We start from the raw sequence: 72089 nt of genomic DNA, 5'->3' as shown, positions 1-72089 counted from the left end.
CTCTACCACTGACATGACAGGGGCATGCTCTCCATCACTGCACTGGAGTCTAGTCCCCACTGTGTACCAGGGTCTTCCCTACCAGAGGTAGTGGGTGAACACTCTACACTTCATTAGCACATGCACACCCATGACCCAAAGATGCAGCAGTCTGTACCCAGGGCACCCTGCTGGAACCCCATAGGCAGAACGAGTCCATCCAGTATCAGCCTTACCTTTTGTGGGGAGGGGAGATAGGAAGGCCGTAGTGATGAACAGGGGTAATAGCTACACAACAATGTCAAGGTGCTCAATGCCACAGGGCCATCTATTTAAAAGTGGTTATAAATGGAACCAAGTACAGACGTGCACCCCTATAATCCCAGCAATAGAGAAGCAGAAATAAGAGGAGCATCTCAAATTTAATGGCAGCCTAGCCAGTGAAGGTCAATCAGGATATACAAAATCCTATCTCAAAAACAATGTTTTTGTTATTATTATTTTGTTATTTTTGTTTTCCTGAGACAGTGTTGCTCTGGGTAGCCCCTGCTGTCCCGGAACTCGATCTTTAGACCAGGTTGGCCTTGAACTCAGAGATGTACCTGCCTCTACCTCCAGAGTGCTGGGATTAAAGGCATGTATAAGGGCTGAACATGATGATTCACACCTAGCATTTAGGAAGTAGAGGCAGGAAGACTGCTCTGAGTTCAAGGCCAGCTTAGTTTACACAGTTAAGACTCTGTTAAGACTCTTTAAAAAAAAACACATCAGATTACATTGGCAGATTTTGTGCACACACCCACAATTTTAAAATAGAAAATAAGGTGACCATTCCTCTCACATCTGACATATCTTATTTCCTTATTATCCTAGATTCTACAATGAAGACCAGCTCTCCCAAATTCTAAATAAAACAGAAACACACAGTAAAAACTGTCTTTTTTATTGTAAAATCCAGGGGCATTAAGGCATATTGATACTCTAAAGAAAAAAGATTCTTTACCCAGATGTTGTGACTCATACCTGCATAGGGAAGCTGAGGCAGGAGGATCACCAGAGACTAGCCTGGGCAAGACAGCAAAAGCCTATTTCAAAACCAAGAAGAAGAGAATTAGATTATAAAATATGTGACCCTGCTGTGCTCTTTTACCAACTGGAAGACTATTCCTCTCCTGGGCTACTTAGGGGAGAAGGTAAAAAAGGCTCAAGGAAGTTAGGTGGTGACAGCAAAGCTGATATCCTAAATACTGCTGTGTGAACATCATTTTACCTTCTTTGCCACAAAGGGCATCTATAGCCTGTCCTCCTTGGGAAGGTCTAAGTCTGCCATGCCTCCTCTTGGGAGATGAAAGGACTCCCTGGGAACCCCACAAAAGGCAGCTATGCACTAAGTGAGAACGCACTGAGGCAGGAGCATGTCTTTCAATGGCGGACTTCATTTGAATAAAACAGGAACAGAACACCAACTTCTATACTTGGACACTCAAGGGCGGCTGTTACAGGGTTGGTTGCATTCTGATATGCCACCTCCACCCCTGTCAAGGACTCTGGGATTATGTGTGCCAGAGTCTCAACAGCCTGCAAACAGCAGGCCTAACCCACAGAACCTCCCATTTCCTCTTTCTAGTCAGTCTCAAACAAAGCCTTGAAGCAATGTCAATGTTCTATTTTAATTAAAATACTATGTAGGGTACAAACTTAATGAAGCAAATCCTACATCCTTATTTATCGTAAACAGGAAGGCTTTCCTGGCCACTAAGAACATTGAGTACCATGATCAATAATTCAAAATACCCAGCTAACCGCATTCCATTCCACACACTTCACCATAACCAGTTACAATGTCTTATAATGCAGTCTTTGGGAGTAAATGCAAACCAGAGGCGTGGCAGGCTCTGGGTAGCTGTGGCAGGCAAGACAAGCATGCAGGGTTGAGTGCTCAGGGTAAGACATTCTCAACCTTTCTGTTGTTGTTGTTGTTATTTATTTTTTTTTCAAGACAAAGTCTCACTTTGTAGTCCTGGCTGTCCTTGAGCTCACAGACCACCTGCCTTTACCTCCCTAGTGTTGGGAGTAAAGGTATGTACCACTATGCTAGCTACATTCACAAACTTGCAGGCAGCAAGTCCATACCTGTGCCTTACATTGTTCTGCCATGGTAATGATGGTTCTCCTTTGGCAGAATATAAAATACAACATATCTCTTGTTTTCAGTTGTTTCAGAAATGGTGATGCCTTCTACAAGCTACATGCTAACAATGCCACTGACAGCTCCAGATGCAGACCTGCTTCCTACTCTGAAATGAAACTGTTCTGTAACTGGAAAACCTTCAAACTATACCATCTGGTTGCATTTATCACCCACACTCAGGTGCCTGGTAGGAGGGGCCCTCCTCACCCTGACAGCAGGGAATAAAGAGGCCAGCACAGGCTGGCAGAAGTGGGTCCCATGGATTAGGACAACAAGGAACATTTAGACCAGTACCCGGGACTGAGTAGTTAAACAGATGCAGGGGTTCAGAAGAAGGCAGATGTGCTTCTGGTCATCCCCTCTATATTGGGCAGAGAATTTACTGTCTTAGAGCAAGGCTTGTCTGTAACTAACTGTCATGTATCTGCTCTCAGGGACTCTCAGGAGCTTCCCCTGCTGGGTTCCTTCTCCTAAATCCACTTCACCACCCCGGTGAATTCCCCTCCAAGATGCCTCTGGGCACTTCAACACATAAAACTTTTAAATCCATCCTCAGCCTAAGTATGTTCTCCCATCATTATTTCTAAGACACTGCTCCCCTTTGCTAATTTACCAGTGTCTAAGCACCCACCAAAGTAATGCATTAAAAAGTCACATCAATCTTAGCGATGTGATCTTAAAGGTAGTAAGAAGTGGGTGTGTATGATGTCAGAGAAATCAAATGACATAATCTACAAAGCAAGAACAAATTCTTTCCATAATATTTACTTATATGCATGTCTATCCTGAAATAAGCATATTTTCTACAATGTATTAGAACTGCTAAGACTGAAAAAAAACAAACATATGGCTAAAGAATTTAAGAAAATATGAAGATTTTATTAAGATTCCACATCTGTTGTGCTCTAGCACAAAGCAAAATGCCTGAGTTGAGCACCCCCTTCCCCCCTCTTAGGAACCCGAGAAAAAGGCAGCTGTGACCCTCTATGAGAACTGTGACATGGCTTGTGGGGACTGCCCCTAGAGGTTGCTGGATCAGCGAGCTTCTGATCATGAGTGTCATCTACACTTAGTACCAGAACACCCAACTTCTAAGTATGGCCAATCTGTCTCCCAGGGCTGACACCCAGGATGGATGTACTTGGCAAATCTGTGCTTTTAGATAATCCCCTTGGATCACCTAGATGATAAAAGCTTTACCTTCTAAAAACAACCTCAGTTCTCTTCAGAACTCAGAAGGCCTTGGAACTTGCTTACCAGGCTTCGGTGACTTGAATGTACCAAGTGAGGTTGAGATGCCCATACTCACAAGTCTCTGCTCCTAAGTAATGCTCTACACAGACCTTATGTAGAAGGTCAACACTAAGGTGAGTTAGGCTGTTCTGTTCAATGATGGGAATGGATAGGCCTAGACCTTGCCCATTCCTCCTCCTCCTCTGCTAGAATAGCTCATCACTGCCCCTCTATAGATTCAACCTTACCAGGTCAAAGCAAGTGTAACAGCCCAACACCCAGGTGCTAATTACTACCTGTGGCTCAGGCCTGATGTGACCAAGTCTGGATCTGCAAGAATCTCTGCACACCATAGGCAACTTAAGGCCGTGTGCTCACAGCAGGCAAATTCTGTTAGAGCAGTGGCTTGGTCTTGTCATTAGCAAATGCCCAGCACACAGTAGAACCTATTCTATACATCTTGTCTCTGATCCTAGCAACAATCTGGTATGGCCAGCTCCATTACAGAGACCAGGACACTCAGTTCCCTGCAGTCAGGTGAACTGAGACCAAGTCTAGTGTCTGCCTCCATGTCACCACAGAAGACCAATAAAGGCTGTAGTGTGGGCCAATGAGAGCAGCCTTGCAGTGCAAAGTAGTATCAAGCCAGAAATACAATTCTCTCCAAGTACATAAGGAAGTCCCCTGGGCCTTTCCCATAAGCCCACACTCACAAGTCTAAGGATGAGGTACAAATCTTAGGAGGGGCCCCAGACACAGCAACTTAGTCAAAGCATGGCCTGTGAGAGCAGTACGGCCACTGGCTCCATGGACCACAGGCCCACTCAGTGATAGCCTTGGGCAGCCACTCTCCCTTCCTCTCACCCAGGGGTTCCAGTTACTGCAAAGAAACTCTTTATTTTCAGATTCTGGCCATGTTCTAATTTTAAAAGAATGCAACGCTATGACAGTGATGTTTAGCTGAAGGATCAAGACAGGCTCCAAAAATGTGGACTATTCACAGCCCCAGCCAGAAGGCTGGCAGGGCACAAGGAATGCGCTTTATTATGTGTGCAGTGGAGCTCTTAAGTGCCACCTGCCAAGCAGCCACATAGTTCGAATTTCTCACCCTCAATTTCTCAAGTAGCCAGATAACTTCACATACCCTCCCTGAGCTGGTGGCCCCAGTCTCTGTATAAATGCCCTGCACACCAGGCCGTACTCAGTGATTCAGAGTTCTGTCATGGAAGGATGAGGGGTCAAAGCTCTTAAGAACTTATCATGCCCACTGCAGCATTTACAAGCCAGCTAATGGATTTTTCTCTCTACACTTTGAGCTTAACATTTCTCTCTTCCTCTGCAAGACTGGAACAGAACTACCTGTGACCTCAGACTGAACTTTCTTCAACTGTTAGCACCAGACAACAGTGAGGACACTGGAGCAGACTATCAGAAGGAAACCACTTAGACGTGTTGTGTGCAAGGGTCTATAAAGTGCTGAAGGGACTGAAGCTCAAGAATCACAGTAAATGACACGGCACCGTTTCTTACTGCAATGTGAATGACCAGCACAAGAATAAATAAGTGCTTAACCAAGATAAAGGGAAATCCTTGGCATTTTAGAAAAATGTAGGATTTAAAAAAACTTTTCTGAACGATACTGAATCAAAGAGAAATCACAATAATAACCAACACGTAAAACATTGAGAGCACCAGCTACCAAGGCAATGAAACTTACTAACCATCATCCTGACCATCCACACAACTAAAATCATAGCAACACTGAACTACAAAATGAAACTCAGTGTACAAAAGACTTGGGATGGTGCCAAGTGCCAAGTGCATGGAGCAGGGTTCCTGACCACACCCACCTGTAGTAGCCCAGCATCCTCAGGACATCAGAGAACAAGTTAGGTCATCTCAACTACAAAGATATGCAATAGCTTAGAAATTGAAGAGAAAGCATTCTGAATTGTGAATTATTTGGGACAAGTCTTGATGAGGTCAGTGACATTTATTTTTATATGGCTGCCAGCCTGGAGCCTAATCCCCATCATTCTAGTTTTCTCCTACCACTGTGATAAAACACTATGAGCAACAACAGCTTGGGGAGGAAAGTGTTTGGCTTATATTTCCAGGTCACAGTCCATCACCCAGGGAAGCCAGGGCAGTAACTCAAGGCAGAAGCCATGGAGGAAAGTAATACATACAGTCCATACAGTAACATAACATTTACAGCCCAGTACTACCCACCCAACGTGGACTGGGCCTTCCTACATCATACACTACCAAGAAAGTCCCCAAAGACGGACTCAAAGGCCAACCTGACAATGGGGACTTTTGTTCCCCTCTGGTGATTCTAGGCTGTGTCAAATTGTCAGTTAAATCAACCTAGGACACTCACAGACACTAGCATCCCTGAATGAAACATCCCCCCATACTACCATGCTGTTCCCTGTGATTCTTGGACAAGGTGACTGGTTGTTCTGCAAGGTTCCAGAGCAGAACAACATAAAAGTGGGGGTTACATAACTAATATGGAGAGGAAATGCCACAGGGGACAGGCTGCTGATGGTAGTCATAGTAATCAAAACTGGCAAACTAAAGGGATGGTATACTCTGTTCTAATCCAGTGGTACTCACCATAGAAAAGGACCCCAAGAAAAAACTGGGAGAACACTTTACCTTTAAGAGAAGTAGGCATAAGGAGGCTGAGGAGAAAGGGGAAAAGATGGGGAAGACAAGAAAGCACCCCAAGGCACTTTCGTGTAGAAATACCATCACCCCAACAAACATGACAGCTCTATCCAACAAACTTCAGATTGTCACAGAAGCACTTCTGAACCTCTTTCATGGCTCCATTTTGTTTCCAGCCACCCTTGCCCCCCTCTTACTGTCATTTAGCCCCATTTATAACAGACCTCACTCTACACAAGATATTAAGTCTGCTTAATCAATCAAAAACTACACAGTAGAATACTGTTTCCTAATGATGATCCAGAGTCATTAATAAATGATTACACCATTCATATTCTGCTTAGAATGGAAAGAAAGCACATAAAGACATTTTAAACCTCTTTTATCACAAATTGCTGTTAAGTTTTGAAGTTTAAAAGGACACACACCAGCTCTGAAGATCTGAAAGCTACGCTAGACTGCAGCTCCTCAGAGAAGATGTGGCCACCTCTTCCCCCTAAATGTCTGCTTCCAGCACAGTGTTCTGGATCCCTCAAATAAACAAACCCTTGAGAGTCCTAGACTTTGGAACTCTACCCTCAGATAGGGAGAAAGTCCAATTTACTCAAATGTTTATTTGGCTGGGCAAACGGCTTTCTCACAGCTGGCCACAGCTGACTTGGGGCCTCTGACCGCAGGGAAGGCTTCACCCCACGCCCCCACCCCTACCTTTGAACATGCATCTGAATTAATGTCAGTCCTGTAGGCTGTTTTCCTCCCTGCTCAGCCAGGATGCTTTGTTTTCAGAATCCTGTTGGGGAGCAGATGGAACATACAGGATACTTGGATGGTGCTGGCTCCTAACACTCACACAAAAACCCACATCTGATGCTTATATTCTCCAAGAGTACTAACAAGATCAATGACAAGGGGACATGGAGGAAGCATGCTGCTCAAAATTACAAGAACATATTTACCTATCTTAGGTTTTGTTTTTGTTTTTTTTTTTTCTCTTTGAAGACAAGAGTCTCATTGTACCCCTGGCTGGTCTGGAACTCCCTATGTAGAACATGCTGGCCTTGAAGTCACTGTTCCTCCTGTTCCTGCCTCCCCTGTGCTGGGATTAAAGACATGTGCCACCATATCTCAATGAAATCTCCCCGGACATTGTTTGCAGTTTTGCTTGACCCACTATTTGCAGAGATGCATACTGGGCTTGGAGGCAGGAGAGAAGAGCAGGATAGAAACCATACAGGAGGTAGATGACCACTCTCTAGCTTTCATCCAGGGTAAACCTCGTACATTTTAAAGCAAACATAAACTGACAGATGGGGCCATAAAAAGTATCAACGACCTGATAATTAGTTCAACCAAATCTTGTGTCAGGAGTATGGCTCAGTCTTGGCGCACTTGCAGACACAAGTAAGGCCACAGGTTAAATCTCCAGCACCATGAAATAAGTAACAAAACTACAGACTTGGCATTAGGACTTTTTGAGAGGAATTAAGTCCTGAGTCAAGATGAGTACATCCTAGTTGTCTAGATTTTGTACTTGCCAAACTGCCCCTTTCCTCCCTCCAATAAAATTGTAAGTTTGTAAAAATTTAAACAGCAATCAATTACTGCAATTAAAAGTGGAAAGGCAGGCTGGGCGGTGGTGGCGCACGCCTTTAATCCACCTGCCTCTGCCTCTTTCAGGAGGCAGAGGCAGGTGGATCTCTGTGAGTTCGAGACCAGCCTGGTCTACAAGAGCTAGTTCCAGGACAGCCTCCAAAGCCACAGGGAAACCCTGTCTCGAAAAACAAAAAAGTGGAAAGGCATATTTTCTGCATTTAGCTTTCCAGGAACTGGAAATGGTACTGCCTTGCTTATTGCTTTCCTACTTTGCTGCAAAGTCAAAAAGTCTTCTTGTACCATTGGCATGAATCTATGGGATCATTCCCATTATCACAATTCAACCATGGATCATGTGACTGTCATGACAGTTTTCTTAATAATGGAGGAGCCAAATCTTAAAACCCATTGACAAGAACCGAGAACTTTGCAGGGCACAGCCTGTTTCACCACAAGTGGCCATGCCTCTGAATCTCTCTGGCTAATTTAAGACTAAACTTGATCGGGATCAGTGGGGGCTTGATTCAGCCCAGCTGCCTGCAGACTGTCTAGATGGGTCTCCAGAGTCCCTTTGTTTTAGGAATAAGAGATATCACCACTTTCTAAACTTTGAGAGCAATGTACCAACAGCTAATGAATCATATCTCCAATTGGGTCACAGAACTTGTCTTACTTGTCCCTGTGGTCGTGAAATAAGCCTGTCAGGAGCCAAGGCCTTAGGTCAGTAAATCATCACAACTGCCCAGCGCTAGGCAGCTGCTGCTGAAGACAAGCGCTTTATGCCCTGGGTCTACAGGAAGGAAGGTCCCTGCAATGCTAATTTAAGCTCCAGGTTCAAAGCCTGAGCTGCATCAGAGCATTTCAAAATAAAATAAATAAACAATAAAAAATTATGAGTTAATCACTAATCATCAATTACAGGAATATCAGTGAGTGAGGTAGGACACTCAGCTGCCCTAAGGGTGGAGGTGGGGGTGTTAAACACAGAAGACACTACTTGGAAGCAACTGCCAACAGATTCCCTGAGGCAGGTGGCCACTGGAAATGGCAGCCCCTGGCTCAGCTAAGCTGCTGCTTGCTGGCTTCCTCCTCAACTCCCCAAGTGGAGACAGCACCTCTCCTGCTGTTCCCACAGATCAAAGGTTCCTGGAGCACTTTGAAGACTGTAACCCCCTTAGGAACCAGGCTGATCTCTTTCATTTATCTCTGAGGACGGTCTATACTCTGAACTGACTCATTTCTCTTCCTTTCAATTTTCTTTAAAATAATAAAAAAAAAATCTTATCAAACTTTGGAAACACTGGGACCAACAATTCATTCTTTTCTTATTTATGAGACACGGTTTCTCTGTGTAGCCCTGGCTGTACTGGAACTCACTCTATAGACCAGGCTGGCCTCAAACTCAGGGTCCACCCGCCTCTGCCTCCATGCACCACCAGTGCCTGCAAAACAATGACCCTTAAAAACAAACAAAAAAACAAACAAACAACAAAATCCATTTTACAGATGACCTGAAGGACAAGGTTCAAAAACCACTCAGGAACACAAGTAACTGCTCACTGGAGACTATATTCCTTCTTCCGTGTGATTTCCAGAGCCAGACAGCTTTTACACAACAGCTCTGAGTTGCTGAAGGGTGGCAGGAGTCTTTATAAAGATGTTCAAAGTCATCTTTTCATATGCAAACTAAATATTGTGTGTGTGCAAAATAAGCCCTACCTGATATTTGGCCCTGCACCCAAAACAGACACATCAGAGGTTCAATTTGCTCAAAGGCTGGAATTTCTACACATCTTACTGTCCTGCTCAGATCTTACAATTCAGGAAAAGAATCCAAGAAGTAGAAACATAAACCAATTGCACTGGTATTTGAATTTTAAATGGGAGCAGGAGATGTGAGCCTGTGCATGACTTCAAATAGGCTACACAACTGATGCACACCAATGGCAAAACAAAAAGAAACATACACTGAGACAAGTGCTGGTGCACACCTTTAATCCCAGCGCTCGTAAGGCAGAGGCAGATGGAGCTCTGTGAGTTCAAGGCCAGTCTGATCTACAGATGGAGTTCCAAGACAGGCCCCAAAGCTACACAAAGAAACCTGTCTTGAAAAACAAAAACAAACAAACAAAAGAAACAGACAGTGAAAATTATAATTGGCACACAGAACTCTAAATTCTGATCTTACTTTTCTACACTCAGGCTTGAGTGTCCCCCACAAGACAGACAGACAGACCGACAGACACACACACACACACACACACACACACACACACACACACACACACACACCCCATGTAGAGCACCACCTGATCTGAGAACAGAACACAAGCCCCAAGGTTAGTTCACCTGGAGTCAAGCCCTGGGGTTTAATGTGTGACCCAAGACAAATTACTCTTTTCCCTAGTCTTCAGTTTCTATACCTGTGAAATGGGTCAACCAAACACAGTCCCTGCTTCATAGATGTGATGTGCTAAATAATAAGTAAAATAAATGTTTCCAGCACAAAACAGTCACTTAACCAATGCTGCCTCAGCAGAATGGGTACAAAACTCTCATTACAACAAATAAAGGCACTGAGGCCCCAAGACAGGACCCAGAAGCCACTGCTCCCCTAGGGTTCTAACCAAGTCTCTGTCACTGACTCCTCCATCGTGTTTGCATGACTGATATCAGAACAGTCTTTCTAACTAACTGGTATTGCATCTATTTGCAAGCCCCTTCAGTCCATCACACATCAAGCCCACCCTCCTCCAGCTGTCATCCAGCACTGTGTCTACTGTAAGTGAGGAAGGTGGGGTGCACCTGCTCACCACCAGACCAGATAATGAGATCCTGCCAGGACCCAGACAACCAGCATGGCTGCATTTCAATGCTTTTACATTCTTCCTTTGAAAAAGAACAGCCTACACAAAGTACTAATAACAGCCTGGTGGAGTGTGAGTGGACATGGATGCTGTATGGCAGGATGTTAATAACTGCTCAAAGATGAATTCTAATATCATGAAGTTTATTCCCATATTTCCTTACTTTGCTTATAATTGAGATTTTCTAAATAAAGTGCTTTCTATGAATACCAAGATTTCATAGACCAGAGGGAATGAAGCAATTGTCAAACAGTTAGTGAAACCACATTCTTGTCATTGTCAGCTGACAGTGTTTGTACTAACCACAACCATTCTCACAAGCATTATAAAAACAGAATGAGAAGGCTGTACACATACATATTGAGGATGGTAGTTAGTTCCCTGGCAGTGGCTAGACCTGCACTCAGACAACACAGACACAGACACTCACATACACACCCTGTCCCCTCTAAGCATTTTGGTTTCCTTTTTGGAATGCAGATATGGGGTGTTGATTTTCTAAGCAAGCAAGCTTCATCTTTCATTAGGACTGGTTTGAGGAAGTGGATGGCAGGTTAGAAAAAAGATAACCTCAATTTTCCCTGGTCCTTACACCCAGATCCCTATACCTTCCTTGGGCTGAGGTACACTTCCACACTCAACACTAAAGAAGGATTTCATGGAAAAACAAAAAAACAAAGAAAAAGCAAAGACTGCATCAGCTACCTGACTGATGCTTTTGTGGCCAGAATTAAGGAGATCAAGACCTGTGATCTTGAATCTGAAAAAGGAAAAGAGCCCTAAGCATAAACCCAGTCCTTCAGATTATCTAGTCCATCCACTAATGCTATCAGAGCAGGCAGGACCAGCTCTGCAGGAAGAATGCACTGGGCACTTACTAAGTCTAATAACAATTAGTTATGATTGTATCTTTCCTTAAAAAAGGTTACAATCCCAGGAGGAGGCAGACACAGACAAGCTACTCAGAGAACTAGGGAGGGGCAAAACCCAGCAGAGGCAAAATCAGAATCAAGACAGGGAAGTCTTCTATGCTGGCAAAGTGCAGGTAAGGGTGGCATGGGACCAGGAGCCAGAGGATTCTAGAAAGCACATGACAGTCATAGATGGGCAGAGAGGAATCAAGCCTTTGGGATGGGGGAAGTCCCCTTTCAGAAATACACAGGTAGCAGTCTTTCATTCTACAAGAAAAGCTAAGATGGGAAAGACAACTCCCAACTCCTACGAGATTCAGACTCCAATCGTTTGGGGTGTTAATTAACTTTGCAGTTATTGTAACTCAATAGGATAACTCAAAAATAACAATGGACTTGGGAAGAAGCCTGTGAAAGTCCCAAGAAACACTCCCCCCACTTTCAGTTGAGAGGGGAAATAGGAAGAGGCAGACAGGCAGCCAGCACTGTGGAAATTAAAACGTTTCTCCTTCACCATCCTTAATCCTGTGGAAGTAATTATGGGTCTCTGACACTTCACACATCAAAAGGATCAAGAGCAAACCAGGTCGGTAGGAGGGCTTTTCAAAATTGATCCAGTGGAAGCCAGGAAGCATGCAGTCATGGAGACTGCTGTCAAAATTGCAGTGCACAGCACAGGTGAGCACACAGAACCTTCTATGGGCTTTGGGGGAGCTCAATGGAACAAGGGAAACTAGTGATGGCTCCCCAGACAGACAAGCTAGGTAAACAGAACACACACAATCTGACCCCAAGAAGTTCCCTCCAAAGAAAAAGAGGCCAGCCAAGAGTGATCTGTCCTTCAGCACCTGCCTCTTCTAGACCTGCAGAAACACCAACCAGAGACCCTGGAAGGAGAAAATAGACTGAACAGGGTTCTTGCAGGGTAAAGCAGGCCCAGCCCAGCCCAGGCAAAAATGGCTACACTCTCTCGTTTTAACTTTTTAAATTTACATTCATCCATTCATGTGCTGTGTGTGTTGGGGGAGGGAGGGGATGGGTCTTGTAGGAATTCTCTCCTTACACTGTGTAGGTTCCAGTGCTCAAACTTAAGTTGTCAGGCTTCATAGCATGTGCACCTACTGAGCCATCTTGCTGGCCCAAAAGTGACAACTCTTTCAAGTGTTGTCTTAGGTATTCTATTGCTGCAAAGAAACACCAAACTAAGTGGGGAGGAAAGGGTTTATTTGACTACACTTTGTTTATCATCAAAAGAATTCAAGACAAGGCTGGAACCTGGAGAAAGGAGCTGATACAGAGGTCATGGAAAGACACTGCTTACTGGCTTCTTCCTCACAGCTTGCTCAGCCTGCTTTCTTATAGAACCCACGACCACCAGCCAAGGGGATGGCACCACCCACAATAGGCTGGGCCCTCCCTCATTAATCACTAATTAAAAAAAAAATGCCTTGCAGCTGGATCTTGAGACAGTTTCTCAACTCTGCTTCCCTCTTCTCAGATGATTCTAGTTTGTGTCAAATTGACAAGAACAGTCAACATAGGTGGTTTTGTTTTGTTTTGTTTTCTTTTCCTGTTTGTCTTCAATAGATCCTTTCCTCAATTCTCAAACTTACCTCAAACCCAGACTTCTCACTCCCGAACAGCACACTTGTGGTCTACTTCTTTTTCTCCATCTGCACTGAGGTGTCAAAATAGGTGCTAGGGCACCTCTCTCAGACACCTGACAGCACACTCCTTACATGCCTTACCACCCTACCCCTAGCCATCCAGCTCCGCAAGGGCAGCTTTCCTACCACTCAGGCACCTACTTGTATATTCATTCATTATTTATTTGAGACAGGATGTAGCCTAGGCTGGCCTTGTGATTCTCATGCCTCTGTTTCCATGTGCTGGGATGCCAGCAAGAGCTAGGACTACAGGAGTGTATCCCACCTGGCTCCTGCTGTCATTTCTGGCATTCCCATTCTGCATCAGCAAATACTATTGGCCTTACTTTTGAAGTACACCCCAACTTTGAGCACACTACCTCATCACCTCTCACATGGATGGAACACTCCAGTCAAATTCTGACTGGTCTATTTTATTCTAGTGGTGCAGCAGCTCCCCTTCCTGCCCCCATCCCGGAACCCTATCAAGAGCCCACCACTGAGGGGCTAACACCTAAGTCAAGTCACATCACATCTCTACCCAGGACTGGAGAGCAGACAGGGACCAGGGCTATGATGGGAAAGAGGTAGTATCAGGAAAATGACTGACTGCTCAGATAAAGGAGGAAAGGCACCAAAGGGCTCTCCAGCTTGAAACCATGGTCACATGACCAGAGGGCTCTCCAGGCTCAGAACCAGGGTGGGCCATGCTTACAGAACACTGAGCCTAGGTACAATTCGAAAAGGCCAGTGGGTGCCACCGAGAGGGTGAACCCTCAGACTTCAGGAACCCATGATGATCTGTTCTACACACTGATGACAGCCCGAACTCTTACCCCTCTGCAAGCTTATTTTTAGCTCAGTATGTTCCTAATCTAGTAGAAAAACTAATTTCTTCCATTAACTCCGAGATGGCATGTTCATTCCTTAACTTACTTCATCTAGCCTAATTGTAATATAAAATGTGCAGAGAAGCAAATTAGCATGTGAATAGTCTTTTCCTAACAGGTATATAAAATTAAAATAATACAGTCTGAGAGAGATCCCACAGCACATAGAGGGCTTGCTGCCCAAGCTCTACCACCTGAGTTCAGTCCCCCAGAACACACATGAAGGCAGAAGCAAAGCTGTTCTTTGGCATTCACCCACACGCCATGGCACACATACTAATACTAATACTAATACTAATACTAATAAACAGCTGATCTGTTCTAGCACCACTGCACAGTTTGGCTACATCAAGACAATCACTGAAGTCAATTGGGGCTAAGCTGGAACTCTCTTCTGAGTTCCAACCCTAACACTGCAGTGGCAGCCAGCAGTCACACTTCCCATTTGTAGGCACGTTCTCTGATGGATATGTTCTGAATATAGGTCTGCTTTTCACTCTTCCCCCAAAGCAACTGCCCACACTTCACTCTAAGCATTTCAAATGTCAGGTGAAGCAGCACGCAGGGGTTCTTTGTGTTCCTTTTCTTTTGAAGATGTGAGCAGTCCTGTGTTGAGAGGCAGTGGCTCTCCCAGCCACTCAGTATGTAACTGATACTCAGCTAACTGTCGCCTCAGCCCTGGACTTGAGCAAACCAGACTTCCTGGAAACAGGTTTCCAATTTCACCATGGTGCCACAGCCCTTTAGCTCTACAGTGAATCAATATCGTGGAACTTATCAATGAGCTCCGTTACACAGCCTTGAAAACACTCCCTGAATAGGAGATGCAAAGCATTATGGGAACATTCATATTTTAAAAGGAAACATGATTCAAGTCCCTTGGTCAACTTCAGGAAATGGGCAAGTGCCTGTTTAGGGCTGTCCCCTTAGCAAAGAGCAGACAGAAGGTTCCAAATGGCCAGAGGAGCCAAGGTTTCACCCCTGTCCTGACTTCCCCCAAAGCCTCTGGCCCCTGCTGCATCAGAGAGGGCTCCCTTGTGGCTGCAGCAGTGTGCAAAGGACAGCCTGCTGCAAAGTGACTGAAGGTATTGGGTTACAGGTAAGGTTTCTGCTCCTGGAAAGCGCTCTTTTGGGAATATAAAAACCATGGTAGGAGCACAGCTGCACTGCACACGGCTCTCCAAAGCAACATATCCTAAGAATGTCTCTTCTCTGGGCTCTAAGCTCACACCAAAGTGAGGCTCCGTGTGGACATTTCCTTGCAGACAGGGTGGGGAAACAACAACCGATGGGGACTGGTCTCCAATGTCATCTGACACAGCAGCTCCAACAGCTCTATCAACCATCCCCAGCAGTGGCATCTCATGTTTGTGCCTCTCTGTGTGGAGGTGCTGTATCAGGACCTGGTGTAGTTCTTACCAGCTATACCACCTTATTGGTTATGATATTCAATGGAGGCTGCACAAAGCCACAGCATCTGAATGGGCATCAAGCAACTTAAGTGGCACAGATGGGACCTAAATCCAAGTCTGTTAGACTAAAGTCTGTTCCCTTAATCATAAAACTCCTGAAAGCTCAGGCTGGCAGGGATGTGCCTCTCAAGGCTATTATTGAAAACAACCTTGCCTGTGTGATTCTGATATAAACTGGAATCCAGTTCCAGCTGCAAATCTCCTAATGAAGATATAAACTACTGGACCATCTCACGCTGGGGACCTCTAACCCACACCACACAAGTCCACCTGCACTGTGCAGCTTCTGTCCTCATCCCTCTCCTGCCTTCTCTGCCCTAGACTGTTCAGGATGGCATCCACACAGCAGGCCCAGTATCAGCTAGTGTCTGTGGGGAAGTGCAGGAATACAAGGAGCACCCAAAGTAAGAGCCCTATTTTCCTTGGCTGTTCACTACCATCACTCCCAGGCTTTCATCAGGTGCCCACACATGAGGTTACTAAAGAACAGTGACATTACTGCCCCATTGACCCGGTTTAAGGAATTAACTGTGTTCCACTCTTCAAGAGCAAGATTCTGTGTGACACATCCAGAATGAATGGAAAGCAGAGCCTACTACTAGCGGCGGGACAGTAAATGTGGAGCACTGGATATGACAGGGCAGACACAGTGGAGCTATGCATCTGCCACAGCTCCTCCCAAGACCAATGCTTAAGCTTAATTCCCGCCTTCAAGAGGTGATGAACCAAGATGGCCCCACCCCCTGAAAGGAAGAATGCCTTCTGTGGGAGTGGGCATATCATAAAAGGACCCTTTCTTTGCCCAATAAGATAGAGAAACCACAAGACTAGAAGATAAGGGTAGGCGGGGTTCAGAAACTTTCTATATAGAAAGGCCACACTGTAAGCAAGCACAAGATAGTGCAATGTAAATAAAGCCCCACCCACCCACCCAACTCTATCCCATAAGGAGAAGCCTCCCACCCCTCTAAGGAGGCCAGCATTCAAAGAACCTTCTTGGAAGCTAAGGCAGGGCCCTCAATACACCACAGAACCTATTGGTGTCTTCATCTTAGACTTCCCAGGCTGCAGAATGAAAAGGAAGAAATTTCTCTTTATAAATTACCTATTGCTGCTACAACAGCACATAGGGACAAAGTAAGAGAGCGCGTTGGTTAGTGGTAGTTCTGAATTAGAACTGACTGCCAAATCTAAAAGGTTTGACCTTTATCTACTGTCTATAAATCCTATCTTTTCATCAAAATCCAGAAATCTGTTACTTAGAACACTGTACAAAAAAAAAAAAATCATTGTTTTTTACCTCCTATATGTGTTTGTGTGTTTGGGTGGGGAAGAGAACAGGCCTACAGCTTCAGTATGAGGCTAGCAGAAGCCAGTGTAGATGAGAAAGCTGTGACCGAGTGAACACCACAATCTCAAAAGCCCTTAGTCTCCCCTGGGATTATCAAGACTGCTAAACAGAGAGAAGTTAAAGGTGGAGGGAGAAGGGAGGAGGCAGAGGGTAGGTAGCAAAGAGATCCTAAGGGTAAGGTCTGGACAGACTCAGGACAGCCAGCCATAAAGGGCTTTGGCAACCCTTCTTCCAGACTCAATTTAAGAGAATGTTGGAGGATGAGTCTTCAAGAGTATTCTAAAGCAAATGCTAAGAGGAGAGCAGGCCCATGAAGGAGTTACACATTACCAGAGACAACAGCACTTATCCTGCAACTGGGTCACAGCAGAAGTACATGGTCCATCAGACAGAACCACAGTCAGCAGGTTCCCCTGGGATAAGGCAAGAACTCAGACTCTAATCCCTGCAGGGGCAAAGTAGTAAGCCTAAGAGCCAAGCATGGGGAAAAAGAGGGAGCAGCCAGAGGGAGGGCTCTGCTTTGCCTGAACACATCTACTCTGAGGAGGAGCCACTTTCTTAATGGGAGTCTCCCACTGCTCCTGGAACTGTGAGCTAGCACTGACAGCTGGCCCGCTATGTCCACAAGTTGCACACCTGCAGATTCACCACTAAAGTACCAAAAAATATGAACTGCATGTCTACTGAACAAGACATTTGCCTGGTCACTATTCCCTAAACAGTACAATCCAACAACTATTTTCATAGCATTTACATTGCATTAGATATTACCAGCAATCTAGAGATGATTTAGAGGATGCACGTGGGTTATATGCAAATTCTGTGCCATTTTCTACTGAGAACTTGGGCTGTGGATTTTTGTATCCACGGGGTCCTGGAAACAACCTCCCATGGATACCAGGAGACAAGCACATTTCCTTTCCATAAATACTACTGTGCCTCTTCCTCATATCAAACAGTGCTCAAAGCAGGTTCTGTCTTTGTACTACACTGATCAGAGTCAGGCGGAAATCCTAGGCTTTTTCTCTTACTCACACACAGTATTCCTTCTGAGAACAAAGAAGTTACACTACCAACTTCACCATGCTCAGAATTGTCCTAAGGACAATTACACCTTGTGAGTGCCAATTTTAAATACTATTCAAAAGCAATGGAAGGTGCATTTTAAGCCCCCACCACCTATGCTACCACAGCTTGACTGTCACAGGATTTCCCAAATCACAGTTCCTGTGAATAACAGACATTAAAGTGACCAAAAAGCATGTGGATACATGTTTGGCTGCTTCTAAATTCAGTTGTCAGAGCGAGAAAAAGACAGACAATGGCTAATAAATGGTTTGCTGACTGAATGAAATATTGGGTCTTTTTTTTGTTAATTTGCCTTTTGAACCAAGGCATAAAAGCTCCTTCTCATCTCCCCTCTCTGCATCTGCTTTCTCTGTTACCAAATGCCTTTCTCCTTCACTGTCCTTGCCACCCACATCAAATAGAAGGCTCAGAGGTGACTTCTGTGGATGACATCAGTAAATGCCACTAACAAACCAAATCATGAATGCCCCAGTATCTGTGTCTCTAGATTCTCAGAACATTCAGCTAAAATACTCTGCCTACTTTACACCTCATCCTTGGGTGTTGCTTATTTAGGCTCATTCACACAACATCTACAGTGTGCACACAATTGCCCTTGCCAAAGATGTTTCCTTATAGCATGCATAGGGCCTAGACCCACCTACCCTCACCTTGTCCTGCACACATCAGCCACTTTCTCCCCCAACTCAAGCAACACACAGGCTCCAACAAGCTCCCATGCTTTCCAGTGTCCTCTCTACAAATGCTTCAAAGCCTGCAGCTGCTTTCCATTCATAGCACACTTGTAATGTCCACCACAGGATGCATTCCTGGTGCTCTCCATCAGGCTCAAGTCAGTGGCTACTCCCTATGGCCACATGCCAACTTTCTTCTTCCACACTAGGTCACACTTTCTAGCTCCTTCAAACTCTACCTTCTCTCCAACACTTTTTTTCAAAAAATGTTAAAATCCTTAAACAACAACCTATAACCCAAATAGTAAACCAACCTTTCTGCCTCTGTACCCATTTTTTTTTTTTAAAGGGGATTTCCTGCCTTTATCCATGCACGTGGATCTGCATGCTGGGAAGAGCTCCAGTTCTCTGTTAATATCCCAATAACACATAGGAGCTGCACACAGGTAATGCATGAAAACGGAGTATAAGTGAGGAATGAGAATTCTTTTGTTCAACACAGACACCACAATGCCACAAGAACAGCTTGAAAGTGGCTGAGACCACAAGCCAATACATTTGGACACCTACCCTTCCTTTTCTGGTGGACAGTTAGACCCACAGATACTAAGCTCTGAAGGTAAAATAAGATCCAGCTCTGCAACTCAGAGGCACCAACTGCCCATCATCAAGAGGGCACTCAACTCATTGTACAAATGAAACACCCTGAACAAATATTTAACCAGGATCTACATTTTAAGGCCCAGTGCTAATTTCTGGGAATAGAGAAGTCAGGTCCTTCCCTCAAGGAACTTTCAATTAAACAGCAGCTGTGACAATACCACACAAACTCAAGGACTGAGTGCTAGTTGCAAAGTGTGTTAGTCACTTTCGTTTCTGTGACAAGATACTGGAGTACACTACTTTCAGGGTGGATTTACTTTAGCTCACAGTTTCAAAGCCTTCAGTCCATCCAAGTTCAGCTGGCTATGCTGCTTTTAAAAGCCTGTGACAAGGCAGAATATTAGGAAGGCATGAGAGAGGAGAACTGTCCCCACCCACCCACTACAACTCCCATGGCAGCCAGGAAACAGGTAGAAGAAAGGAAGAGGCCAGGGCAAGCCATAACCTTCAAAAGCACAATGGTGAATCAATTCCTCTGATCAGGCTCTGCTTCTGGATTCCCCACCTCCCAATAGTTCATTTGACTAAGAGCTATCAACAGATTAACTTGTTGGATAAGTCGGGCCTTTAAGATCCCATTACTTCTCCCAAAGCTCTACTTCTGAACAATGTACTGGGGACCAGGCCTTCAACACATGAGCCACAAGATGGGACACAAAGGATCTCTCTTAACATGAAGGGTACATTCAAAATGTACCCAAATGGTACAGCCATGAGCTCAGGAAGGGTACAGTCCTGGGCGTGGGACTCTGGGGCTGCCTAGCTCTGACTCAGACAACTTATCTCTCAGAGAATAATCCACGGGCCAGGACAGACGACTTGGGAGGCAGCGAGTGCTCCAGTCAGTGTCTGAGCAATATGATTAACCAGGAAGTCACAGTAGGAGAACCACTCACAGAAGACCTTGGGTTTGGAAGAGGGGTTCTGAACCAGCCCAGAAAAACTGGCACTGGGAGTGGAAGATATCCTTCCATGGCAATGACCTCAACAGAGCTGGGGAGGGAAGAAATGGGCTTACCCCAGGCTATATTACTAAAGGGCCACAGAGAGTAAGACAGGAAAGGCAGCAATCTAGGCTAAAGGAAGGTGACAGAGGAGCCCTGATCAGCCCCAGAATTGGGTGACATCTAGATTACAATAAGCCAGATTCACACTTTTTGAGAAATCCAATGACTACAAAAAAACTGGATGGAAGAGCTCTAAAGTATCAGTCAGGAAACCTGCTGGTTGGATGTGAGATTATCCTTCTGTCAAAATGGGGTGGGCGGATGAAAGCAGTACCCACACAGGCGCTGGGAAATACTCTTAACATTTCACACCCAGCACTCTTTTTTTAAAGTCAAATAAAACAGAACACACTCTGCTATGCAAAGCACCCACTTGGGGGAGGGGGGAATGTTTTGTGAAACATTTGGTTCAGAGAGGCAGTCACAGATCAATGTGTTTGTGAAAGCATGATCTAGATGGAAAAACCAGTGTCCTACTGTAGGCAGCCAGTCTAAAGGTTGGGAGAGCACAGGACAAGAGGACTCGTGAGTTGTCTTCAAAGTCTAAGATTCAGGGAGCCAGGGGCTGCTGTTACACCAGTAACTCCAACAATTGTGAAGCAGAAGCAGAAGGTGATGGTGATTCCCAGCTGCACTGTGAGTTTGAGGCCAGTCTACATATGATTCTTAAGGCCCTGTCTCCAAAAACAGCTTTTTAAGAAACTAAAAACAAACAAAAAACCACACTTATTTTAGGTCTGAGTTCTGATATAGCATTAAATAAAACCAAGCAAAATTCAGAGATACCACCAGGTAATTCTGGGGTAATTAATGTACCCCCAGACAATGCTTCTCATATGCAATGGACTGCAGAAGGCAACTACACCTCACCTATGTGATAAGACAGACACATACACATACTCAGAGTGAAGGGTCAACCCTATAAAAGGCTTTTATTTCAATAAAGACGGGCCCACATAAGAGGAATGCTCTGTAAAAATTTTTATAACTTTCCAAACATGTGGTACCAAAATTTATTTTTAATACCTTCACTATGACAGATTCTAGTGGTTCAAGATTGTTCAACATGTGCTTTTTAAAAATAACTGTGTGAAGAAAAAAAAAACTGTGTGTTTGTATATATGAAAGGTGTGTGTGGGGGGGGCACAATTACTACAGTAACAGGCCAGCCTTGAAGAGCCAGTTCTCTCCTTCCACCTTTGGATTCCACGGATGAAAGGCTGGTTACCAGGTTTGCCCTGCAAAGCAGCCTCTACTCACTGAGCCATCTGACTAGCCCACATACTTCTTCCAGGCAAGGTCTAACTATGTCCCTGGCCAACCTAGAACTCACCACGTAGTTCGAGCTAGCCTCAAACTTTCAGCAATCTTTCAGCCTCTGCCTCCGGAGTGCTATGGCGTATCACACACCATCACTCCACTCCCTGCTTGTGACACATACTTTTGAAACCCTTTCTTGAACAGGTGGCATGTAACTACTTGTGGCTTCTCAGCCAGTCCATCAGGACATCTGTAGCCTCATCTACCTATATCAATTCCCAAAAGCTATAATCCAATTGAGGCTATCTCCTCCAAGACCTCAGAAGAATCTAAACAAGCAACACAGAGTAAATACTAAGTACTTCTCTGTTATACAAGCCATTTCCCCAGAAACCCAAGGGATAATTTATGAACATATGTGCAACACATATGGAAATAAAATCACTACACTGGCCATGTACTTGAGCCCAGCAAATAAGACTTTTCATAAGAACTATACAAAAGTCTCTAACAACAACAGTGCCTATTGTCCTTATTCTGGGGACTCGTTCCTCTAAAGAAATCCAAGCTTGTAAGAGACAGGACCTCAGGTATAGTTGCTACCTGTGCTATAGGGATTAAGTGGGAAAGGTCACAAGCACAGGGCAGGTCACTTGACTTTCCCACAAACCACACATTTGTCTAAGTTCAGAGTAAAACTCGAGCGTCTTTTTTTTTCAGCCTGGTCTGTCCTCAAACTATGACAATTTGTGCCCGGCATGTAAAAGACCCTCAACAAACAATCCCCAGTTCTATGAACGCTAACTCAAGGTCAACAGATTCCCTCAGGCCTATAAGACATCCTGTGCTACTGGTGGGGCTTTGGGAAGGTGCCAACATCAGCTAACTTCCTGATCTCTCAGTGCCAGCTACTCTGACCCACCAGGAGGCAAAGTCCTCACCACACCCGACCCTCCCCTGCCTTAATAGCTGTTCAGACATCGCCCCGGGAATACTTTCTACTAGGAAAGTCTTTCAGAGGTCATCGTCTTGCCCCAGCTTTCACAGGGAACTGAGAACCCTAAGGTCACTACCAGACCTTCGGGGTCTGAGAGCAGCTCATCACACAACTCAATCCAAACCAAGTTGGTTTTGCCCGGACGTTAGCACCCCCCACGGCGGCCACGTGCGTTTAACCCGAGCCACAAAGACGCCAGGCCGCGCCGACCAGTGAAAAGCAGACAGGACCCTCTAAGTCTGAGCTCTATAATCCCGCGGGCTGGCGATCCCGAACGAATGCCACGATTCAGAAGCACAAGCCCGCACCCCACCCGCAACTTGGGGCTCACCGGGTGCGCAGCGCTTGCCATGCGGCGTCGATGTCGGCATAGAGGTTCTTCTCAGAGGGCTTGCCGGAGCTCACGCCGTAGCCCGAGTAATCATAGGAGAAGATGTTGCAGTTGATGCGCGAGCCCAGGCCGATGTAGAAGCTACACATCTGGCCCAAGTCCACGGCATTGCCGTGCGAGAAGAGCAGCGTGTAGCGGCTGGAGGGCGCGCAGCGCACGAACATGCACCCCAGCCGGTTGTCGCGAGCCGTGCGTGAGAAGAAGACCTCGACGGCGTCCAGTTCGCGCTGCGAGTACTGCCAGTCGGCGCGCTCGCTCAGGTGCAGGCTGCACGCGCCGGGGCCCGCGCCCTCCTCGGCCGGGGCGGGCTGAGCCGCCGGGGCGGGCGCGGGGGTCGTAGCTGGCGCGGGCGCGCGCTGCTCGGGCGCCAGCACCGTGTAGGTGGGTTCCGGAGGCAGGAAGGCCAGCTTGGCGGCGATGCGGCTCGGACAAGGCGGGCAGCAGAAGAGCCAGCACAGCTCGCCCAGCGAGAAGCCGTTCATCCTGGGGCCGGGCTCGGGCATCGGGGCGGCCTGGAGCCCGCCGCGGGCGGGAGGGAAGTGCAGAAAGCGCAGAGGGTGCGCGCCGGGAGCAGGAGGCCGGCCGAAGAGGCGGAGAGGCCAGGGGCGGGGCCAGGCAAGCGCTACGCGGCGAGTGGGGCGGGTCAGTGGCGGCCCCGCAGCCCCGGCGAGGCGCGGACGGCCGGGGCTTGCGCGAGGCACACAAAGCCGGCGGCGGCGGCGGCGGTGGCCATGGCCCGCTCCAGCGCGCCGCCCCGCCCCCGCACGCTGCCGCCAGCCACTTCCGGGTTACCGCGCGGCGCGCCCCCACAGGTGGGCGGGGCTACCCATGCGAACGGACGGCCTAGTTTGAAGCAAGACTCCCACATGTGGGCGGGACCCCCGCCTCTAGGCGGGGATTAGTGCGTCTGGGCGGGGCTACTCGTTGGAATGAACTCCCAGTCTGAAGCGAGGCTCCTTCATCTGGGCGGGGCTCCCTTCATGGGGCGGGGCTTATCTTGTCTGGGGCGGGGCTGTGCAAAAAGAAAAAAGAAAAAGGTAAGTGGGCGGGGACGGTTGGGATTATCCTGGAATGAAAGGAGATAGGTGTGCAGGTATCTAAGGATTCGGTTCTCCAAAACCACCTTCTGTCCTGGTGGGGGTTATTGGGAATTTATGGAAAAGAAAATTATTGGGAAGGAGAATTGAATGAATTAAAAATACCTTGCTCTCGTCTATTCAACACTGCTTGTTTTTTTCTCTTGGTTGTTTGAGACAGTTTAGCCTAGGCTGGCTTATAACTCATGATGCTCCTTGCCTCCACTACCAAGTGCTGAGAGTCCAGACTTTTTGAACAGCCTCTCTACCATAATCGTACTGGACCATCTCGTACGTGTCCCCGTGTTGCAGGTAGCTATAGTGTATGTGTGTATACTAGTCTTTCAGTGACCACTATTACAGCAGAGCCAAGTGACTCTTATAACAAATGGTGTTAATGTGGTCCTTCCTCCCCACCCCACATACCTTATATCTCATCCTGAGATGCCAGCTGGATACTTTGTATCTATCCTTTATGATGTCAGTTTCTCTCGAATTATGTTGGCTATGTTGGCGCCAGTTTTAATCATGAAAGACAACAACAATTTTAATCCATTGTGGCCTTGGCAATCAGCTTCAAGTAGCTTTCCAAATATAATTCTCAAGGACTTGGAAACATTGTGAACCATGGTGTCCAGTTGGCAGAGCCTCTGCCCTTTCCCATGGGCTTTGGCAATAGGCTTCCCTTTCTGGGGCAGAGCGAAGGGCATCCCAGGCTACCTGTAATGCAACCAGAGCCCCAGTGAGCAGTCACCACTGCCGGACCTGTTTCCCTCACAGATGGCCCAAGAAAAATTACAACTTTTTTTTTTTACCCTAATCTAAACTAATTTATCAAGACCAACTTCAGGAGTAACTTTGACTGAGTTTTAAAAGGCCATGTCTTCACTAAATCAAGTGTTAGGTGTACTTGACTTATCAAGCTGTTCCCAAAGCCTGCCCAGAAAGCCTCTTCAAGTTAGCTGGGCAAAACTGCTCTCCCCTAGACAGGCTTTAGTTTCTGGCCTTGAGTTTCCTTTTCCCCAAAAACTTTCGAGTTGTTACATGTTTTTGCTTGCCTACTTTCTTTCTTTCTTTCTTTCTTTCTTTCTTTCTTTCTTTCTTTCTTTCTTTCTTTCTTTGGGATGGGTTATTTTTGTTTGTTTTGTTTTTTGAGACAAGGTTTTTCCATAGCTTTGGAGCCTGACCTGGAACTCGCTCTGTAGATTAGGATGGCCTTGAACTCATGGAGATTCTCCTGTCTCTGCCTCTCAAGTGCTGGGATTAAAGGCGTGTGCTATCACTCCTTGTTTCTTGTATTCAGTAGATAGGTGTGGTGTGGTGTGTGTGTGTGTGTGTGTGTGTGTGTGTGTGTGTGTGTTGTTTTTCATGTTGGTCAGGTGCCAGAGCTACAAAAGATAAGACAATCTCTGCCATAGTCAGGACACAAAGAGAAGATTAAAACAGCATTAAATATTGTATATGCATTAAAAAACTATTAACTCAGAAATGGTGATGGAGGATCAGAAGTTGAAGGTCATCCTCAGCTGCATAGTGAGCAGAGATGAGACTGGGCAATGAGACCCTGTCTCATATAAATAAACAGATAAATAAATAAATAAATAAATAAATAGTGGGTTTGGGGTACTGAACTCAGGTTACCACATTTGAAATCATGCAGCGTTACTGAGCTATCTTGTAGCCTTAGGCAATGGTCTCAGGTTCCAACTTGGTGGTATTTCTGTGAGGAATAGATGTGCAGTACATTGTACAGTAATCTAATGCAGAACAAGAATAGAGGACTCAGAAATGAAGAGCATCCACTCTCCTCTTGGTCAATCTTTCTCTAGCACCATTCCTCCCACCTAATAGAATGACCTAGAACAGAGCTCGTGAAAGGACAGCTAATGATTCTTTTATCCACATCTTTGTGCTACCAACGGAAAAGATAGCAGTCATATTCCAGATGCTCTGAGGGGAAACTTCAAGTTGTTTATTTAGTTCAGTCTCTGGCTCCTTCCAAAAAGGTTTTGTGTGATTTACCAATAACTAAATAGAAAGCCTAAATTTTTGGAACATTTTAAGAGACATACAGACATACAGAGAGAAGTTTCCTGGAAAAGTAAACTCATTAATATTTATGTAAATATTAAACTTAAACCCTTACGTTGTATGCCATAGAGAACAAGTCTTGCTCACCCATAGCACATAGAGCAAAGATTAAAGTTTGTGTGGCTCTCCAAGATGAGATGTGCTGCCCAAGGGCTGACAAGTTCAGTATCTCAGCACATTTGGTATGTAAAACATCTTCAGCAAACACTTTCTAGTTCTTTGGATGCTAATCTCTCTGTACCACCATCTTCAGGTGTGAACATCGGTAGATAAGACAGTGTGCATATAGAACGGGGGGAGTTTAACGTCTACTATGGAGAAGAGCTGTGCCCTATAAGATGCAAGGGCCAGGGTTAACTGCTGTCCAATTTGACCTTAAGGAACTCTCGTGTGATTTAATGTTCTAGCAGAATGAGATCTAACTTTGAAATTCAGATTGGCAAATGTATTTGTTTGGTCCTTAGCATGAATCAGTCAATGAATTGACCTGGGACATGTGAAGGAAAAAGTTCATGCCACAGCCAAGTGTGAGGATTGTCACTGCTGCTAAAACAACTCTATCCTCACCTACCAGCTGGGGCTAAGGAGCTACACCATGTAGCTGAAAGCATTGGTTTCTACTGTTTGATAGTAGAAACATTTACGTGTTTGACATTGTCTTTCATATTAGTCCTCTATGTGCTGAATTGCTGAAGACTGACTGACTTGATTAACAAAAGCAAAACCATACTAACACGTAAAAATGATCCATGTATTATGATCAGAAGAGAAGGATGCATACATATGCTTAAAAACTGCCCTCTGAACTAGAGAGATGGATTAGACTTTAAGGGCATGTGCTGTTCTTACAGAGGTCTTGAGTCCAGTTCCCAGTACACCTGCACTCATGTGCACACATGCATGCAATTAAAAATAATAGAAAGGTAAATCTTGTCTGTCAGGGTGGAATCAGATGCATTGTCCTGTTTTCTTACTTATATTCATTCTGATACCCGAGTCTGTGTTAACTCAGGGACCAGGAGCCATGTGTATGCATTCTGTCCATCATTGTTCTCCCTATGGCAAACCTAGACAGTGTGTTTGAAAATGCTAATTAAGTTGCTAACAAATGAATGGTTTGGTGAATAACTCTACAGACCAAGTCTGGTGTATTGGGTTTTTAGTTTTGTTTTGGTTTGTTTTGGTTTGTTTTGGTTTTTTGGTTTTTTTGTTTTTTGTTTTTTTTTTTTTTTTTTGGTATAAACAGTATTAATGCAATGAAGAGCAAAGTGACCCACACGCCTGCTAACATCATACCTGATGGACAGTGTCCTTGTGCTCTGTGGCTTAGCTATGCAGCCACCCCACCTTGAAGGCAAAAACCCAGATTTTGTCCTCAGTAACAAGGCTTACAGTGAAGACAGTTACCTAGCCTCCCTTGATATAAGGAGAGCCACATGACATGAATCTTGCCCAATAGTAGAAAACATCCTGAGGGGCTTTTCAGGACTGGTGAGCGACTAGGAGTGAGACAGATGACCTGGTGGGATGGATAAGAGAGAGGGGCCATGACTAGGAAATAAAGAGGGGGAGCTTCCAAGGTGGTCTCTTCCTCCTCATCCTCTCCTGAGACAAAAGTCTGGCATATTAAAGACTTAAAGGCCTTTCTCCTGCCAGCAGTCTCTCTGCTGAGGGACTGGCCCAACAAGTTCCAGGCTGGATCAGGACATGTTACACAACAATTGTGAGCCAATCATCCTATCTTTCTCCAAACAGACCAACCCTAAATTGGGGGAGGAAAACTCTTAAAGGAAAAAAAAACAAAACAAGCAAACCCAGCCCTCTAGAAGAGACTAGACTTTTTAGCTTACTGAGACCCACTCTGCTTTGCCAAGGGTCTTTTTCGTTTTTTTTTTTCTGCTGCATGGATGTTTCCTCACCCCCCAATAAACACGTTTCTTCCACCACTGATTTTGTAAGCTCCTGATTGCTGTGTTCGAGATTTCTACACTGCTACCTGTCTCAATTGAGATGTTTTCCTACCTTTTCATTCTTCAACTGGCAGACAAAATGAAACAGATCAAGACCCCTAAACTGCATCACTGGACAGAACCACTAAGCTGCATTACCAGCCCAGAACCAGACTCAGCATCTCTTTCTTGTTTCACTTGGGTGGCAGGCTTTGTTGCTAGAACTATAGCAACCAAGAGATGGAATTTCACACTAAAGGATGGTAGTGTTACAGAGAACCCACCAGAATTGACCACTCAAACACAGTTTATAGCCAATTGAAAGTCTTTACTCTAGCTGGCTGGGATTACACTCAGGCATTCAGGGTCCCAAGTGTAGCTCCAAACCTTTAGAGCAAAAGACTTTTAAAGGCAAAACTTACATCCCTGTATCTCACTTTGTAGCTGCAGAAGGGAGCTTTTTTGCGTGAGCAAGCAGTTTAACAGAACCTAACTTGACCAGACATCTTAACCTTGGGTTCCTAGAACAGAGTTGAGTAATTTCCCATGGGTTTCTCCATCAAGGAGACCAAATTCTGGTTAACCCTGGAATGGCCTCAGCAAGAATACAAGATGGAGGAACCTCTGCACTGTCTCACCCTGTCATATTCCCACTGGTTCTATGGGCATGAGTCAAATCATTGACTTCTCCATCTCTGGAGGGGCATAGTTGGTCCTAAGGACCAGTAGCTTAACTGAGTTTATCCTCTGTTTGATGTAGTTGGTCATGCAGTTGAGGTTGCAGGGTTCCACTATTAGCCTGACCAGAAAAAGAACCAACAGTCTGGCTAACACTGACAGCAAGGTAGTCAGCCATGGGGATCAAGAATACAGGGAATGATACCAAGTATCTGAGGTTTTCTCAGACCCCAGCAAAGTTTTCTCCAATTATCTCTGATTGGTTAGCATAGAAACAGCAGGCTTTTCCTAAGGCCATGCAAAGTCCTCCCTGTTTCATAAAAAGGTCTAACCTGCCCCAGTTCTGTAAGACTACCTGTGAGTCGACTAGACTCTCCAAATTCTGTCTATCTCCAGCCTGGAAATAGAATACTCTAAATTGCCTAGGTCTAAGTATGTCTGGGAACTGAGTTCCCTAAAGTTTTGGTTCCCAACAATCAAGGCTGAGGTGCCTGTGGCAGTTGCACCATCTATTCCGGTCCTTACTAGGATCAAGACAAGAACTAGAGCCCTTTGACCTTCATTAACACTGTATCAAGGTCGACACAAGCTCTTCCCTCTTCTCCATTATGAGCATGTATGTGGGGGATAATATAATCCAGTATATATAGAATGGGGGTGTGACTTTCCTGTGAGTCAGAGGAAGTACTTAGTCAAATCATTAGCACAAGCAAGCCAGGTAATTTGAGGACATGATGCAGGTAACTTGTCCTTGGCAGGACAAGTCAACATTGGCAGGACATGCATAAAAGTGCAATCCCTAAAGGCCTTTTTCTAGCCAATCTTTCCCACAACCTGATTTACTGATCCCCATCCCTCCCTAGACCCATGCTTTTCCACCCCTAGAAGAGACATAAAAGAACGAGATTACCCAAAAGACAGTTTTCCATCCATGACTTTTATGAATTCCCATGTCCAGGTTTGGGGCTCATGGGGAGTGTGTATTACTGGTTAGTAAACTCTGGTCAGTCTTATCTTTAAGGGGTCCAAAGTCCAAGTGACAGTCCATCTGTCATCATCAGCAGCAGCAGCAGCCTTTTCTTCACAAGGGATGACTTTAGCTTTGACAGCAGTTGGGGTGGTGAGGATGGCTGGGCAGGGTCCCTTCCAGATGGGTTCCAGGGTCCAGGCAGGGATCCTCTTTATCCAAACCAAGTCTCCTGGATTGAACTGATAACCGGATCCAGATGTAAGAGATGGCAGGATTCCCTTCATAGTCTGATCAGTGGCCTGGCAAGCTTCCTGCAAAGTCCTATATGACTTGAGAAAGGTGTGGTTAGACATTTCTGCCTGAGGAGTGCATCTTGGAATAAGGGGAAGTTAGGAGGCTCTGGTGGTTTGAATAAAATGGCTCTCATAGGCTCATATATCTGAATGCTTAGTCCCAAGGGAGTGGCACTACTTAGAAGAATTAGGAGGTATATGGCCTTGCTGGAGTAGGTGTGCCTTGTTGGAGAAAGTATGTGACTGGGGGTGGGTTTTGAGGCTTCAGAAGCCCAAGCCAGGCCCAGTGGCTCACTGTCTTCCTGCTGCCTGCAAATCTGGATATAGAACTCTCAGCTTCTCCAGCGCTGTGTCTGTGTGTGTACCACTGTGCTCCCCCCCCCCACCCCCATGATGATAATGGACTAAACCTGTGAACTGTAAACCAGTCCCAAATAAATTCTTTTTAATAAGAGCTGCCATGGTCATCATGTTTCTTCCCAGCAATAGAACACTGTTGAAGACAGAGATGGTCTCCTAAATACAATTTCAAAAGAAGTAAGCCCCTCCCAGTAAAAAAAAAAAAAGAGTGTATCAGACCCTGAAAAGGGTAAAGGAGGGGAGGTTGACCCAATTTTTCACCAGTTTTCAGTACCAACCAAGTTGCTCAGAATCTTAAGACTTCCATTCATCCTTTCTATCTGGCCTGAGCTCTGTGGCTTATATGCACAGTATAATTTCCAATTAATACTTAGTACCTTTATCAGACTTTTGAGACATTTTGGTCATGAAGTCTGGGTCATTGTTGTACCTCAAAGCTAAGGGCAGTCCAAATGTAGGAATTAATTCCTGTAGAAGTTTCTTAGCAACTACTGGAGCCGTGTCTTTTCAGGTGGAATAGGCCTCCACCCATCCTGAGATGGTGTCAGCAAACACCTGCAAGTATTTATGGCCAAAAGCAGTAGGAAAGATTTCAGTAAAGTCTAACTGCCAATGTTCCCCACACCCGTTTCCTCAAGCCTGGGTTCCTTGTGGGATCTTCCTTCTCCCTTTGGGTTTTACCTGAGCACAGATGGCACATCTAAAAGTGGTGTCTTTAATTAGGCTTCTAAATTTGGAACATAATACCTGGGTCTGAGGAGTTCAGCAGTGTCTGTGGCTCCTAAGTAAGTAACCAGTTACCTTCTCAGACTCATGGGAAGGATATGTCTACTTCTGGCAGCACCCACCATCCTTGCTTAGCCTGTGTGGCCAGTCTTGTTTCTCTGTCAGTTTGGCCCTGGGATACATTCCAGTCAGTTGTAAACTGGGCTCCAGCCATACTTTTACCTCTGCCTTCTGGGAGAATCACTTTTTGGTGTCCTTTGCAATGGACAATGGATACCCTCTTGGGTAACCAGATAGCTTCCAATAGAACTAAGATTTCTTCTATATTTTTGATTTCTTTTCCCATTGAGGTTAGCAACCCTCTTTCTTTGTATAGAGCCCATGGACATGGGCCGTGAAGAAAGCATATCAGTGTATCAGTGTATATGGTCACAGCCTTGTCTTTTCCCCAGCAGAGAGCTTTAATTAAAGTTCAGCTCCTTCAGCTGAGGTTCCCTGGATTAAAGATTGTGCCCAGATAATCTTATCTTGGGTCACCACTGCTACCCCTGCATACCTGATCCCATCTGTGAAAAATACCTCATTTGGTGTCACCAACATGATACCGGTCAGATCAGGTCTGACCAACTGGTTCAGGTCAGTCACCTCAAGATAGTCATGCAGTGGACACATGGAGTCATATTTGGCAGGAGACTGGCAGGGTTGTAACCAAATGCAGGGTTCATCCAGAAGCAGGGATTGGTATGGGAACACCCAGGCACTTGACACCTGGACATTAGAGAGGGGCATTAGCAACTCTCAGGTGTTGGCCTCGAGAAGACCTCAACAGAGTGAGGGGCTGTCAGGAGCAGTTCATGCCCTAAAGTTAACTTGTTAGCTTTCTGTACCAGCAGGGCAGTGGCAGCTGTGGCCCTTACACATGCTTGCCATGTAGCTGTGACCAGGTTGTCTCTTGAACAGATATTGCCACTGGTGCCATTGTTTGCATCAGGACTCCCTAAGCAATGCTTCTGACCTCATCCATGTACAAGCAGAATAGCTTAGCAATGTGTTGAGGACCAGGACTGGTGTAGACACCAGGCCTTTTTCAAGGCCCTGAAGACCCTCTGCTCAATCTCAGTCTTTTCCAAAGGCTGTGTACCCCTGGGGCAGACCTCTCAGCAGATTCCACCAATCAATCCATAGCTGGCAGCATCCAACTGCCTCCAGGAATTCCTGTACATGTTTTGTGGCAGGGCGGGGTGCATTGGGGTTTGTAGAATAGCTGAAGTACAGTTGTGGGAAATCATCCACTTTCCTTCTCCAGGTTGTAGCCTAGGCATGTGACCCAAGGGACACAAACTGAAACTTCTTGGCTGAGACTTGGTACCCCAGGGCTTGGAGGGCCTCTAAAATGCCTTCTGTTAGCTGTCCACATTCTTCCTCAGTGGTTGGAGCTATGAGGAGGCCAACTACACACTGGATCAGGGTGTTTTGTGGATATATTTGCCTAAATTCAATCAGCTCTACACTCAGGGCCCCATCAAACGATGCTATCGAGTTCCTGAACTCAGTCTATTTCCTCCATTTCCTCTCTTGTCTGTTTCCCCAGGGGAACAGTCACCTCACAGAGCTTCTTCCCTTTATGTCATCAGCTGAATCTCAGCTGTAGTAAACTTCCTGAGCAGTCTCCAAAAGCTGAAACATAGTCATCCCTTCAAATCCCTGTAGTTTCTGAAGGTCTATCCTCGTGTCTGAGACCAACTGCATGCAAAGGCAACATTGGTGGTTTGTTGATTTTGAGGGGGTGGCATCTGGGTCTATGGAAGTTAATACCCTATGTGTCCGCACAGAGCTGTTCCAGAAACCTAGTGGACAATTCATCAAGTCCTTAAGTAACCTAACCTACCTACCTTGGATACATTGGCAGGTTTTATGACTGCTGCTTTTAGCTGTTTTTTATTGCCCTGATAATGATTGGCACAAAAAGGCATCCAATTTCTTCTTACCTTGAAAGGGTTTCCAACAGGCTGAAAGGGCCTGTGGCTTCTCTGAAAATGGAGGGTTTGGGGGTCTTCCAATTATACAAGCCTTTGGTAAAGAGGCTGTAAACTGTGAGGGGTGAGGGGTGTTGAACATCCACTCCCCTCCCCCTATAGCACTACTGGGAGAAATGCTTCCCCTTTCTCTGGGTGCAACCAGCTGCTTAGAGAAGGAGGAAGAAGGGACAGAGAGCACTGCAGGGGGCATGCGCCTGGGTAGGGAGAGACCTATTTCTCCTTCCTACACACACTCTGATGCCCTCCCCTCCTCCACACAGAGAACAAGACCAGGACCCTACGACTGCAAGTAGGAACCAACCAGCTATACAAACCAGAAGAGGACTGGAAAAGGTCAACTTCCTCCTGTGAACCTAAGAGAATAGACAGAGGATTGAGTTTTCTGTGAGAGACCTAAGCAGGCAGAAAGTATTCAGGTCCCCAACAAGAGAGCACAAGTCTTAAGCCAGGGGTGTGTGTGTGTGTGTGTGTGTGTGTGTGTGTGTGAGAGAGAGAGAGAGAGAGAGAGAGAGAGAGAGAGAGAGAGAGAGAGAGAGAGAGAAGAGAGAGAGAGAGAGAGTGGCTGGGGAACTACCCACATCACCATAGCGACAACAACAGCTGACTGCCAAGGTGTGTCTTCAGTTGTCACCCAAAAAAAGGGGTACCACAGCAAGGGTGGACACCACTGTATGGTCCATGTACCTGTAGGAAATCAGGAAATTAGGGATGCCTCGAGGGCATTGGTAGCCATGGTCTAGGCCATCTCCCTCCCCTTGCACTTTAGATCTGTTTCTCCAAACAACAGAATTGACAGAAACACACAGTGACACATAGTCATACATGTAGTAAGGACAACAAGGGGTGGCCACCACACATTCATATATCTGAACAGACCAGTGACACCTCACACATTCATATACCTGAACAGACCAGGGAATCCAGCGACACCTCACACAAGATCTACAGCTTCGTCAGGCCTCCCCTCTGTGTCCCACCTCTTACAAACCAAACTTACCTCCCCAGTGTTCAGACCAGATGATTACTGCTTTATCTTTTTTGGGGGGGGGTTGCAACAGAGTGCCTCTGGAGCACTGGGCAGTGATGGGTTGGAGATTTTCCTAGTTCCCTGGAACTTCAGTGAGTTCACTCCTAAGTGAGTGTACCACTCTCCAGCTGGTACACACTTCCATGGCCCTGGGGGTCCTAAGGCCCTAAGTGTTGGGGTCCAGTCTCCTGAGATCTCAGTGGGGAAAATGTTACAAGGAGCACACCAGAGATGACCACTCAGACACAGTGTATAGCTAATTGAAAATCTTTATTCTAGCTGCCTGGGACTACACTCAGGTATTCAAGAACCCATTCTACCCCTGAACATTTAGAGCCAGAGGCTTCCACATCCTGCTGTCTGGCTCTGCAGCTGCAGGGGTGGGAGGGATGCACAAGGAATCAGTTTAACAGAAGTTAAGTTAGCTAGGGCATCTTGACTTTGGGTTCCTAGAAAAAAATTGGGTAATTTTCCATGGGATTCTCCATCAAGGAGATCAAATTCTAGTGAAACTTGAAATGGCCTTAATAAGAATGCAAAATGGAGGAACCTCTGCACTCTTTTGCCCTCTCACAGTGTTTCAGAAAGATAAAGTATAGCTTCTCCCCATCTCCCCGTGTGTGTGTGTGTGTGTGTGTGTGTGTGTGTGTGTGTGTGTGTGTGTATGCTTGCACTCGTGTCTGCAAATGTGTGTTCATTCCTAGACACCTGGAGTTGGTTCTCTTCTTCCATCATGTAGGTCCAGAATGGAACACAGATCATTAGGCTTAGTGGCAAGTGTCCTTCTCTGCTGAGCCATCTTGCTGGCCCCAAAGTTTTCATTCTTATGGTATTGTTGAATTGACTACCAGCTTTGGCCTTTACTACAGGACAAAAACAGAAATCTTTTCATTCCACCTTTGATTTTGTATTTGCTTTGTTACCTGTGATTTAATGCATTAACTGATACAAGAATCAGAAGCATCAGATTTTACACTGTTTCAAAGTGTTTCCGCAATACCGACAAAGTGAGCATTGTATGGATCGGTTGTGGAGTAGTTATGCATAAATCCTACTTGTTCCTGACCAGAGAAAAATGTGTAGGACTAATGATGGAGGAGACTTTTCAGGATGTATCTGTTTCACCAACACATCTAAGTGGGGAGAAATGAAAAGTTCTCCATTTCTAAATTAGAGCACGGGACACTTTGAGATGACTGCTGGGGATCTGCGTTGGTGTTAATTCAGGGGAGGGCCTACCATTCATCGGAACGCTTTTGGAGGCAAAGTATCTTTCTCCTCCACACTTTTCATTCTGTGGTCTTTTTTCCAGTGTGTTGTAAATGAGGTCATCGGAACCCAGCGAGGGGGGGTTGGGGATGGGAGCTCCAAGAGCTGCAAAATGCTGACAAAGCACCTTGGAGATAAGCATTGAAAGAAATGAAGCTTAGGGCCCCAAATCTTCCCATCAATGAGGTCATTCATTCTGCAAGCCAGTGCATCCCCCTGCTGCCCTTTCTGAGGAGTTTTCCTTCACAAGAGGCCTAGAGTCTCTGAAATAGATCATGGTATTTGGAGTTGCTCATCTACTTGAAGATGGGGCCTGTGCCCCTTGTTTCCCCTGTGACATCAGAAGGACCGAGCATCATGTCCTAATCCCATTATGGGAATTCAAAGCACATCTGTCAATTGATTGGAATTAGATTTCTGGTGATTTCTAGTTACCTTGTCTTTAATTTGCAAAGCTATAGTGTCATGGTTGAATTGGATTGGATTAAGTAATTAGTGCATTTTTACTTAGTAGCAACTTACCACAGAAAACAGGGATGGATAACCTGTGTCTGCTGAGCTTGCAAATGTGACTTCACCATGGAATGAATATCACAACATCAATTTCAAGTCTTCCCTCCACCCAGAATTTTGAAAAATAGTGCATTAAAATAGTTGTATAAATGACTGATGAATAGTGTTGTTCCAGGGAACTTACAATAATAAATATTAAATGTATACTTAAACAACAAGACAAAAAACCTAGCATAAGACCAGAGAGAAAAGACATATTGCTCTAGCAGTGGAAAAGCATTTCTCACAGGAGGAAGTTGGTGTTTTAAACCTGTGAAGACATAGGAGCTTACTCAGCTAGTTACAGATTTGAAAAATTTCAGTCTTAATGGATCCAAAGTTCAAAGCTCTTCTCTCTCTCTCTCTCTCTCTCTCTCTCTCTCTCTCTCTCTCTCTCTCTCTGTGTGTGTGTGTGTGTGTGTGTGTGTGTGTATTCATGAGCTCTTGTACTTGCAAGTTTAGATGTATGTACCAGAGGTCAATGTCCAGGTGTCTTCCTCTGTTACTCTCCATCTTAAGTTATTGAGACAGGGTTTTTTTTTTTTTAATTGTTTTTTGTTTTGTTTTGTTTTGTTTTCTCCAGTTCTCCAACTTTATTTGACATTCATCAACTTAGTTCCCATCTCTTATGCCCAAACCATGAATTCCCCCAATATCCAACAAGGAGACTGGATAGCATATGTAAAAGCAGAGAGTCTTTATTCAAGTTAAAACTTGGACTCTCCATGTGTCCAACACATTGACATGATACGAGCGCCTCAGGCTCAGTTGGGGTGGGGTTTTTATCATAGCAGAGGTTGAGGTGGGGGATTTCTAAGGTTCAGGATCCCTGATTGGCTAACATTTATGTAGGGGTGTCTTGGTGAAAGAGGGTGTGTGCTAGCCTAAGGGACATCTTGTGATGGTTGGAACCTTAGGTACTTTCCTGGATGGTCCCAGTTTGTGGTCTTTCCTGCAGTCACGTATTGCCATAGGGTAAACTCAAATTTCAGGCTTACTACCTGGTGCCCTGGGTCCTCCATCATCCACATTGACTTTCTGTAGATTTTTTTAATGTAGTGACAGGCACATAAGTTAACAATGTGTAGATCTTGTTTGGTGAGTCCTCATCCTCACTAGGTTTTCTAGACAAATGTACACAGATATGGTACGAAAAGTTCCTTATTTCTTCAGCCCAGACAGCTTTATTGAACCTGGTATCAATATGCACATCTGGAGTCCCCATCTCCTTCATGGCAAATTTCTGGATTTCTTTGAGCGCCCATGGAACACTTCTTGAAGCCCACTCCATGGATGTGCTTTGTGAATGTGGATGGTGTATTCTGGGGTCACCACCTCATTGGTGGCAGAACAGCCCATCTTCTTAGTACTCTTCTTTTCGGGAACCACCCTGGTGGGCACAAGTTGAAAGAATAAGTACAAGGGATTGTGGGAAGGAAATCCCTTGCAAGTATCTAGACAGGGTTTCTTGCTGAGTCTGTGGCTTATTGGTTGACTACACTGACTGGTTGGTGAGTTCAGCTCTTATGTGAGTGCTGGGAATCCAAAGGCAGGTTCTCATGCTTGAGCCTCAAGCCTTTTAGCAATTGCATCATCAATCCTGACTAAAGTAGTTTTACTTATGAAACCAAAGTCAACTGACAAAAAAGGTAGATACTTTTTAATTATGTCTATGGAGATGCATTCATGTAGGAGCATTGGCCCTGAAGAAAGGTTGATCAAGCCAACTGTAAGTTGCAATCTCCTAGCAAGTCTTCATCCTTCTAAGGGGGAAGTCCCCTGGGCCCACTCCACATCACAGCCAGAGCCTTCCCAGAAGGCAGTGTAACCAGCTCCAGGGAAGAGTAGCAGCCTCTTAGCATCAGTGAATTTGTGGACCCAGAGGACAATCTCTCCCCCTCTTTCTTCCACCCAAAGAAGAGGGAAATTCCTTGCCCTGGTGGTCTGTCCAACCCTTCTGGCAACTGTGACCATCATCCTTTGTTTGCCCACTCTTCTGGACTAGGGCCCGTGCAGTTACCCTAGTCTCCTTTGCTGCGATTAAAAATTCTCATCTGCCCTTCCCCCACCCCCAACACTACTTGAGTGCCCTGTTTATGCTCAGGCACCAGTGTCTGGAATCCACTAGGTATGAACACCCTGGCTCCCTCAGGTAACTTGTAGAATCAGAGGACACCTCTGCTCTCCATCCTTTACCCAGAAAAAGAGAGACATGGGTTCTAGACAAGCATTACTTATAATGTCAACTATTAGTTGTTTTGGTTGGACTTCTTTTATAATAAACTACTTGTTTGTTTGTTTTTTGAGACAGGGTCTTCCTACATAGCCCTAACTGTCCTAGAACTTACTGTGTTGACCTTGAATTCACAGAGATCCACCTGCCCCTGACTATTGAATGCTAGGATTAAAGTTATGTGTGACCACACCCACAGCAATAAACTATTCTTAAGTCATTAAAAAAAAAAAACTATTCGTATTCGGACCATTTGTGCACATGAGTCAGAGATACCCTTTAAAGGCCAGAAGTGCTAAATATCCTGGCATTGGAGTTACAAATGATTGTGAGCCACTTGACAGGAGAAGCTGTTGACATGGATGCTGGCAACTAAATTCAGGTCCTCTACAAGAGCGGTGTGGGCTCTTAGCTGCTATACCGTGTCACCAGCCCTTGATATTCTCTTGAGAGTAATAGTGGAGGCAGAAAGCACAAAGAAAAAAGTGGGAAAGTGGATGATTTGACGGCATACTTTTTCAATTGTCACATACTGAAATATTTGCAATGAAATGATGGGATGTTGAAGATGAACTGCCAAAAAGAAGCCATAGGAGAAGATAATGGGTGTGAAACAAGATTATCTGTGAGCAGATAATTGTTGAGTCTGGATAATGAGTTGATGGTGACAGTGGGATATTATGTATACTATCCTATTACTGTAAATGTTTGAAGGTAGTGTTCACAATAAAATTAAGTTGTTTTAGTCCAGTATTTTCACAAACTGGGCAAAACTTTTGTCACAGACTAATTACTAAAGAGTCAGGGTGAGGAGGCCAGGCAGATGGTTCAGAGAGTAAATTGCTAGCTGTGCAGACATGAGGATCTGAGTTTGATTCCCAGTACACATAAAAAAGAGCCAGGCATGGTGGTGAGTTCCGTAATCCCAGCATGGGGTGGGCAGAGAGGCACATGGGAATTGGGCATTGCTAGTTAGCCAGTCCAGATGAAAAAGTGAGATCCAAGTTCAGTAAGAGACTTTGGCTATGAAAAGAAGGTAGAGGGAAGTAGAGAAAAGGACTCCATACCATTTGGCAATCCCCACATGCTAAAGAGCGCATGCACACATACACACACCTAGAAAATAGGCTGATTACAGGCATTTTATTTTAATTTATCTGTATTTTATGTACATCGGTGTTTTGCCCACATGTATGTCTGTGTGAGGGTGTCTGATCCCCTGTAACAAGAGTTACAGACAGTTATAAACTGCCATTTGGGTGCTGGGAATTGAACCTGGGTCCTCTGGAAAAGCAACAAGTGCTCTTAACCACTAAGCCATCTCTCCAGACCCCATATGTTTTCTTTTAAAAAGTACAAAACTCCTGGCACTCAGGAGACTAAGGCAGAAGATTCAAAGGATTGCCCAAGTTTGAGGTCAACCTGGGTTGCATAATGAATTTTGGGTCCACTTGGGCTCCATAGTGAAGAAGCCCTTTTAGTCTACAGAGAGAGTTCCAGGAGAGCCAGGGCTACACAGAGAAATCCTGTTTTGAAAAACAAACAAACAAAAAAAACAAACAAAGAGTATAGAAATTACCTATATCTATAAGGAAAATATTTAGAGTGATGAGTTTCAAAATGAAAACTTGAAAGTGCACCTGGGGGCTGGTGAGATAGCTCCGTGGGTAAAGGGACTCACCACCAAGCCTGACAACCAGAGTTCAATCTCCAGGACCCACATGGCAGGTGAGGGGACCCACTCCTGCAAGTAAGCTATGACTCCCAAGTGTATGTGCATGGTGGCATAGTCACCCCTCCCCTTCCCAGACACAAAATAAATATAATGAAATGATTTTAATTAACATATTTTTATCCATGAATCAACTTAAACACTGCCAATAAAACGGGGAATGTTCCACTGGGTGTGGTGAGGGGAAAGTGATCACCCTCATGGTTTTCTGCAAAAAAAGTGTTCATTGGAAATAGCTTCTGGACAGAAACAATATATACCAAGAGGTTTAAAAATATACCAGATCTGTAGCCCAGTCATTCTGGTTGGAATTTGGCTCAAAGAAACAACTGACAGGGATTTTCAACACTAGGATACTGATGACTACAGTACTTCAAAGAGAAAATGAATGGAGGGCTCCAAAAGCAAAAGGAGCAAAAAACCATCTGTTCATACAAATGGATGGCTAGTAAGGACCACTAAAACTGGAACTGTTATATCAAAATGTAACAGGGCAAGGCATCACCACTAGGCTGGCAAATCCAGCTTCTTGGGTGATTTTTGGGTGGCAGTTGCAGAAAGAGCTCAAGTTCACAGCCTGCTGGGTTACAGAGTAACACCCCATCTCAAAAGAATGGGGGGGGAATGGATACAGCTCAGTGATAGAGGGCTTGCCAAGCACACGGGAATCCAGTCCTAGATCCAGTCCCTAGAACTGAAGAAACAAAAGTGCCAGTGGAATTATGGTATGCTTGGTTTGGTTTGATTGTGGTTGGCTGTTTCTGACATATGTATGGATTCTATATTTTAACATTTTCTTAGTTTTGTAATTAACAACTGAGTTCACTTCATACCAAACATACACAAATGGAGACAATATTTCAAAAGTAAATATGTTTCATTGTCATATTTAATATACTTGAAGAAATTGACATCCTAAAGCCAGGTGTGAGGAGACTGAGGCAAGAAGGTTGCAAGGTCAAGGAAGGCCTTGATCTTGCCAGGCCCTGTGTTACAAACTAATCAGTGATGTTCACTTGCCAGGGCAATGGCAAGGTCAAGAGGATGGCGTTCCCAGGGTAAGGCCTGTCTCTTGCAGTCTGATGTGCTGGCCCTGAGATTTCCTCACATCCAGGAAACTCAACTGCATAATTTGTGGTAATAGGGGACTGCACTCATTTTTCCCCTGTAAAGAAAAAGAAAAGCAAGAATAAACAAAAATAGTCCAAAGAAAACAGAATTTTCTATTGGCACAAGAACAATATAATGTTGTCACCAAGACCTATGCAGTAATTTCTCAGAAACTATAAAAAATGATCAAGAGGGCAGTCAAGATGACTCAGTGGGTAGAGGTGATTGCTTTGTGGCCAAGCCTGACAGTGTGCGTTAGATCCCTGGGTTCCATGTGATGAAGTAGAAGGGGAAAATCAACTCTGCAGAGTTGTTCTCCGACCTCCAAATGTGTACCACGGCACATGTACTCCCACATATATGAAATAAATAAAGTGTAATTTTAAAAATCCTTTAAAAAATGAAAAAGACAGCCCATGGCCCTCCCTCAAAGGCCTCTCTCTCTGTTTGTCTTATCTATCTCTGTTATGTCTCTCGTTGTTTGCCTATTTCTCCCTCCCTCCCTCCTTTCCTCCCTCCCTTCTTCCCTCCCTCCTTCCTTCCCTCCCTCCCTCCTTCCCTCCCTCTGTCTGTGTATGCATTCTTTTTTCTTTTCTCTTTCTTCTTTTCTCTCTCTCTCTCTCTCTCTCTCTCTCTCTCTCTCTCTCTCTCTCTCTCTTTGAGACAGGGTTTCTCTGCCCTGGCTGTCCTGGCACTTACTCTGTACATCAGGCTGGCCTCAAACTCACAAAGAATCTCTTGCCTCTGCCTCCCAAGTGCTGGGATTAAAGGTGTGTACCACCACTGACCGGCTATGTGGGTGTATTCTTTATCAATCACCATGAGTAAAGAAGATGTGGACAAGATCATTCAACCCTTTGAGGACCTGAATAGAACTAAAAGGTAGAAGGATGAAGTCTCTCCCATGGGCAACCTCTCCTCACAGACTCCCCTAGCCCCAGACTTTGGTCTCAGACTGGATTCAGACCTATGAACTGAATGACATAACTGGCTGCCAGCCAGCAGGTCATGGGATGTCTGGGCCCAACCCTACAGTCCCTCTCTAACTCATCCACCTCCTGTCATATGACCTGTTGGTCTGACTCTCTGAAGAACCCAAGTATGTGCTTTGGTGTTCTAGGAAGAGCAGCTATGCAACTGACCTGTTCCTACTCTCTGCTCCCATCTCAGGTGATGACATCCTTAATTAAAGGCCTGACCCCAGAGTTCTCTGTTGTCTCCTTTCTCATGTTTCTGCTTCTGCTAGCTCAACTACCCACGCATTTTCCCACACACCCTGTGGCTACATGACACTGTGCTACCCTCAGAAGGGACAAGCCCTTCCCAGGTCACACCATCTTTATTCTGCCACAGACATGCTTCCACAAGTCTTTATCTAGAGCATTCTTCCTGACCTTGGTCTTTGGTGAATGGTGGCATGGATACTGTCATTGGCCCCTTGGTGTATAACCTAGTTCCCCCTCATCCTTGTGGTCTCTCTGCTGTGTGTATTCTGCTAATTACTGAGTCTTTATCATCTCGTTAATAAGCTTTACAAACAGGCTTGCTTTAGTAGAGTAACCCAGCATAGAGAGCAGGGTAGACCTGGAGTTATGAATCCTCATTTTTAGGGCAGGAAAACCACTTCTCTGAAGCCAGGTTTTTCATGTATAAGAAGATCTAGCAACACCTCCTGGAAGAAAGTACCTTGTAATCCAAGTATGATGCCCACATTCTTCAGCACCTTGTGACCAGTTTCCATACATAATAAAAGTTCACAAAGAATGCCTGTAAGGCTAGGGATGTAACTTAGTTGGAACACGGCATGCTTAGCATGGAAAAAAAAAACCTGAGTTCTTTCTGAGAACCACACAAACTGGTCAGACACTTGTAATCTAGCCTTCAGGAGTTAGAGGCTGGAGAGTCAGAAGTTCAAGGTCACCCATGGCCACATAGCAAAGTCTGAGGACAACCTGAGCTAGAGATCTTGTTTCAAAAAGAAAAAGGATGGCAGGGTGGGGGCTTAGGGGAAAAGGGAAGGAAGAAGAAGGACAACAACAGCAACAACAAAACCCTCCAAAGACTCCCTTTTAACCTTTGGTAGGCCAATCAGTGATGAAGTACTTGGGTTCAAACCCTAGCTCTGCCAGTTACAAACTGCGTGAACCTGGGCACAAGGCTGACCTGCCTGCTGTAAGGGGACGGTGATCAAGGACATGTATACTAGATCAAGCACTAGGAACTGAGATGGCTTGCTATGGGTCTACCTCTGTCTTCCTTTTTAAACCTGTGAGATCACATCAGACAGGCACAGACAACAGAGGTTTTGTCTGTTTTCAGAAAATTCCTTTGCACACATGCTTTGCATTCTGTTTGCAAATCATAGTGCCTTGTATATAATGATTACAGTGGGGCTAGTGGTGATTACAGAAATGAATACTTTGGAGTAATTACTGTGCTCATGTATGATGTATTGATATTATACATGTATTGACTTATTTTGTTTGCCCAAACATATTTATGAAGTAGGTACTATGATTTTCTCCCATTGAAGATGAAGAAACTGTCATAGTGACATTAACTAATTTCCAAGGTTAAGGCACTAGTAAGTAGAAAAGTCTAGATTTACCCTTGATCTAACCACCATATTAAAATCTACTGAGTTTCAGTCTACTCAATGACTATTTGTCAACTGAAACCAAGTATGTATGAGTGAATTATTGTCACAGACTATGCTGAGAAAAGAGAAAAGAAACAGGCTTGCAGAAGATGACAAGATAGCCTGTGGCTCCCTCTGTCCCTGCACAGTTTGTCCCCTCACTAGGAGGTTGACTCTATTCCCCTACCCACTTGAAACTGGATTTGCCTGTACCTGCCTTTCTATGTAGCTCAGGTAGGCATAGGACTTACTACTGAAGTTAAGCCCATGAGTCTAACTTCTGATTGTGTCCTGAGTACTGGGATTATAACATGTTACCACATTCAACTAATTACCACTAAGAGCAGTGTGTGTGTTCTCGTTCTTTTTCTGGTTTGCTTGTTTGCTTTCCATTGTTCAAGACTGAGCCCAGGGTCTTAAGCATGCTAGATGAGCACTCTGCCACAGTCCCAAGTCTGTACATGGCTACTCTGATTAATAGAGCATGGTATAAATGATTCTGGGAACCTCCAAGCTTAGGTCTTAGGGTAACTTTTAAGTTCCTCCTGACTCTTTTGTTGCTTCCTATGGGGGAAGCCAGCTGCCACGATGTGAAGAAACTCATAACAGAAGCAGAGTGTTATGTGCAGAGAAATGGTGTGCCAATATCCACATCCTCCAGTGGTCCCAGCTCAGACACCATACTTCCAAGGTAAAACACCTTCTGACAACATTGCCGTCTTCCCCAGCCTTGTAGGGGATCCATGGGGAGACCTCCGGCCAAGCCCTTTCAGAGGACCCAAGGGAACAGTAACACATTGTTTTTACTGCCAAGCTTTACTGCATTTCCTTGACTAGCAGTAGGAAACTGGTTTTGTCCTGCCATGCAAAATCCTCTGTACCAGAAGCACCAGGGAGAAATTTCCACTTAACCTCGAGTCCAAGAAAAGCTGGGTAATGAAGTATCCTCTCCCTTCCTCCCCAAGTCCAGCCAGGGACTGTGAATTGTGTGTTTCAGAAGAGACCTTCTCACTTTGGCTGATGCAAGGCTCACTGCCAAGTGCTTTCTTTCCCTCCTGAACTCCAGGGTAGCCATCATTTGCAATTGTAATTGACTTTTCATTTTCACTTTGTGCTTCTCTACTTTCTTTCTTTTAATACCCCTATCTAGGTACTTATACTTTCCCCCTCCTCACCCCTCTTTCTTTCCTTCTCTCCAACATTCCCCCCTTTCTTCCTCTCCTTTTTTCGGAGACATGCCTCTTGTTGCCCAGGCTGCTCACAGAACTACTATGTAGCTGAGGATGACCTTGAATCCCTGGTCCTCTTGCCTTCACCTACCAAATGCTGGAATGACAGGCATGTACCGCTATGCCTAGCTTCTTTGTACGGACACACACACACACACACACACACACACACACACACACACACACACACACACACACACACACACACACACACACACACACACACACACACACGGACAGAGTTTACAAAAAAAAGGAAAAGTCACCAGGTTGGGCTAAACCATGGCCTTGTCCTCCGGGAGAGACACCTTCAGTCCCATGGTTGTTGTGTAATTTGCACAGTGACAGTAAAGGGGGAGGGGTAGTGGATGCACTTTGAGAGAACAGAATGAGCCAGTATTGTGGGGCCTTGGTAGATAACCCTTTCAAGATGCGGGTGCAGGGCTAGCTCTGGGGACAAACAAAAACCAGTGCAGAACCGAAAGGTGTTTTGTACTGGCATGAAGGAGAGCCAGCAGGTGATGTATCTTGTACTGTGTTCAAGGCCACATGTTAGCTGGGGGTGAAATTAAATCAAATGCTGTAACTACATTATAAGGGCCTTGGGGGGAATCACTTTCTCTTCTAAGGGGATCCGCTGTCAACACAGGAGCTCAGGTTCCAACTCCACACTCCACAGGCAGCCTGCCTTCTTTCCCTGGTGAAGTTCTATTGTTGCTTCCTGATACAGCCTGGTTCCTTAAGCAAGGCTAGGAGGCTTAATCCCAGACTCGCAGAGGGGAAAATGGAACTGCATCTGCTGCAGCAATGTTTAGTGCTAGGACTATAGGGAATGTTTACCTTTCATTTCTTCTTCCCTTATGCTTTCCAGATGTCCTATAATGAACATTGTTACTTGCAGAATGTTGGAAAATAAAAAAATAAGCTTTAGTTTTGTAATGCCTTCTGTGCCGTACTAAAAGGACTTCAGTTTATTTTGTAGGCAGCAGAGACACATTGGACTATTTAGGAAAGGAATAATCCCATCTGGTCTGGGAGGAGTGCCCAATGCAGTGTGGAGGTGTCTCCAGAGCATCTGCCAGTGCCATGCCCCAGAAACACGGAGAACCGCAGGATGATTCTACAAACGTTATGGATGGGCTCCAGTGTAAGGCCCACTAAGAAACCTCTCCACTTCCGAGTCTGCTGTTGCTTGGCAACCCTCTCAGTGACACCCTTTCTTTTCTGCCAACAGCTCTTCCAAATCTGCCATTTCTTTCCCAGCTCTGCTTGTGCTCTCTCTACAGGTGATGGCAGAAGGAACTCATTATTGTTAGGGTGCCTTGGTGGGATTCCTCTTGCCTTCCTGCTGCCTATTAGGCCTGGTGACTCAGCAGCTAGTTCCCAACACATGCTTGATATCTTCTCCAATCAGAAGGGGAAAAAAAAGGAACTCTTATGTTGGAGGTAATATTTTAATGTAATATATTTTAATGCACAATATTTGCCTTTGTTCTAGGAACAGATCTGAGTTTGGAGGGCTCCTGACAAAATTTTCAGATTCTTGTGCTCAGGACTATGAATCTCTTCAGGGACAGGTGGTTAGAAACAGAAACAAGGATAATTTATTATGAGAGGGTAAGGTATTCCTAAGACTGGGAACAGGCTTGTGAGCTCATAGGTAGTGATTTCCTCCCACACAAAGCCTTCCTACTTGGGGTGGGGGAGCACTTAAAACAGGATGTTCTAAAAGCAGCCAGAACATTCCCTCCTGCAGGGGACCTTGTTAAGCTCAAGAAGTAAGAAATTCAAGGCTTCAGGAAGTCCCTAAAACATACCAGATCCACTGGGCCCCTCCTTCCCTAAGCATCTATAAGCTGTAAGGACTGCTGACAGACACTGGTAGACAAACTGAGCTCCTGTAGAACAGCTGAGCTGCCTGGAAGGGGCAGAGACCAACTGAGTTGCCCAGAAGAGATGCTCTTCAAGTTGTCAAGCAATGAGCTCCAGGTTTCCGGCTTTGTGAGCCCCTACCACCATGGGGGATGGGCTTTTGGTGATGCAGCTATCTTTGGGTCATTTCTGCTCCTGTAAATAACCTCTCCCCCATATTCCTATAAGTAACTTCAGTAAACAACAAGTAGGGCTTCGGCAATCCTCTGTCTGTCTCTGTCTCTCTCTTCCCGCTCAGTAGACCAGGCTGGCCTCTGCTAGAGATCACAGAGATCCACCTGTCTCTGCCTCTGGAGTGCTGGGGTTAAAGGCATGTGTCACCACTACCATCAGGCAGGCAATTTCTTTACTTTAGTCTTTCGTTTGTTCCATATCTGAGGTGAGTAGGAACACACACACAAAGGCTCATGACCTTTTATAGGCACCCATTTTTCTATGTATCTCAAGAGCTTTTGTGCTGCTTGCTACCTGCAAGATGGGGAATGGGCTCCCTGTCGTCTGCCAGCCAGCTTCTTTCATATGCTAATCTTGCTGCTGCCACCTCCAACCCCTATCCCCCACCCACAGCTTCAAATCCTATGGTCATAGAATGTTTTAATGAAAGGAAACCACAAGACTAAAGTTCCCACAGTCCATGATGCTGAAACCTGCCAAAGCATTTCAGTCTTACAGAGGATGACCTTTCTCCTCCTAAACAAACCTTTCTTCTGATGGAGACAGTCATTCCTGTGAACGTAGAAACTACTCTCTCTGCTTCAGTCTCTACACTTCCTGGAACCTCCCCGAATCTTGTAGAGTATCATCTTGTAAGCAAATGGACAAACCTCACCTTCCTGCTATCCTCCTGCACAAGCTTCGTTGCTCCCTTGTCGCTCCATGGCTACAAGAAGGGAAGGATGGTCCTTGCTCGTTAGCTCTACTGTCTCAGTATCGAAGAGTCCTCAGCCCAGTGGCTCTGTGTATCAAAACTTCCTAAGCCAGTCTCTGAAGGAGAGACGTAAGGGAAGTTCCCTAAGAAACCCACAGCCACAAGCCCTTGTAGGCTACTTCCTGAGAGTCACCAAGTGCTTCCTGTCTGTTATGATAAAGCTTCGGGGGGGGGGGGGGACCTTGGCAGATTCCACCAGGCAGGGAGAACTTGCCGGCAGACAGAGCATAAGTGAGAAGTTTTATTAGAAAGAGAAAGGGAAATGGGGTGGGAGGGGGGGAGAAAAGAGGTAAAGAGACGGAAGGAGGGGAGGGGAGGGGAAGAGAGGGGAGGGGAGGGGAGGAAAGGGAGACAGGAAAAGTATTGTCTGCCCCAGGGGAACTGCAGGAAAGAGAGCGTAAGTTGGGGGGGGGGTGTCTTCTTTAAAGGGGTCCTTTGCACCTGCATGCAGACTAGTAGTCATGGAACCTGGGGCTGACCAGGGTACTGCCTGAGTGCATTCTGCCAGGTGACAGGGGCAGGCCAGCACAATGCCTGAATCCTTATGCTATCAGCTAAGCCAGTTTCCAACTCCATGCTCCACAGGAATAATTTCTTATCCCCAGGTGTTAGAAATAGTAGCCCCAAGTGCAAATTCTCACTTTCCACAGCCTTTGGTATTAAGTCTTTGACAAACTCAAGAAACTATGTTTCTTCAAATGAGCTCCGTGGACTATTATAAACACTATGGGGTCTGTAATCTGGAAACAAAGGTATTTTGACTCTGGATGAGTAAGTGGCCCAGTAACCATTCATGACTACTCCGTGCCAGCACAGAGATGTCACTGCTAAAGAAGGGCTCTAGGAGAGTGTACCACACAGTGCCAGGAAGCTTCCACCTCACATCTTGGAAAGATAGGCGTCAGCACATTTACTCCAGAGCAGAGCAAAGCATCTAGAGTGCCTAACAAGAGGTCCAGAGCAACTCCCCTTCATCGGGCCTGCCTCTGTACCCCGCAGGATAGAGTACTGCTGCAACATGCTCTTTAGGAGGCTGGCATGCAGGAAGTTCTCCAGGGAGTGCTGTTGGCAGCAACATCTGTGACACAGAAGGAAGAGAACCACCTTGGCAGAAAGAAGGAGAGGTGGATGATGAAGCCACCTCAATCAAAATCTTGGCTGCCCAAACAGGAACTCTGGAGACTGGCAAGGTTGAATAATTCTCCATGGTCATACAGGTGAGAGTGACATGGCATCTCATAGTATTAAAACTGACTTCGGAGAAGCAAGAGAAACTTAGAAACTCCAGGGTTAATGGTTTCCCAAAGTGCCACAGAATGTTAAATATAGTTCCAGCATATTTTTATAAGTATGCAGGGAGGACCGACTAAGGGGAAAACATCTGTAAAGGCTGGAGGGAGGAGCAAGAGGTTGAGAACCTATTCCAGAGAATGCTCAGGGGAAGTTATTGTGTAAGCCTAGGCAGAGCCTCAGGCACTTAATTACAGAGGAATGAGGAAAGAGGAAACGCCACCAGGTGGGCTTCTCCAGGCCTTGTGGAGCCACGTGGGTGTCTCCTTGAGGAAGAAATGTCCCTTTCAGAGACAAGGCTGTGTCCATAATGTAAAGGGCGGATTACAAACAGGAACAATCATAGATAAGAGGATGATACAGCAAACCCAGAAAGACAGAATGAGAGAGGGTGAACACAGGGAGAGATTTGCCAGAGATTAAGTCAGATAGATTGGTAAGGTTTGGAAGCTGATTTAGGAGATGGGGGAAGGGAGTCAAATGCAACCTGGAGCCTTGGTGCTTTTGGTTTCTGGGAAGAGATGGTCCCATAGGCAGAGCAAACCTAGAATACATTTTAGAGTCAATAATGTGTGCGAGGTCCCTGCAGGACACTTGGGGGGCGGTGAATTATGGAAGAAGTGATGTTTGAAATTGTGGGGGTAAAGGGAGGTTCTGGGGCCCACAGCAGAGGCAAAGAAAAGGGAATTAGAAGGAGTGGAGATGAAAGGAGGAAAAGAAGCAGGAGAGGAGGGACCCATTCCAGTATAGTGGCTTACATTTGTTTCCCTAGCACTCATGAGGCTGAGGCAAGAGGACCAAAGGTGCAAGCCAAGTCCAAGCTACATAGTGAAAGCCCACCTGAAAACAAACAAACAAATAAACAAAAATGATTTGCAAGGCAGAGGGGGTCAACATATCAGACAAGAAAAGTTGGGAACATAAAGGCAATTTTGAGACACAGTATCATATATCCCAGGGTGTCCTATATCTCGGGGTGTCCTTCAACTTGCTTTGTAGCTGAGGATGACCTGGAACTTTCCATCCTCCTATCTCTACTTCCTAAATTTGGGTATTACAGGTATAGGCCACTATTCATGGCTTATGCAGTGCTGAGGACCGAACCTAGGGCCTCATGCCTGTAGGCAAACACTATTGCCCAAGCCCACGACATTTGTTTAAGTGTTAGAAGATCCACCACCATCTTAGAAAGAACATGTTTAACAGAATGAAAGCCACACCATTAGGGACTGGAGATCCCAGCAAAGAGTTTGGACTCAGAAACCCGGTAGGCCCACCTGGTCCCATTACTTACTGGGCTCATAGTCTTCAGTGAGCCCTCTGCTTCATTAACTCATCTGTACACATTTGGATGGTGAGTCAGCTTTAAGAAGACTAGAGATCAAAAAGGGTATATGTTTACAGAGCAAGGCATGTATTAATTGCTCAATAAAAGCCCCCGCTAGGGTGTGTGTGTGTGTGTGTGTGTGTGTGTGTGTGTGTGTGTGTGTGTATGTTGCTAAGGACTAAACTCAGGGCTAATGCAAGCTTGGCAAGCACTATCCAGTGAGTACCATCACAAGCCTTGGTTAATGTATTTGTCTGAGCTTTTGGTGAGGAAGAGGGTAAAGTGGGTTGCATTCATTTCTTTGCTGCACAGTAAGAAATAACCACAAATTGGGTGGGTTGACAGGTGATAACCTGACTCTACCATGAGCCTGGAAACTGTAAGCCTGAAGTTGAAGAGTTATTAGGGCTTGATTGATTCTGGCTTCTGGGGTTCCCAGATGTTTGGAAGCAGTGTTCACCTCTGCTGCTATCTTCACATGACATTCATTCTGGTAACACACTGGCTGGGACAAAACCAATTTCACCCCAGTGGAAATGTCCCTGCTTTATCTTTAGCTAATGTCAGAACTGGGCACATCTCTGGAGGCAGGGTCAGTGGCTATAGCATGCTCTGTACACTCCACTGTAAGGCTCTGCTTACAGTTTCCTGAGAAACTGTGAAAAAAAAATAACAAATAGGATTAGTCTGGGGGCAGTTATGGAGGTAAGATGGCTACAGTTGTGTAAAGCTGGATTTGTATGCAACAGTCATTTGTCGGCCGCAAATCTACAGTGATTTTGCCTAGTTGTTCTGTGAATTAAATATTCAGAGACTGTTTCCAAATGATGACATGTTCTGAGTTTGAGATGGATACTAGTCTGGGTCAAACACTCTTCCATTACATGAGGATAAGGCCTGGTTTAGAGACATCCATGGTGTTTGTGTTGAGGAGGGGAGAAACATGGCTCCATCCCATTGATTATTTTCTGTGATGGAAGACAACAAATTTTGATGGGGAGAGGCATCCACTGAGGGGCATTTGAGAAGCACTGCCCATGAGAATGGGAAGAGAATGAGAGCCATAGAAGTGCAAAAATGTAAGTACAGGGAAGGGGTGGGATAGCTTTGCCAGAGGCAGCATCATGCCTGCATACTTCAGTATAAGCAAGAAAAGAAAGATGATAGTGTATAAACTGGCTTCACATAATTATAAGAAACATCTGAGACCATCAGTTTATAATGAGAAAAGGTCTATTCTGGCTCACGGATTTAGAGGTTCTGTCCATGATCAATTGACCTCTAAGATGGGGCAAAGATTCAGCAGGAGTGATGGGAGGCAAACTACTCAATTCACAGCCAGGACATGGGGGTAGCCCCCAGTGACCTGAAGGATGCTCACTAGGGCTCACCTCTTAAAAGATCCACCACTTCCTAAGAATGCCACTCTGGAGACCAAGCCTACAACACATACATTTTGGGGACACTCAAGATCCAAATACTGACAGAGCATGTGGTTGGGGCCCTGGATTTTGTCATCTGGCTAGTCAGTTGTGTGAACTATTATTTACTGAAAATTGTGGAGGAAGAAATGGTTGAACAGGCTAACAAGGAGAACTTAGGCTCCAAATAATTCCTTGGTATGTGCAACCCTGTTCGTGACCATATTTCAAGCAACAGTGAGGACTCAGGTGAGCTATTAGAAGCTATTCATTAAAAAGAGGGCTTTGCAGGGTTAGAGAGATATTCAGTTGGTGAGGTACTTGCCTTGAAAACATGAATATCTGAACCAAATGCACCTGTGTGAAATACCAGGCATGATGCTATATGCTTTTGGTGCCAGCCCTGGGGAGGTAGAGACAGGCAGATCTCTGGGTCTCTCTGGCCAGTGGCCAAGCTGAATCAACAAGCATCAGATCCAAGCGAGAGTCTCTGTATCAGAAAACACAGTAGAAAACATTCTGAATGATATCTGAAGATGGACCTCTGGCCTTCACATGCAGGCACACACATGCAAACATACAAAGGACTTTGCTGAGTAATGATACCTGCAAAAGCATTCCCAGCTCTGCGAGGGAATGGCAGGACAGGTTGTCTTCCTTTAAAATTGTTTATCTAAACCTTCTGCAAGACAAAGGATACTGTCTATAGGACAAAATGGCAGCCCACAGAATGGGAAAAGATCTTCACCAACTCCACATCTTACAGAGGACTGATATCCAAAATATATAAAGAACTCAAAAAACTAGATTTCAACAAACCAAATAATCTAATTAAAAAATGGGGGTGCTGATCTAACCAGAGATTCTCAACAGGAGTCTCAGAGGGCCAAGGATCACTTAAAGAAATGTTCCACATCCTTAGTCATTGGGGAAATGCAAATCAAAACTACTCTGAGATTTCACCTTACACTTGTCAGAATGGTTAAGATAAAAAACACAAGTGATAGCTCATGCTGGAGAAGATGTGGAGCAAGGGGAACACTCTTCCACTGCTGGTGCGAGTGAAATTGTGTGCAGCCACTTTGGAAATTAATATAACAGTTTCTCAGAAAATTGTTAGTTGATTTACCTAAAGACTTAGCTATACTACTTCTGGACATATACCCAATGGACACCTCATCCTAACACAAGGACAATTGCTCAACTGTGTTCACAGAAGCTTCATTCCTAATAGCCAGAAACTGGAAACAACCTACATGTTCCTCAACTGCTGAAGAATGGGCAAAGAAAATGTGGTACATTTGCATAATGGAGAATTTTTTATTATTTAGCTGTTAAATACAATGACATCATGAAATTTTCTGACAAATGGATGGAACTAGAAAAGATCATCCTGAATGAGGTAACCTAGACCCAGAGAAACAAACATAGTATGTGCTCACTTATAACTGGATATTATTTGTAAAGTAAAGGATAACAAATCCACAGACCTAGAGAGGCTAAGTAACAAGGAAGGCTCAAGGGTGGAGGGGGCACATGAATCTCACTGTGAAAGGGAAAGAGAATAGACATTGTCAGTGGAGGGGTATCTGGGTTGGAGGTGGTGATTGAAATAGGAGGGATAAGGTGGGGTAGGATGGAGGGAGAGAGTACTGGGAGAGACAATGGAATCGGGTGTCTCTGGAATGAGCTGGAATCTCTGAAATGAGCTAGAATCCTAGTGCAATGGAAACTCTCAAGAATCTATGAGGGTGATCTAGCAATGTGCCAGGGGGTAGGGGGGGAATACAGAGCCTGAACTGATTATCTTCTATAACCAGGAAATACTTTCAGTGGAGGGACTAGAACACTAACCCAGCCATTAAACCTTCGGCCTACAATTTGTCCTGCCTACAAGATGTGCTGGGGTAAAGGTGTTGCAGAAATTGTGAACGTGGCCAACTAATGACTGCTGTAGTTTGAGACCCATACCATGAGAGGAAGCTCACCTTTGACACTGCCTAGAGGGCCAGGACCCAGAGGCAGGATAGTCCAGAGACCTAGGATAGAACCAAACATGACTGGAAGACGACAAAAAAAGTCAATGAAAGGATTCTGAATGCCATTTTGTTATACTCATAGATTGGTGCCTAGCCCAATGTTCATCAGAGAGGCTTCACCCAGAAACTGATGGAAACAAATGCAGAGACCCACAACCAAACATTATGCAGAGCTTGGGGAATCCTGTGGAAGAAGGGGAGGAAGGATTGTAAGAGACAGAGGGTTCAAGGACACCACAAGAAAACCCACAGAATCAACTAACCTGGTTTCATAGGGTCTCACAAAGACAGAACCAACCTGCAAGGGAGCCTGCACTGGGACTGAACTAGGCCCTCTGTACATATGTGACAGCTATGTAGCTTGGTTTTCTTATGGTACGTCTAACAGTGGGAGCAGGGGCTGTCTGACCCTGTTGACTGCTTTTGGTATTGTTTTCCTCCTAGTGGGCTGCCTCATCCAGCCTTAATAGAAGAGGTGGTGTCTAGTCTCATGGCAACTTGATACACCAAGGCTGGTTGACATTCATGGGAGGCCTGCATTTTTCTGAAAAAAAAAAATGGAGAATTGGGGAGGGGCTGGGAGGAGAGGAGGAAAACTGTTGTTGGGATGTAAAAACAACAACAAAAATGACAAATACAAAATAGATTGTTTATCTAATTATGGAGCATAAGACTTAAGTCTGGTGTTCACTGTTAAAGCAGAAGAAGGAAACACCACACAATTAACCTGTATCTGGGTTCATGTACAATCCAGAAATCATTTAAAGTAAATCCATCACCCATGTTTAAATAATTTCCAAATCTACAACAAACATTAGGGGAGCCGTTTATGATTTACAAACAAAGAATTACTGGAAGGGGGAGGAGCCTCTATGTTCTCTGGGATTGAACAGGGAATAACAGAGATAGGCAATTTCTTCACGGACTCTTTCTCGGGTGTGAGGGACAGCTATGTGAGGAAAACCTTGTATTATAGCTGCATGCAGAGCTGTGTCAAATTAGATGTGACTGAAAAGGTTGGTTGATGGGTCTAGTGTCAGGATTTCTTGGGGGCTACTGACGAGTTAGTAGTGTATAGCATTATGCATGCATTGACACACAAAAGATAAAACTGTCAGAATCTGTGAAGAGTCTCACGGAACCTTTGTGAATGAATTCAGACAAGGCTGCCTCCTTTTCATCTTACTCTTCAGTCAAGAGACCAGGAGAGGGTTGGGAATGTAGTCTAGTTGGTATGGTGCCTGAGTAGCATTTGGGAAGCCCTAATACCCCATAGACTGAGTGTGGTGATACACATGCAGAATCCCAGCACTTGGGAATTGGAGTTAGGAGAATCAGTTAAAAATCATTGGGTCATTCTCAGCAGTACAGCAAGTTTGAGGTCAGCCTGGACTATAAAAGACATCGCCTCCCCAAAACAAACAAACAAAATAAAAAGCAAAGAAACCCGACGTGGCTCTGCTTAATAGACAAGAGAAGGTCAATGTTAGCTCTTGCCTTGTTAGCCTGATGGTGCAAGTCTTATCCTCAGACCTTTGAACTTAAGACAATGATATAGTCATCCAGGGAGAATGTTTATCAGGCACCAACTTCTTCAGTGCCACATAATTCTCATGTGCTGTCATTACACAATTGGTCCGTGCCTTCCTTAGCCATCTGGGAGGTTCAGTGAACAGGAACATCTGATGTCCCTAGTATGTTGAGACACTTAGCTGTGAGCCCACACACAGTTTGATTGAAGAGCACTGTGAGTGTGCTAAAAGCTGTAAATATGGGTACTGTGATAATAAGTGAGAAGCAGCATGGTTAATTGATGCTATTTGACTGGTGAAGGCAGCAATTATGGAATGATCCAGTCTGGTGTGCCCCAAAGAGCGGCAAGGACCTTTTATGCAAAGAGACTGGTCAGAAAATTTGCATCCCACTCACTCTTGAGACCACCAGAAATGATATTAAGCCTCGAGTTTTGATATATGGAGAAAACTGCCTACCTGTCTGTGTGCCTCTCTGTCTGTCTGTCTGTCTGTCCATCTATCTTTACAGTCTTTTAACTTTCTAGTCAGTTGGCAGTACCAAGAGACACTGGGTCCCCATGTCCCACCAAACCTCAGGCCCTTTGCAGATCCACCAGGGTATGATGTGCCTGGAAAGCTTTTCCCTGACTAGAGTATAATGAGAACAGGATAACGCAGGGATACAAATTTTCAGGGCTGCAGGGCTTATGACAATGACATCACTGCTGCTGCAGAGTTGCAGACTATCCTTGTTCTCCATGTAGATCCAGATGCTTTCCATTTGCATGTTCAATTGTACATTAAAGCCCCCAGATCCCTGAACTCGATTTATTTATTTCAAAAAGAAAAAAAAAAAAGCTGTCGTGAGATGACTGTAAAAGGGAATGGTGTGAAAGTGTATGCATTTCTCTGCAGTTTGCTTTCACAGCTCATTTCCCAGATGGCATGCAGATGTGTGCCTTCGTTCTTGGGCCTCTCCCTAGGCAACCTCACATTTAAATCTTGAACACCAGCGTCCTTCTCTTCCTGCATCTTTCAACTCCTATTCCACCTGCCTAGGAGACATTGCTTCTGGAATGGTCTGTAGCCCCTCCATTCCAGATATCCACCCTGAGTTTCCTGTCTTCCCAGCTCATTCAGCCATGTTCTCAACTCAGTGGTTAACACTGCCTGAAAATCAGAAGCAGACAGGCTGGCATTATTGTTGAAGGATTAAGAGGTGTATCACAGAGGGGTAGGGCCTTTCAAATTGAACTCTGTCTCTACTTGTGAGTATGATGCAAGTGCTCACTGTCATCATGTACCATAACTCTCTGAGACTCTGAAAATTGAGGGCCACATTAAACGCTTCTTTTTTTGACTTTTTAAATTTGAATTACAAACAAGATTGACATGACATGACACAAACATGACAATCCCAGTTCCCTTCTACCTCCCATCCTCCCCTACCACCCCTCAACTAAAACCCTACCTATTACATATCCTTTCTTCTAATCTACACCTGACTCAACCTTTCTGCTCCCTCATGACCTCTGCGTTCTTACTTTTCTTCCCTTCTCATTCTCGTAGCTCCCTCCCCACCTCTTCTCATGTTCTCAATTTGCTCAGGGGATTGTGACCCTTTCCCATTCTCCAGGGGACAATGTTTGTCTCTTTTAGGGTCCTCCTTGTTTACTAGTTTCTCTGGCAGTGTGGATTGTAGGCTGGTAATCCCTTACTCTAGGTCTAAAATCCACATATGAGTGAGTACATATCATGTTTGTCTTTTTGTGATTGGGTTACCTTGCTCAGAATGGTTTCTTCAAGTTCCATCCATTTTCCTGCAAATTTCAAGATTCCATTGTTTTTTTCTGCTGAGTAGTACTCCATTGTGTAAATGTACCACATTTTCTCTATCCATTCTTCGGTTGAGGGGCATCTAGGCTGCTTCCAGTTTCTGGCTATTACAAAGAATGCTGCTAGGAACATCGTTGAACAGATGTCCTTGTTGTCTGAATGTGCTTCTTTTGGGTATATGCCTAGGAGTGGAACTGCTGGATCTTGTGGTAGACTCATTCCCATTTTTTTGAGGAGTCGCCATACTGATTTCCAAAGTGGCTGTACAAGTTTGCACTCCCACCAGCAGTGGAGAAGTGTTTCCCTTTCTCCACATCCTCTCCAGCATAAACTGTCATTGGTGTTTTTGATTTTAGCCATTCTAACAGGAGTAAGATGGTATCTCAGAGTTGTTTTGATTTGCATTTCCCTGATGGCTAAGGATGTTGAACACTTTCTTATGTGTCCTTCAGCCATTTTAGATTCCTCTATTGAGAACTGTCTATTTAGTTCTGTATCCCACTTTTTAATTGGATTTAAATGCTTCCTTCTATAAGTTGCCTTGGTCATGGTGTCTTATCACAGAAATAGGAGAATAACTAAGGCTTTAGCATTGGTGGTTCAATGGTAGAATTCTCGCCTCCCACTTGAGAGACCCAGGTTCAATTCCTGGCCAATGTGGTCTAGTTCCTCCTTCCCATTCTGCTTGCCACCTATAGGGTGTTTTAGTGAGGGGAGAGAAATCTAGCACCAGGACCCAAGTCTTATCTTTGAAGGGTGGTGGTGGCACTCGGGAGGCAGAGGCAGGCGGATCTCTGTGAGTTCGAGACCAGCCTGGTCTACAAGAGCTAGTTCCAGGACAGTTTCCAAAGCCACAGAGAAACCCTGTATCGATAAAACAGAACAAAGAGAGAGAGAGCGCGAGCGAGAGAGTAACTAAGACAGCTACTCTTTCCAAGGGACTCAATTACAAACTCCCAATATTTGGAGATGCTAATAGATATAATTTTAATAAATCATTAATAAGCCCCTCTTTAATTTTTCCCAGTCTTTTCCTTTGGAGTGAACAATCTAGTAAGGAAGTTTTGAACATGTCTCCCCAGTGCCCAACTCAGCCCAAACTCTTCTAAGTAAAAAAATAAATCTCTGACCATTCCCATTTTTCATGACACCAGAATGAGCAAAGGTGGTACTTAAAGGAGAACTTACATGTGAAAATCTGAGGTAAGCTTCATTTTATTTCCTTGTGCAACCTCTATTAAAATCTCTAATATCAAATGTTAAGCAACATATTATTAGGGAAATAATGTGAATAGTGTCTGGGGCCCTGGCTGGGACTTTCACAATACTCTGTGAAGACAAATGATAGACAAGAAAAATCAATACATTCTGAGGGTGGCCATCAAGATGTATGGACAAACTCACATTAAATGTCTTCATATCTAAAGATGATATGATGATGGTAAGACTGGGGAGAATGAGCTTCAAAAGGGTTTCTCTTCTCTATGAACCACCCTTCCTTTGCCAGTCCCCAGCCTTGGATATGAACACCCTTTGTTCTTTGGCATGGGCAGTGAGTTTTGCTAAGGAAAACTGCTATTAGGCAACACCAGCTGCACCTTTGGTTCTGTTCCTGTGTCCTTACTCATCCCTTGTTGGTACCTTGCTTTAATTCAGGCCACACCTTATGCTGTATCAAACCCTAGCACCGTGGATCCTTAGAGACTGGGGCAGGATGGAGCATGCCTAGAAGCTTGGCCACTCAAAGCCATGCCCAGTGAGGAATTCTCAAAAGAATTCTAGGTGTGTCACTGGAGCACACAAGAGCTGCCTTCAGAAGTCAGAGAGTCCTCTGGGAGATTCAAAGGACTGGAACTTGAACTGAGTGTCAAGAACTTCAGGACAAAAGGGTTCGAAGATCAGGATAAGCAAGATCCTCCAGGAAGCTTCTCAAGAGAGTTTCCTTTCCCTGGATCAATGCTGACTCTTCAGTTACTGATGGAACTAGAATTTGGGGGTCCCTAATAGTCAAATAGACTATTATCTTTTTACAGCTTCAGATTTATTTTTAAAAATATCTCCACATTGCTTTATGTGCGGGAGATACATTCTTTGTGGTTAAAAGAGCTTCTGCTGGGAAGGAGAATATGAATGTGAAAAGATAATTGCTGCATGGTATTAGAAGTGCCACACTAAAGGATGTCTCCGACAGCACAAAAGAGGGAGTGACGACTGCTGCAGAAGTGGGAGAAGGTTTTCTATAAAGGAGGTGGGTTTTAAGATCCATCTTATATAATCAGGCCAATGTGTTCACTTGGGAGAAATAATGTTTGCAGAACACTATTTGTGTTCACATGGCAGGAAGCATTTAAGATCAGAGTTGGTATCATTTTAGAAGAACTTGAGATCTTTGTGCCTTTAATTATGGGAGAAACTACCAGAGATGAGTAGTGGATGAGTGAAAAGAAGACTCCCCCATTGTTCTAAAAAGTTGTGAAATGTCACATGAGGTGGCTAGACATTGAGGCCACTGAAGAAATAAGGAAGTTGGCCACGGGGAACAAGGGAGGGGCAGGTAATTGTGGGAGAATTGATACCGGGTTCATGAAGATACAAGATCAAGTGAGAATGGCTCACAGATACCAGCTGGCATGGCTGAGTAGTTGATGAGAATGGGGCAGAGCAGGAGGTAATCGAGAGCTGGACTTTGGTTGTGGTGATTTACAGATATGCCTGGAGCTTCAAGTTGGAATGGTCTGATGAAATGAAGTCCAGAAGAGAGAGGCTGCAATATATTATCACAAGAGGCTGTCAAGATGCCTTCTCAGGAATGTCTTCCTTACTTTAAGAACATTTTCCAAATAAGCCCGGTGTGGCAGCACATGTTTGTAATCCCAAAACTCCGAAAGCAGAGGCAAGCAGATCACTGTGAGTTCTAGGCCAGAGTATATATCCAGATGCTGCCTCAAAACAATTAAAATGAAATTTCCAAAACATATAACAGCCTAGGAAACAATCCTGCTGTTAATATCAAGTTTCAATATTGATTACCAACTATGACTCAACTATCCCTCTGTTGCTTACCTAGTTTATCATTTTAAATACAATATGTTTTTACTTTGTATACAATATTTTAAATAATTTTTTGAGATTTTCATATATGTGTACAGAGTATTTTGATCATATTCATCCCACACTCTTCCCCCAAATCCTTCCTAAGCCCCTCCCCACCTCTTCACTCCCCTCCCAATTTTATGTCTGCCCTAGTTAATGTTTATACTGCAATAAAACACCATGACCAAAAGCAGCTCGGGCAGGAAAAGGTTTATTTTATTTTTCAACTCAGAGGTCATACTCCTTCACCTAGAGCAGTCAGGGGAGGAACTCAAAGGAGGAACCTGGATGCAGAAACTAAAGCAAAAGCCATGGAGAAATGCTGCTTACTGGCTTGTTCCCTGGGCTTGCTCAGTTTGCATTCTTATACAACTCATAACCACTTGTCCAGGGTGGCATTACCCACAGTGAGCTAGTTCCTCCCACACCAATCATTAATAAGGAACATGACTGTCAAATGTGTTTACAGCCCATACAGCTCATTGTTGTGGACGAATTTCTAAATTAGGAGTCCCTCTTTCAAAATGACTCTAGTTTGTGACACATTGACATAAAACTAACCAACAAAGTGTCTTTTTTATTTTTAATGAGCCAGTGAGTTCAATTTGGGCTGCCCCTCTATGCATGGGTGTAGTGCTTGCTAATCACTTAGATTCAAATACCCCATGTCTGGGATTTCCCTCTCAAGTGTAGACCTTCGTGTTTACCAGTCATGTTTCTATCATGCCAAGAAAGCCAGTTAACACAAGAGAATAAAACAGGCATCAGGAAAACACAGAGAGAAAGACTCTCCATTCTTGGAGTCTGGGACTTCTAGAGCTCTGGAGTCTTCCCTGCAGTGTGGGTATTTGACCTGTAGAATCTTAGAGCCAAAATTTTCTTTACCACCAGACGTTCTGACTAATCAGTCCTTCCCAGAGCTGTGAGCTACCCTGGGGAGCATATTCTGTCCTGGGGACAGCTTTCCTTCACTGACCTTTTACACAGAGCACATTTCCTTAATGGCACTGTCCTTAATCCCAGCAGCAGGGAGGGATGGCCACTCCCACCTCTGAATCACCAGGCCCTCTCATGGTGCCCTGGTATTCTCTGTTGTTCTAAAAGCTACCGGGGCCACACAGAGGCCTCTTATACAGTTAAAGGCTTCTGAAAGTCAGTGTAGGTTCCCTCTCTCACTACCAGCATCGACATACACAGTCCAAAGTTTCCACAAAGGTCTGATGACTGTACAAAGAAATAAAGGGAGTTTCACTTTGTTTAAAGAAAGACAGAGAGTCAAGCAAAAGCTGAGAAGATAGTTGCAAAGACTAGGGCAGTATCTCAGAATTCCTAAGTCACAAATATATAATAGAAAGTGAGCATCAAAAATTTTTCAGAACTATAGTCATAATAAAATCAAGAAATCAGCATTATTGTTATATTATTCTTTTTGAGATTGTGTGGCCCAAGTTTATTAGAACTCATTTTGTAGTCCAGGTTGTCCTCAAGTTAGTGGTACTCCTCAATGTCTCAGTCTTCCCAAGAGCTAGTGTTATAGGTATGACCCAGTATGTCCAGCTGCTTGTGTACTAATTTAACAAAAATATTAAGGCTGCACACATGAAACCATAGTCATTTCTCTTTCTAGCATGCCCCCCTCCCCGACTCCACCCAATGAAGATGACCAGGACTAAAAACAGCATGCCCTATATCAGAGCTTCTCAGACTATACTATCCTAGAAACATCTGGGGGCCCTGTTTCAGGATAGATTTTCACTTCCTAGATCTGCAGTGACCTGAGATGGCTTCGGACAGGGCACACTCCTGACAATACCAACATCTGGCTGGGGTGGGACACTCTAGAGTACAAGCATAGTCAGCAGTGGTCTCCAAAGTAACAGCCAGGGAGATTCAAAAGTACACAACATCCCAGTCCTAGATGTTATGATTTGATTTATCTGGGCTGAAGCTGGGTTTGGGGGATTTTAAAAGATCTCTAAGCTATTTAAATATGCAAACAACTCAGGGACCTTTTTATACATGAAAAATCGAGATATTTTTGGCACTGATGCTTCCACAGAAGCATTATATGTTTTAATATGTAAATATAGAGAAGCAAAACAGAGAAAGCTTGTGGTTCTGCTCTGAGATTAATAATCATCAACACATTACCATACTAAATCATTTGGGTCATACATATGTATACAGACACATATATGTGTGTATATATATGAATATACATACATATATATGTTCAGATAATTCGTATTTCTGCTGAAGGAGATCAAATCCATAGAACCCTTTAATTCATCATAATTTATTTTTGGAACCAACCCATTTGGGGACACTCGTATTATCTGAGATCTGGAACATTTAAATTATTTCACATTTAATTTCCATGTTGTACTCATAGTTTTGAAAGTGTGTTCTGTTTTTCTTTAGCCTTTTTGGACACATGACTGTCTTTCCTTTGGGGGGTTTATTTCATGTGTATGTGTGCCTGTATCTGCGTGTCTGCCACATGTGCACAGGTATACTTGGAGATTAGAAGAGGACATCAGGTTGGAACCCTGGACCTGGATCCTTCTGCTGCTTGGTCTCCTTCCTCTTCTATGCCCTGGTCTTTTTTATTTTTTAAAAATAACCGAATGTGTTTCAGTAGGAGTGTTTCCAAGAGTATGGGCACTTGACATTGGAGAAAATCCCTTTCCTTCTCCTAGTAACCATTAGCTATATATAAATCCTCAGGGGGGGAGGAGCCTTGTGAGCCCCTCCCTTTTCCATGACAGCATATTTGTAGGCTCAGTCTTTTGCAGATCATCACATTACTATGAGTTCAAGAGTGATGGCTGTGTCATGCTCGAGAGTTAGTGTTCCACTCTTCTCCCCCTTCCTCTGGCTCTTACATTCTTTCTGTCCCTTCTTCTATGATATATATTGAGCTGAGGATTTGAATGGGTAATATAGACGTTCCGTTAATTGCTGAGTGTTCAACTGTCACTTATTCTTACCACTATGACCGGTTAGGGGCCTCTGCAGTTACTGCTACCTGCTGCAAAAAGAAGCTCTTCTGGTCAAAGTAGATAGCATCAATTATCCTTGGCCATACCGTAGATATTTAAAAAGCAGTTTGACAGGTTCATCATTTCCTTTAGGAAAACAACAGCAGTAGCTGCCCCTACTAGGACCTATGGCCTTCCCAGTCATGGGCTTTTGACTGGATTTATACTACCAGATGTGAATTCCTTCTTGTGGAATGGGCCTCAAATCCAATAAAAAGTGGTTTGTTAGCCCTATAATAGACTTGCCATTATTGCAGTGGTGGGTACATCTTGCTTGGGCTGTGAGTAGTGTTACACTAAAGGTCCATACCTGAGTTGATGATATTTCTCCCCAGGCAGGATGCATAGCATTTTCCAGTGCTATAGGAGGTAACAGTGAGAGGGAAGCTTCCAGCCAGGTTTCTGCTTGATTTCTGTGTTCCCCTGCAGGGCTTTTAGTAACAACAGACTCCTCACTGTTTCTCATGACTGTTCATGAGCTGGTGCCATTTTGGTGCTTGTGGTCCTGAATTTGCTACTAAATCTTAGGCTGAGGCCAAGTGCCTTTGCTTTAGAGAGGAATGGACTCCCTAGCACACCAATATTTTCTTAGGCTTGGAGTAAGTAATCAGCTCAAGGTAACGAAAGCTTTTCCGAGTCCAGGTAGAGCCTTGCATCTTACTTTGGATTGGAGATGGTTCAGTGGGTTTAGGAAATTCAAACTCCGACCCCTCTCCCCAGTGTTCCAAAGAGGGTCTGTCCCTGCATTTTCTCCTTATGCCCACTGACGATCTGTGTTTCTTTCTATCAAGCTTTGGAACACAGCAGCAGGTTTAAAGTAACACTGATTTCCGAGGAAGACCTGCTACATTTTATCAGTCTGATCTCTGGCACAGCCAGGAGCAAAGAACAAAACCCTGGCCACCAGGTGCTGTGGTTTGAGTGTGTTTTTATCTCCAAAGGTTGCCTAAGACGGAATCTTACTCCCCAGAGTAGAGGTGTTGGGAGGTCACGAGACATTTAGGCAGGTGTGCATGGGGGTGGGGGGACGACCAGAGGGAAGTAATTAGGTCAGCAGGAGAATCATGCTCAGAAGAGAGAAAAGTAGCTCTCACAGGAATTGTGAAGTAAGAGTGGGTTGCTATCAAAGGAGCAAGGCTGCCTCCTGATTTCTCTCTCATCCAGTCTTGCCATGTGATCTTTCAGTTTCACACATGCTCCTACCATCATGTCCTCTACCATGCTGTGACATAGCTATGGTGACCCTCAGCAGAGGCCAAACCAGTGGGTTAGTCTGACTTGGGCTTTTTGTCTCAAAATGGTGACCTAATCACACTTTTTAAAAAATCTACTGCTCAGCTTCAGAAAACCGAAGTTACCAAGACTCTGGGAGTTCCGTGGGGTGGTGATACGTTGTTTTGGAGAGAACTGAGTTCTGCCAGAAGACTGGGACATGTGCCTGGCCTCTTCTCAATCCTGCCCTTTGCTCACCCCTTTGAGTTTTTGTCTCTGTTCTTTCACTGTTGTAAACTGTGACTGTAAGCCTTACAACTTTTCTAAATCCAGAGTCACCAACTTGAGAGACACCAAGTACCTTAGAGTTCTATTGCTATGATGAAACACCAGGACCAAAAGCAGGCTAGGGAGGAAAGGGCTTATTTGGTTTACACTTTCATATCAGAGTCCATCACTGAAGGAATTCAGAACAGGAACTCAAGCAGGGCTGCTATCTGGATGCCGAAGCTGATGCAGAGGCCATGGAGGGTGCCTCCTACTGGATTGCTCCTCACGGCTTGTCCGGCCTGCTTTTTAAGGAACCCAGGACTATCAGTCCAGGGATGGAACCACCCATAATGGGCTGGGTCCTCCTCAATCAATCACCAACTAAGAAAATGCCTTACAGAAGAATCTTAGGGATACACTTTTCCCAATTGAGGCTCCCTCCTTTCAGATGACTCTAGCGTATGTCATGCTGATATAAAACTAACCAGTATACCTTGGTAATTCCTAACATTGGAACCCAAACTAAAACTAGAATACCTAATAACATACTAATAATAACATGGTTATTCAAAAACTCAAACCTCAGAAAATCATAAAAGTTAATGTAACAAATACCCACATATCCATCTCTCAGAAGGGATGAAAGATGTGTTTAACTGATTATTCTTTATCAATAAAAAGTTGGGGTAAGAACCTGAATGGCAAGAGAAGCAGTGGAGAAGTGACCAGTGACCTCCTCAAAAGGACTGAGACCCTCTCTAAGTTCCACCTTATTACTTGGTGTCTCTCTATTTGTTCTCAGCCCTCCAAAACCTCTATGGTTAGTTTTGGTGAGCTAGTAGCTAGCTCCACTGCATGATTCAAAGCAAACTTTATTGTCAAAATGTGATCAAAATATCACACAACAGATGAATATTTTTATTATATATGCTTTGGCTCTCTTTTTTGGTTAAGAAATAAAACATAAATGCAAATCAAAACAACTCTGAGATACCATCTTACTCCTGTTAGAATGGCTAAAATAAAAAATACCAATGACAGTTTATGCCGGAGAGGATGTGGAGAAAGGGGAACACTCCTCCACTGCTGGTGGGAGTGCCAACTTGTACAGCCACTTTGGAAATCAGTATGGCGACTCCTCAAGAAAATGGGAATGAGTCTACCACAAGATCCAGCAATTCCACTCCTAGGCATATACCCAAAAGAAGCACATTCATATAACAAGGACATCTGTTCAACGATGTTCCTAGCAGCATTTGTAATAGCCAGAAACTGGAAGCAGCCTAGATGCCCCTCAACTGAAGAATGGATAGAGAAAATGTGGTACATTTACACAATGGAGTACTACTCAGCAGGAAAAAAACAATGGAATCTTGAAATTTGCAGGAAAATGGATGAGACTCGAAGAAACCATTCTGAGCGAGGTAACCCAATCACAAAAAGACAAACATGATACGTACTCACTCATATGTGGACCTGCCTTATGATACATAGTAGTGACCATGCTTTATCAGAGCTGTTTTTAATGATGTTGCTCAGAATGGTTTCCTTCCAGATAATGATTGAGAAGCTAATTAAAAAAAAAATGGTGCCAGGTACCACAAGGGTAACAGAACTGTGCTGTTTTTCTGGGATTTTGTTTTTTACTTTTTTTTTTTAATGGAGAGTGCTGGATGTCTCTACAATTTTGTTTAAATGACTGAAGAACCTGGAAAAGCTGTTGCTGCTATTGATGCATAACATACTGCCATTATTGGTCTCTTTCTCTCTCTCTCTCTCTCTCTCTCTCTCTCTCTCTCTCTCTCTATATATATATATATATATATATATATATATATATATAATTTGAATTTTTGGAAACTTTAGCTGTGCTGTCAACTTTGGAAAAAAGTATCCCAGTTTACCGCGTTCAGTTGGCATTGTACAAAAATTAACAGCCATATTGTTCTAGAAATGTTGAACTTAATTTTTTCCATTTTTACAGGATTAATGCACTGTATTAAATATGTAAGGTCTTAAAAAAAAGAAGGGATTTTGAGAGCCCATCCCTTATGAAGGGATGCTCTCTTGACCTGGACACATAGGGAAGGGCCTAGGCCTGTCCCAGGATGATGTGGTAGACTTTGGGGAGCCCCTTTTGAGGGCCTTACCCTGCCTGGGGAGTGAAGGGAGGATGGCTAGGGGCAGGTGGGATGTTGGGGGGAGGAGGAGAGGGAGAGGGAGAAGGATTGACATCTGAAGCAAGCTTGTTCCTAATTTGAACTAATAAAAAAAGAAATAAAACATAGACTCATCAAGTTTTCTTTATATACACACCCCTGTCCTGGTCCGTGTGGTGGGGGGTGGAGAGTTGTGTATATTTTGGAGAGTTTGATACTGTCTTCCTGGATATGTGTGTATCCCTTCATGAGTCACAGGGGACCTCACTGTCTTCTCACTACAGTTTTGACAAACCAGTAAAGCTTTTATACTTGACCTAATTGCAACTCAAAAAACAGAAACTGAGGAGTGTTCACCAATTGTACCAAGGGCTATGGAGGCGACAGTGTTATTGTACTGATCTCATGGGACTTCTCACCTGGCAAATGTAATCCAGGCTAACTGAATTTTCTGTGTACTTTCTCTCTAGTTCTAGAATACCTTGCCTTAATACAGTGATTCTTAACCTTCCTAATGCTGTGACCCATTAATACAGTTCTTCATGGTGTGGTGACCCCAACTATAAAATTATTTTAGTTGCTACTTCATAACTTGCTCCTGTTACAAACTGTAATTTAAATATCTGTGTTTTCTGGTGGTCTTAGGTAACACTGTGAAAAGGTTGTTTGACCACAAAGGGATCATGACCCATAGGTTGAGAAACACTGCCTTAAAACTTTGAACATTCTTCCATCATATCACGTATAAATATGACAAGAAGAGGAAGTGATGATCAGGCTTAGGGAATGCTCAGAGCTGAGCACTTCTCAGGCCTCAGGATTTCCTGTTCTGAGTGCAGACATCTCAGCAGCAGAAGGGAAAAGCAATGTTCTGCTCCTAGGCTTGTTCATGAAGCCTCTCACCACCCTGTTCCTTGCATATTGGGCTCAATCACCAAACTTGCTGTTTTAGAATTCACAGATCTCACAATGTCTGTACTCAAGAAAAACACAAGTGAGACCCAGTCCATTGGCCATCAACTTGTCTTAGTGAACTGTTCTGTGTACACCTTTGTCTCTCCATCTAGAAGATAGATGACTTTAAAAGACTAGTCCTTCTCTTACCCTACAAAACAAACAAACATAAACTACAGAAACACAAACAACTCAAAATGTATTGGAAATCTGAAAGCAAGACCTGGAATATTAAAACTGTTAAAGGAAGACAAGAATGGGCAATGTTTAGTATCCTTAGCCATTGAGATAACATCTTTTTCTTTTCTTTTTTTTTTTAATGTATTTTTTTTGAGACAAGGTTCTCTGTGTGGCTCTGGCTGTCCTGGAACTCATTCTGTAGACTAGGCTGATCTGGAACTCAGAGATCCTCCTGTCTCTGCCTACCGAGTGCTGGGGTTGAAGGCAAGCACCACCACCAGCTGAGATTATATTTTAATGTAGTCAGAATGGCTATCATCAAGAAAACAAACTACAACAAATGCTAGCAAGGAGATGACGAAAGAGGGACCCATGTTCACTTTTGGTGGGAATGTGAGCTGGTACAGCTACAATGAAAACCTGTGTACAGGGTCCTCAAAAACTAAAGAGAGAGCTACCATATGACTTGTTCATAGCATTCCTGGGTAGGTACCCAAAAACATAAAAGTTAACATGCTGCAGAGCCATTGACACACCCATTTATTGCTGCTCTATTCACAAAAGTCAAGATATGGAAAGAATCAGTCTTACTGTCTATTGGAAGATGACTGGATAGTGAAATTTTGACCTATATAGACAATGGAAATGCTATTCAGCCTTGAAGAAAAATGTAGTTATGTCATTTTCAGGAAAACGACATTTTAGACCACCATGCTAAATAAAATAAGCCAGACTCAGAAAGACAATTACCATGTTTCACCTGTATATAAACTACATGTTTATAATTATAAAAATGATGACTATTTCATCTTTCAAGTCGTTACAATGTTTGCATCCTACCTGTGTGAATTTCTCTGATGCTCAAAGTAACAACACTATTTGTTCCTCTCCTCTCAAAGGAAGATGAAGACGAGATGATTCTGCATGAGAATCCATGTTACTCCCAGAATTTTCAGGCTGTGTGTTTTCAACAGAAGGGAAAGAACTCTTATGGGTTCAGAGTGGGGAGGGTGGGTTAATCTGCACTACTGTGGACAGCTCGTTTTACTGCCAACTTGCATTCCATGAGCACCTCCTAAGTGCCAAGTAGAGCCATAGCCAGGGAACAGAAAACTTTCAGAGAGGCACAGTGTGTGTGTGTGTGTGTGTGTGTGTGTGTGTGTGTGTGTGTGTGTGTGTGTTCTCATGGGGGTGCCTTCTAGTATGGAAGGATCAGGATGTCTTTGCAGAGAATGTGGCCTTGAAGGTTGACTCTTTTCACACATAGATATTTGCTCTTACTTGATAGGTGTGTACAGAGCATGCACCACACTAAGGCCCTGGAATACCAGGGAGGGTAAGACAGAATGTCAGATTCCTTGGCTGAGCATGTTCCAAAGGACAGAAGGATGCTACAGAGTACAACAGAGGAGCCTTTCTAAGGATGTCCATCTGTCTGAGGGAGGAGCTTATGCAGGTTTCCAGGAAAAAGGGTTTGGACTGAGCAGGGCTGGGAAGGATGCAGAGTATCAAAGTGATGAGAGCAAAGGCCTTCTTCTTGCAGCCAATGTGGTGCTAAAGGCAGGAGAAGGTTGCCTGGAGGGTGGCAAACATTCTACTACATCTGAACAAATGCTTGCATGTGTTGATATTTTGTTTGTGATCTAATAAAGCTTGCCTGAAGACCAGAGTGCAAAGCTAAGCCACTAGTTAGCCACACACCTAGTTAAGAGCTAAACCACTAATTAGTCACACACACACTAAGCTACTAGTTAGCCACGGAGGACAGGCAGTGGTGGCTACACGTTTAATCACAGACAGAGGCAGATGGATCATTGTAACTTCAAGGTCATCGTGGGCTACATGAGAGTGAATTAGTCTAAAAGAGAAACAGATCTCACAGATTTGGTAACAGGCCTAGATAGGAATATAAGACTGGAGGATATGGGAGCAGTCTAAGTATTTTGAGGTTTTGGTGGAGAGCATTGCAGTCTGAGGTTTGGTGGATCGCTCCTTCGGTCTGAGCATTGGTAGAGGTGAGAACTCTACCAGCCACTTTGCTTATGTGATCTTCACTTTTAATCCCGATATTTGTCTCTGGGTTTTTATTATCCATGCTACACTTGTATATAGGGCAAACATCCAAATGAACAGTGGGATCCACTTGCAAAACCATCAGTGAACAGCCATGCCCATTCACTTAGCTGTAGTCATTCTCTGATGAACTTAAACTCAATGGCATCGATTGACATCATCAAGACTGAAAGCAAAAACAGGCAAACATCCCCTGATGCTCACGAGGCATGGATTTGGAAAGTCTGGAGTTTCAAGCATGATGACCCCCCTTCTTGCAGGTGACTGAAAAGCTCATTTTGAAAACAAGCTCCTTTTGAAAAAAGAAAGAGGAAATGAGCTTTATCATCTATTGAACAACTGGGTTTTCCATTTTCTGCTAAAGCAGAATTGACTCTCTCCCGGAAAACCACAATCCACAGAGGAGGAGAATAATCAAGACACAAACACAAATGAGGGGCAGGCAGCAGACGCCAGCTTCCTTAGGAGATGAGTCCTCGATGGTAAAGTGAGATCAGATACAATGACTCATCACTAGTAAACTGGTTAAGCAGGGAAAACCCAGGAAGGTCACAGATACCACTCTGATTATAAATTATCCTGGCCAAAGTCACCATGCCAGGCACTTTTTGTTTATGTTATGGTGATAAACAGGAAATTCTCTTCTGGAAGCTTCTTGTCCTTTATCCCTCCTCCGAATGCTTCTGGGCAATTATGTGTTCTGACTGCGTCACATCCAAGCCCAGAACCACAGTCACACTTGAGGGGATCAGTCCAGCTTGCTGGCCACTGCTTTTCCCCAAGCTCCTGTGTCCCAGCTGCTGCCAGCACTGTTGCTCTGTGATGGGAAAGTGAACTCACATTTCAGGGCCCTGCATACAACCTTCCCAACTCCATCCTTGTAGAGCTCTGCACGCCAATCACCGACTCGTCCTCTTGCTCTCTTTCTGAGCCTCATCACTCTGAATTTTCTCCAGCTTTTCAGTTATCGAAGGAAGAAAATGTGACTCTAGTTTGCATTAGCATACTTACAGGACCCCTCCTTACACACACACACACACACACACATACACAAGAAGACAGGACACCTGAGGCAGTAGGGAGAATTTAATGCAGAGTTTAGCTCAACAGGTACCAAGTGCTAACATATAACTCTCAATAGTTAGTTCCTCTACATTCCTCTGCTGTAGATCGCCCAGTATCAAACCGCTAAGCCATGTGTTCTCTGAGGCTTCCATGGTCAAGAACAGGCACAGAAAGGCAGTGTTTCCACTCTCTGGGCATCTACAGTCTACAAAGGGCCTGAGACCAGACCTAGTGGGTCAGAATCTGAGAAAAGCAGGAAGGGGAGACCTGTTGTACAGATCTGATGGGCCATGTGTTTAGAATTCTGTCTGAACTGAAAATAAACTATCACGATTCCATTTGGCTTCTATTGTAAATGGTTTCAGAGGGAGAGTTGCCCAGAGCCAGGCCCCATGGGGTCTGGGTAGTGGTGAGTGTCTGCCTAGCCACAGTTCAGGATCATTTCTCTTTCAACAGTTCTTAATCACAACATTGACTTCTCTGTCATAACCTCGGCTTGCTCGTGCTTTGTGGGGCCCAGTGAGTGGACATATTTTGAAGCAGAGAGGGACAGTGATGTGTGTGTGGCTGAAGCTACTCACTCATTACTGACACTTGTGTCATCACAAGCCAATGACGTCCTCAGGTTGTGAAAAGAACTCAGGAAATGGATGGTGATGGTTGCACAATATTGTGAATGAACTTAACAACTACTGAAATGTACACTTAAAAGCAGCCAAGATCTTAAGTTTTATAGCAATTAAAAACAAATATAATGTCAAGTGAGCATGAATCAGCCTCCAGAAGTTCCTTCGGAAAGTACAACTTCAGCTCTGGGTCAGCTGGCATTGCCTCTCACCTCTGGTGTTACCTGGGAACATTTCTTAATTGCTTGGTATTCCCCAAGCTTGGTT

The 72089-nt window shown here is 44.5% G+C and overlaps 1 protein-coding gene, 2 long non-coding RNA genes and 2 other non-coding genes across 5 annotated transcripts in view; 3 read left to right on the top strand and 2 right to left on the bottom strand.

Annotated features, from left to right (window-relative positions):
* The window catches only part of Abhd17c (abhydrolase domain containing 17C, depalmitoylase), a 39000-nt gene extending 15468 nt beyond the window's left edge, over positions 1 to 23532 (bottom strand). The window contains exon 1 of the mRNA XM_027407567.2: positions 22831 to 23532. Within this exon, the coding sequence (XP_027263368.1) occupies positions 22831 to 23393 (563 nt within the window). The 5' untranslated portion in view covers positions 23394 to 23532. The remainder of the gene's footprint in view (positions 1 to 22830) is intronic.
* A 17224-nt stretch (positions 23533 to 40756) lies between these two features.
* Positions 40757 to 47835, bottom strand: LOC113831661. The gene is made up of 2 exons (XR_003483804.2): positions 47624 to 47835; positions 40757 to 41050 (listed from the first exon to the last, which is right to left on the bottom strand). It is a non-coding gene; the product is annotated as an uncharacterized LOC113831661 (long non-coding RNA).
* On the top strand, positions 40894 to 41054 carry LOC113831663. Its single transcript, XR_003483884.1, has one exon. It is a non-coding gene; the product is annotated as a U1 spliceosomal RNA (small nuclear RNA).
* A 62-nt stretch (positions 47836 to 47897) lies between the features above and the next one.
* On the top strand, positions 47898 to 60415 carry LOC113831662. The gene is made up of 3 exons (XR_003483805.2): positions 47898 to 47953; positions 48722 to 48939; positions 58806 to 60415. It is a non-coding gene; the product is annotated as an uncharacterized LOC113831662 (long non-coding RNA).
* On the top strand, positions 57739 to 57809 carry Trnag-ccc. The gene has a single exon. It is a non-coding gene; the product is annotated as a tRNA-Gly (tRNA).
* Positions 60416 to 72089: the final 11674 nt, after the last annotated feature.

Source organism: Cricetulus griseus, chromosome 3, assembly GCF_003668045.3.
Source record: "Cricetulus griseus strain 17A/GY chromosome 3, alternate assembly CriGri-PICRH-1.0, whole genome shotgun sequence".
Taxonomy (NCBI): Eukaryota; Metazoa; Chordata; class Mammalia; order Rodentia; family Cricetidae; genus Cricetulus; species Cricetulus griseus.
This window is presented reverse-complemented; position numbering and strand designations above follow the sequence as displayed.